Source organism: Myxine glutinosa, chromosome 1 (genome assembly GCF_964187855.1).
Source record: "Myxine glutinosa chromosome 1, kmMyxGlut1.1, whole genome shotgun sequence".
Classification (NCBI taxonomy): Eukaryota; Metazoa; Chordata; class Myxini; order Myxiniformes; family Myxinidae; genus Myxine; species Myxine glutinosa.
Genome location: NC_136261.1, coordinates 329,257,253 through 329,329,341, shown reverse-complemented (window position 1 = coordinate 329,329,341; position 72,089 = coordinate 329,257,253). Strand labels below are relative to the sequence as shown.

Genomic DNA, 72,089 nt, shown 5'->3' with positions numbered 1-72,089 from the left:
ATAGTTCAAGCTGTATTGCATAATGGTTTATTCAGACAGTAAGTTTTCGCTCTCCCGCTCTCTCTGTGCTAATAAACATTTTGTTTGCAAAAACCTGGACATGGTTATTAGTCCCCGACCGGTGTGCACCGTGGGGGACTGGAGGTTTGCACTCCGTCCCTCCGTCTGTCAGTCTGTCGGTCCATCAGTCCGTCAGTCCGTCACGCAAAGAACAGCTTTCTGCACTTTTTTCCTAAACTCTTAATGCTTATGATTTCAAACTTGGTGCATGGTTTCCTCATGATAAGTTACAGATCAATTTCGAACTTCACCACGTTTCGATCATTTTTGACAAAGTTATGGCACTTTGAACTTTGGGAACTTCTCCAACAGTTTTCCGGACTCTAATTTGAGTGCGGTAATTCATAATACTATCTTCTGTGACCGTGCCACCCAATGCCAGGAGGGGACATGTATTGCAACGCAATACTCAGAATGCTTGTTCACTTTGTCATTTGGCGTGATGGAATGGGCTTTAAAAATCCGGCAATGGGCCGATTGGGAAACGCATATAATGCGCCGTTCAAAAATTACGTAACACGTTTCTGGGTCTTGATTAAACCGAACTAATAATTTAACACTCGACACAAAGCCAATGTAAACGTGACGAAGCAAAGCTTGGCAGTCCATAATCAGCAGAGGCCTGTATAGGCCGAATGCACTCATCCCTGCACGAAACAAGATGGCGACTATATCACTTCGTCTTGGCACTATGGTGGGTGGAGTCAAGCGTTAGATGTGGGTGTGGTCCGGCAGCTGCCCAGCCAATGGGTGCACATTTCAAAAATCGACCCCCAACAAGAATTCCAATCACAGCAGCAACAACAGCAACCATTTTGAATTTTTTTGTGAATTTTCCAACATTGTTTTCTTTATAGTCAGGTTCACCATGTTTTTTCGTTCAAAATTTTGGTAGATTAGCAAAACTATACATTTCTGGAATACTCAGAGCATGAGGAATCCAAAAATTAATGTTTACATTTGCCTAGACACCTTTGCGAAAATGACCCTCAGGACAGTGATGAAGATCTGTAAAAGCATATTCCTGAACGGTGTAGACCTCGTAGATCCAGTGTATAGGACTTATAGTTCAATCTGATACGACCTATAACTTCAAAGGACTTGCAATAAATATCATGTATTATGTAATGCAGTTATATCACAAATATAAAGACAATGGTTTTCAATTACCTTTGTTTGTTGCTTTTCTATCATCGTGAGCACTATTTTGAGGCCGAATGCACTCATCCCTGCACGAAACAAGATGGCGACTATATCACTTCGTCTTGGCACTATGGTGGGTGGAGTCAAGCGTTAGATGTGGGTGTGGTCCGGCAGCTGCCCAGCCAATGGGTGCACATTTCAAAAATCGACCCCCAACAAGAATTCCAATCACAGCAGCAACAACAGCAACCATTTTGAATTTTTTTGTGAATTTTCCAACATTGTTTTCTTTATAGTCAGGTTCACCATGTTTTTTCGTTCAAAATTTTGGTAGATTAGCAAAACTATACATTTCTGGAATACTCAGAGCATGAGGAATCCAAAAATTAATGTTTACATTTGCCTAGACACCTTTGCGAAAATGACCCTCAGGACAGTGATGAAGATCTGTAAAAGCATATTCCTGAACGGTGTAGACCTCGTAGATCCAGTGTATAGGACTTATAGTTCAATCTGATACGACCTATAACTTCAAAGGACTTGCAATAAATATCATGTATTATGTAATGCAGTTATATCACAAATATAAAGACAATGGTTTTCAATTACCTTTGTTTGTTGCTTTTCTATCATCGTGAGCACTATTTTGAGGCCTTTATTGGATTCTTTGACCCAGAAAACATAGGATTAGCATATTTAATTAAGTCTCCAGGTTGACTAGAAGCCGAGATAGCACAAAATATGTATTTTATGGTGGCCATTTTGAAAATACAAAATGGCGGCCATGCAGGTGTCTGTGCAAATGCCAACATTGATTTTCGGATTCTCCATGCTCTGAAGATTCCAAAAATGTACAGGTTTGCTAATCCCAAAATTTTGAACGAAATTATATTTGTTAACATAGTGAACCTGACTTATTTTGAAAGATTATTTCCAAACGATGCTGAACATGCATCATCTGGTCAAGGTGATGTTAAACTTGTTTCTCTGTAAACAACATGAATGTATTTTTTTCTGTCCTTTTGATTAAAAAAATTTAATCAACAGGATGTTGTGATGACAAGGAGTCAGGATGTTGTGATGACAAGGAGTCAGGATGTTGTGATGACAAGAAGTCAGGATGTTCTGATGACAAGGAGTCAGGATGTTTTGATGACAAGGAGTCAGGATGTTGTGATGACGAGGAGTCAGGATGTTGTGATGACAAGGAGTCAGGATGTTGTGATGACAAGAAGTCAGGATGTTGTGATGACAAGGAGTCAGGATGTTGTGATGACATGGTGTCAGGGTGGCCGAGCGGTCCAAGGCGCTGCGTTCAGGTCACAGTCTCTTCTGGCGGCGTGGGTTCGAATCCCACTCCTGACATGATTGTTTTTTTTACCAACCTCGAGACGTCATCGTTCATCCCAAAGACTTTGAGGAAATTGAACAACATTTGCACATTGAGACACTAAATTGGAAAACCAACTACTTTTGAGGTCAAAAGGTCAAAGGTAAACTCAAGGTCAAACCTCTAAAATCATCAATTTTCATCTGAAATATCGTTACTTTACATCCTGTTAACCCGAGCTTTGATCAAGATCGTCAATTTTAATCTTGATGAAATGGACAATTTGATGGATCAATGGCAACCTTTTTTGGGGCGGTGGAGGTGGATTTTGCAAGTGTCGTGCTCTGCATGACGTCTTCTTTTTATAATTAGTCGTTTGGGTCTGCTGCGGGTGTGTAACTTGTTTTTCTAAAAATAATTTTCACTCTACTATGAATAATTATACTTTACATAATTCTGACGCTTAATGAGACTATGTAGTCAGGCTGGCCGAGCGGTCTAAGGCGCTGCGTTAAGGTCGCAGTCTCCTCTGGAGGTGTGGGTTCAAATCCCACTCCTGACATGATTGTTTTGACACTCTCAATCACGTCGTGGTTGGAGTGTTCTCTCTGAGTGTGCCACGTCAGTGTTTGGAGTCCTGGCTGAGTCATCCCAAGCACGTTTAAAAGAGTTTGTGCTGCTTCCTTGCTTGACGCTCAGCATTTTTAAAAGAATGGAACACGGACAAACAACCATTGTCTGGTAATAATAGTTCAAGTTGTATTGCGTTATGGTTTATTCAGACAGTAAGTTTTCACTCTCCCGCTCTGTCTGTGCTCATAAACATTTTGTTTATAAAAACCTGTACATGGTTATTCGTCCCCGACCGGTGTACACCGTGGGGGACTGGAGGTTTGCCCTCCGCCCCTCCGTCTGTCCGTCCGACACACAAAGAACAGTTTTCCGGACTTTTTTCTAAACTCTCAATGCTAATGATTTCAAACTTGGTACCTGGTTTCCTCATGATAAGTTACAGATCAAATTCGAGCTTCACGACGTTTCGATCATTTTTGACAAAGTTATGGCACTTTGAACTTTGGTAATTTCCCCAACAGTTTTCCGGACGACAGACTGCTGGTAGGGGACATGTATTGCAGCGCAATACTCAGAATGCTTGTTCACTTTGTCATTTGGCGTGATTGAATGGGCTTTAAAAATCCGGCAACGGGCCGATTGGGAAACGCATTTAATGCGACGTTCAAAAATTACGTAACACGTTTCTGGGTCTTGATTAAACCGAACTAATAATTTAACACTCGACACAAAGCCAATGGAAACGTGACGAAGCAAAGCTGGGCAGTCCATAATCAGCAGAGGCCTGCATTGGCCGAATGTGCTCAACCATGCAGGAAACAAGATGGCGACCATATCACTTCGTCTTGGCACTATGGTGGGTGGAGTCAAGCATCAGATGTGGGTGTGGTCCGGCAGCTGTCCGGCCAATGGGTGCACACTTCAAAAATCGACACCCCACAAGAATTCCAACAACAGCAACCGTTTTGAATTGTTTTGTGAATTTTCCAACATTGTTTTCTTTATTTTGAAAGATTGTTTCCAAAGGATGCTGAACATGCATCATCTGGTCAAGGTGATGTTAAACTTGTTTCTCTGTTTACAACATGAATGTATTTTCTCTGTCATTTTGAAAAAAAATTGAATCAACAGGATGTTGTGATGACAAGAAGTCAGGATTTTGTGATGACACAGTGTCAGGATGGCCGAGCGGTCTAAGGCGCTGCGTTCAGGTCACAGTCTGCCTTGGAGGCGTGGATTCAAATCCCACTCCTGACATGATTATTATTTTTAACAACCTCGAGACGTCATCGTTCATCCCAAAGACTTTGAGGAAATTGAAGAACATTTGCACATTGAGTCACTAAATGGGAAAACCAACTATTTTTGAGGTCAAAAGGTCAAAGGTAAACTCAAAGTCAAACCTCTAAAATCATCAATTTTCATCTGAAAAATCGTCACTTCACATCCTGTTAACCTGAGCTTTGATCAATATCGTCAATTTTAATCTTGATGAAATGGACAATTTGATGGATCAATGGCAACCTTTTTTGGGGCGGTGGGGGTGTACTTTGCAAGTGTCGTGCTCTGCATGACGTCTTCTTTTTAAAATTAGTCGTTTGGGTCTGCTGCGGGTGTGTAACTTGTCTTTCTCAAAATAATTTTCACTCTACTATGAATTATTATACTTTCCAACATTCTGACGCTTAATGAGACTATGTAGTCAGGGTGGCCGAGTGGTCTCAGGCGCTGCGTTGAGGTCGCAGTCGGTGGCCGAGTGGTCTCAGGTGCTGCGTTGAGGTCGCAGTCTCATCTGGAGGCGTGGTGTTCGAATCCCACCTCCTGACATGATTGTTTTGACACTCTCAATCACGTCGTGGTTGGAGTGTCTTCTCTGAATGTGGGAGGTCGGTGTGTGGAGTCCTGGCTGAGTCAGCCCAAGCACGTTTAAAAGAGTTTGTGCTGCTTCCTTGCTTGATGCTCAGCATTTTAAAAAGAATGGAACACGGACAAACAACCATTGTCTGGTAATAATAGTGCAAGCTGTATTGCTTTATGGTTTACTCAGTCAGGAAGTTTTCGCTGTCCCGCTCTCTCTGTGCTCTGTGAGTCCCTTTTGTTTTGTTAAATAATACCAGGTGGGTTAACTCAGCCTGGCATTTTTTTGAGGTCGGCAAAATGAGTACCAGCTTACGAGAACCAGGGGGCACTGCATCAGCTGCACAGCAGTGCTCCCTGCAATGATGCAACCAGCAGCCACAGACTGCATACGAAATAATAATACTGTGCGGGGTATCTTGTTTTATGGACTCTCTAGTTTCAAAAGTGAATATTGACCTTTACCTGCGTGCGCAGCTTTTCCAACGCAGTGCGGGAAGCAGCCGCCGTGAAGGGGAGACAGACGTACGCATGGACAGACACCACGGTTCACATTATATAATAGATAAAGAGGAGGAAAAATAAGAATGGAATGATAATGCAGAATAAGCCAAATTAAATTTGTGACCGAAATAGGTATTGTCAAAGTTACAGATTTACCCTCCTCAATAATGCTGATGCATTGTGAATAAAGCAGTAAATTGGCAATATTTTGTTCAGTTTTGAGAAGATTTTGGCTCCACTTTAGAAAAACATCCCTTCGGGAAGCCCTGCAATCGTATAACCTCAGCTCCGATGAAGGAAGAAAAATTCTCCAGTCATGGAGTGAGGGCCTGCAAACTAGTCATGGAAGCCATGCTTTGTCTCAAGTGGTTGCAGTTAGCCAGAAGCTTTCCAAATGGAGGAGAGAGTGGTGTGGATGAGACTATAATGTTGGCACAAATCAAAGCCTGTCACTTAGCTTTGGAGACGGGAAATAATTTGACGAGACCGGTACAGAACCTACGTGATACAATTACCACGCGCAGCAGTCACGGTTCACCCGCTATATAAACAAGCATTCTGAGTATTGTGCTGCAATACATGTCCCCTACCAAAGTTCAAAGTGCCATAACTTTGTCAAAAATGATCGAATATGCAAATTTATGCACGGTTGATGCTGGTTTTCAAACTTGATCTGAGGTATGCTGAGACACGTGTGTCACGCCTCGCCTCGTTGATAAGCCCGCAAGGTCGCTCCGTGGAGCGGCCTGCACGTATTGCACTGTGTGAATTATATAAATTATTACCAACTCACGGTCTGAGGTACTAGCGATTCAAGAGATATCCATTTTTTTATGGCACATTGCAGAAGCCAATGCGAGGTTTCTTCTTCCTCAGCTTGTCACAACTCTGTCAAATGCGATCGAGTAAAAAAAGTCAAAATTTGACCAAATCTGTTTTATTCCTTTGTTAATATACCTCAGCTATTGACAAATCTTAAATTAGAATTTTATTTGAGGTTAAAATGACCGCGACAGGTCGTGTCCAACGATGCTTTCAGTCTGGACATGTGATAAATAATTAAATCCGCAAACGTGAAGCCTCTTCTTCTTCACGAAATAACAACTTCTAGCTTCCAGACCGTACATCCAATCATCTTGAAATTTTGCAGACTTGTTACACTTCATGGCTTCTAGTATAGTATGAAGTTTCACGTCGATCAATAAAGCGATTCAAGAGATATCCATTTTTAAAATATTTTCGTTTAATTAACGATATCTGCCAAACCACGTGAGCTATCGCAAATTCCAAAAGGACATTTTAGTAGACTGACATGCGGAACAGATCTGTGAAGTTTCCCCTCGATTGGATCAAAAATGAGGGAGGGGCTCGGTTTTAAAGGTTCATGTTTAAAAACGTCATAACTCTGAAACCATGTGACGCATGACGTCATGCTCGCTGACTTTTTTGTTCGTCATGGGTATGTGATTCTGCCTGCAAAGTTTGGCCTCGATCTGTTCAGCCGTTGAAGAGAAAAAGGGGTTTTCGTGTTTTCACGAAAAACAATATGGCGCCCGAACCACGTGACCTGTGACGTCATAATTACCATTAAAATATTCTACAGACCGAGTCCCTCCTTTGGTTAAGATTTGATCTCAATCGGTCCTACTAGTACCGACTGCAAAGCCGCAATGAGCCGGCGAAGCCAAAGCCTCTTGCCACTATTTTTACCCATCACTATGGCATCAGTAGGTTAGGTAGTTGGTAGTAGGTCGGTGTAGTAGGTACCGTACCTGGTAAGACTTGGTAAAAGAGAAGAGCAGACAGTCCTCAAAAAAACATGACCCATCACCAGGGACATCTACTGCAGCATATTCCCAAAAAGAAGACAATGGTGTCACATCCGATGGCTTTACTTGGTGCAACGTAAAAACCTCTCTCAAGTTACCATGGACTGTTGTCGAATCATGTTTCAGTGATGATAGCACTGGTGGAGGTTGTACCATTTTTCCTTTCATTTCGGTTCTTGTTCTTTCTCCGTAACAGACAACAGTGCCCAAAGCAATGACGATTTAGCTTAGGAAATTTGAGTATATGATGAGAACTATTTCGAGCAGTATATGGTTATGCGTGATTCGGTTGTTTTGCACCAACCTCGTTCCCGGCGTCGCAGACGTGTCGAGGGCGCTGGTAAGATGTCCTGTGTCGAGGGCGCTGGTAAGATGTCCTGTGTCGAGGGCGCTGATTGGCTGATTCGGTTCTCCGACGGCCACGAGATTTCTAAAAATTTTTTTTCGTCAATGTGAGAATATTTGACGCCGTTTTCACCGTCCGAAACGTGTAATAATATTTTTTCAGATGCTCGAATCTCATTGGTTCTGGTCTTTGATGACGATTTTCGTTGAAGATAACGAGGTTGGTCTTAACGTATTTTAATTACTAATGAGAGGTTTCATTAGATTATGAATCAAAGAACGACGGGTGAAACAAGCTCCTATTGAACGTTTTCGCAATAGTTTTATGCAAACCTCCGCATCCGGTCGATGGCTGTCTCCAGCACTCCATCCAGTGAGTGATTTCATTTTAGACATATTTTTGCAAATGCTCGACTCTCATTGGGTCCGGTGTTTGGTGACGCGTTTTGTTGAAGATAACCAGGTCCGTGCGGGCCGATGTTGGTCTTAAATTATTTTATTAATACATCGGAGGTGCATAAGATTGTGAATCAAACGACGACGGGTGAAAGAAACTCCTAATGAACGTTTTAAATTTGTTATGCATACTTCCGCCTCCGCAAGATGGCTGCGTCCACGGCGCTTCGGATTCTCGAGCCAAGGCATAATCAGGTTTTCAACATAATACGTACTCGTTTATTGACAACACCAGCTTCGCCGGCTATTATTGCAGAGAAAATCTTTTTTAAAGGAAATTAAAACGTAAAATGGCACTAAGTTAAGGATCATCAGAATTATCAGAATTCCCAAAGTTCAAAGTGCCATAACTTTGTCAAAAATGATCGAAACGTCGTGAAGTTCGAACTTGATCTGTAAATTATCATGAGGAAACGATGTGCCAAGTTTGAAATCATTAGCATTAAGAGTTAAGAAAGAAAGTCCGGAAAACTGTTCTTTGCGTGATGGACTGACGGACTGACGGACGGCGTGCAAACCTATAGTCCCCTCCGGTGTACACCGGTAGGGGACTAATAAGGCATGAGATAAGTCCCAGCAGATTTTGCATTTGTCCAGGTTTGAGATGCTTTCGTTTTCGTGGTAGCAGATTCATACATATATCTTCACCGTCTGGACTGGCCATGTTGTTTTTTCTTCAAATTTTCAAAAGCCGACTATGCAGAACTGACCCGGCGTAATGGTTGGAGCATGGGTGTTGGAGATTCAAACGCCTATTTTTATTTGTTCTCTCTGTTCTTTTTATTTGTTGTTCTCTGTTGTTTTTTTGTTGTTGTTCTGGTTCTCTCTTTTTGTCTGTGCAAATCTCTGTGCAATTTTGATAGTTTGATGGTTATAGATATTTGTTTTTTGTGCTAGGTTTTTATTGTGCTATTGCTTATGTTTTTGTCATCATTTTTTTTTTTTATGCATTTGGAAATAAATTCCAAAATATTTTATCCTAAGATTGTGAGCTTTGTTTTACGGTCCATTTTTGTGGACTGGTAATAAAATTTAATTCAGTTAAATTCAATATAAACTTTTGATAAGTGTAACTGATATACTGTGCCGAGTTTCAGGTGAAGCAGGCACCTGCATATTTTTCACTTGCACTTTTCACACACATTTCACTTTTCACTTTCACTTCAGTTTCATTCTTGTAAAGACCACCAGAGGGCTGTAATCGTCTGTTCTGCTGGTGATCCCCAACACATAGAATGTACATTATGCAGAAAAACAACAATAAAGCGAATTAAGGTTTGAGTTGTACAAAGATGAAATGGTATTTTTCTCAAATCTCGCAAATTACAGCAATAAATTGGCTTTTATAAATCAACGACGTGATTTTTGATCAAACAAATCCTGTGCCATTGGTTTTTTTTAACGGATTCTGCTGCAGATTAATGAGTAATGTGGACAAGTGCAAGGAAAATTCTAAACTCACCTCTCCACCCCCCTCCCCCTCCAATAAAAAAACCTTATTCCTTACCTGATAGAATAACTTCATGGATACGATCTACCCCAATGGTCCACACTAAACCAGATTCACCCATCCCATGCTCGGATAGCTCAATACCTGCGTTATTGGGAAATTAAACACAGCTCAGCGTGTGACCATGACCACCCTGTGGACCATATAGGTAACCGTGACCAGACTATGGACCTTGTAGGTAACTGTAACCAAACCGTGGACCATATACAGTCACGTGAAAAAGTAAGTACACCCCACATAAAGTTTTGACTTTTTCAACATATTTCAACACACAGCTATTTGATCTTCATTTCAACAATATTGATAGATAAAGGTGATAAAATATAACAAATATCATGAAACATTTACATTTTGTAGTCCATTGTATAATTTAAATAAACATAAATGCTAATTTCACATGTGGAAAAAGTAAGTTCACCCCTACATTTATCACTACATCAAACACCTAAAATTAGAATCAGGTGCACCAGCTCAGGTGCAAATGATTAGAACATCGTTAGAGAGGACCTTGGAGGAACCTGTCTTATTTAAACCTCAGACATTTAGTTTGGTTTGCTCTTTGTTGTTGAAGTGTGTGGCGTCACCATGCCTAGATCAAAAGAGCTCTCTGAGGCCTTCAGAAAGAAGGTTATAGATGCCTACGAGTCTGAGAAGGGATTTAAAAAGATCTCCAAACAATTTGAAATCAATCATTCGACTGTCCGGAAGATCATCTACAAGTGGAGAAGATTCCAAACAACTGCCAACTTGTTCAGGCCAGGCCGCCCCAGCAAGTTCTGCCCGAGAGCAGACCGCAAGATGCTGAAAGAAGTCCCTAAGAACCCCCAGAATGTCATCACGGGACCTACAGGCAGCTCTTGCCACTGTTGATGTCAAAGTTCACGAGTCTTCCATTAGAAAGAGGCTGCACAAATTTGATCTACATGGGAGGTGTGCCAGGAGGAAACCTTTACTGTCCAGAAAGAACATCAGGGCAAGACGAAAAGTTTGCCAATGAACACAGAGGCAAAGACCAGCACTTCTGGAACAATGTGCTCTGGACAGATGAGTCAAAGGTCGAGCTATTTGGCCACAGTACCAGAAGACATGTTTGGCGAAAAGCAAAGACAGCATTTGACCACAAGAACCTGACACCAACTGGAAAGCATGGTGGTGGAAATATTATGGTTTGGGGCAGCTTTGCTGCATCAGGTCCTGGGCAGCCCACCATCATAGAATCCACCATGAATTCTTCATTGTACCAGAGGGTGCTTGAGGATAATGTGAGGCCATCTGTCGGAAAGTTGAAGCTCAACCGAAGGTGGACCTCGCAACATGACAATGACCCTAAACATACCAGTAAATCCACCAAGGAATGGCTGAAAAGAAAGAAATGGAGGGTTCTGGAATGGCCAAGTCAAAGCCCGGATCTAAATCCCATTGAGATGTTGTGGGGGGATTTGAAACGAGCTGTGCATGCCAGAAACCCCTCAAACATCGCACAGCTGAAAGAAAGAATTCTGCATGGAGGAGTGGGCAAAAATTTCTCCCAGTCGATGTCAGAGACTGGTAGACAGTTATAAGAAATGCCTACTTGAGGTTGTTTCTGCCGAAGGGGGCAATACCACCTATTAGAGCCAAGGGCGTACTGTACTTACTTTTTCCACAGAAGGAAATGGCATCTTTGTTAATTTTTTGTTGAATAAATTATTGCAAAGTCAATTTTTGATTGTTTTTTGCTCAATTAGATCACCTTTATCTATAGATACTGTTTAAATGAAAATCAAATATTGATATGTCCACATATGTTAAAAAGATTTTTAAAAAACATTTCATGGGGTGTACTTACTTTTTCACATGACTGTCGGTAACCAGGACCACACTGTGGACCATATAGGTCACCATGACCACACTGTGGACCATGTGGGTCACCATAACCACACCGTGGACCATGTAGATAACCGTGACCACACCGTGGACCATATAAATGACCGTGACAAGACTGTGGACGATATAGGTAACCGTGACCACACCGTGGACCAAGTAGGTAATGGTGACCACACCGTGGACCTTGTAGGTAACCATGACCACACCGTGGACCATGTAGGTAACTGTGACCACACCGTGGACTATATAGGTAAGCGTGACCACACCGTGGACCTTATAGGTAACCGTGACCATACCGTGGACCTTATAGGTAACGTGACCACACCGTGGACTTTATAGGTAAGCGTGACCACACCGTGGACCATATAGCTAACCATGACCACACCGTGGACCATGTAGATAACCGTGACCACACCATGGACCATATAGATGACCGTAACAAGCCTGTGAACCATATAGGGAACTGTGACCACACAGTGGACCATGTAGGTAACTGTGACCACACTGTGGACCATATAGTTAACCGTGACCACACTGTGGACCATATAGGTAACCATGACCACACCGTGGACCATGTAGATAACCGAGACCACACCGTGGACCATATATATGACCACTGCGAATCGCGAGTACCAGTTGCTTTCGTGCACCGTCTGTAATTGCGAGTACCAGTGCACCGTCTGTCCCAGTTGCTTTCCGTAGGTTGGTTAAGGGTGATCGGACTCGCACCCCTGACTTAATTTGATCATTTTTTGGAGGGAACATAACACAGAACTTACATATCCCACCTCCAAGTACAGCACTGTAAGCCAACCATTTGTAACGATCGAGCCACTCTCTGCGAAAATTCAGCACATATGAACCATTTTGTCCCTTCCGGTTGATCCGTTGGACACACAGGGAATCAAAATGTTGTGGGCAGTGATGCTCGTTTAAGACTAAGTACTTGATTTTCTCGTTATCGGCCACAATATCACCGACATCATAAGCTGGCGCGGGCTGTACGCCTTCCAACACAGGCACTGATTTGTCGTTTGTTGCATCACTCACTTTGAGTGTTTGTATTGCCAAGGGGATCGGAAGACGTGGTTGCTTCATTACAATACGGCGTACTCGTACCTCTGGTTGTGCCTCAGTTGCTGGTGCTGCTGCAGGCCTACCCAGTGGGTGTTGTGTTGTGCCTCATCTGTTGTTATAATATGGTCTGTCGCAGTGATGGACGAAAAGAAGTCCGTAATCTGCCTCTTTTTTGGATCTTCCATGACACTCACTCGTTTAGACTTTTGTCTTAAGACAAAGTAAGTGATCCGATGTTTGTCGATATGATACCTCTGTAGACCGCATTGACCAGTTTCCTCAGCGCTCAGCAATGCATTATTGGATGGACGAGTCCACTAACGTGCTCGGCGAGGGGTGTTCACAATAGGATTGTACTATTGTGAACGTACCCCATGTCGAGCGATTTAATGAACTCGTCGACATAGCACATGAGTATCGATCCTGTACACACACGAATAAATTGACACAAACATGAAGAGAAATTTGAATTCTGCGCAAACTGTACTGCAACCATTATAATTGTGCTCCGCTGTAAACGAGTTTTAATGTAATGCTGTATATTTATGCTCCGCCCATGTTTGCCTCATGCATATCATGCTCCACCCATGTTTTCCTCATCGCATATTCAATTCAAGCTCCACCAATGTGTTGCGTCATCGCCACGTCGTCATCGTCCGCGTCATATCCGCTGAAGTGACTGCTTTTTTTTTCTTTTTTTTGTATACTGAATCGAGGCTCGTGAAAGAGCTAACATTTATTTCACAAACAAATCAACCAGCCGCCTGAAACGTTCCTTGTTCAAAATAATCTGGACACGAGGGCCGTTCCGGGATATTCAGAGCTTATAATTGATCAAAAATCCAGAGAGGAGGGGATGCGCACCCCCTGCTCATCCTGGATCGAAGGGGGCAAGGGTATGCACCCCCTGAACCCCTCTGGATCCGCCCATTCCGCCCCCTGCCCTGTCATGTGACCAGATCCTCAGCTCTGATTGGTATATGTTTGAGCGGACATACGGACGGACAAACTGTTCTTGACGGCTTTGCTCTATGGGCGACGCCGTAAAAAAACAATTTCAATTTGTGTGGATGGTGTACCGACAGACCCATGGTGGAACTGTAAACTCCCGTCGAACCTGAGGTAGATATAACAATAACAATAAAAATAATACAACAAAAATAATTAATAATATCGAAACAAAATGCTACACATTATATTTACTGACCACGCCCCCTTTGTCACCTGACGTCACCACATTAAGCATTGTGACCTGACGGCATAATCGAAAGGTGTTAACAGAATGCGTGTTACGAGCTTCAGTTTAACACACATTCTATATGTGTGAGTGCAATTATAATCATTCAGTTTATTGAGTGTGTTCGTCTTTCCATTAAGGACAAATGTCGAAGGTGAGTCTGGTCAAACGATGTCGTCGGTCGAGCTTGCGAATTTCCCGTTAATGACGTCATGTGGGCATTTTACATCTTTTTTATTCTTCTGAAATCAATGTGAATTATTTTGCCTTTGATTGATATCCTCGCAGTTAGAAGCGATAACATATCTGGTGTTATGATAACTGATAACATATCTGATAACATATCTGGATCGTCCCTCGCTTTGGATTGGACGTTAAGCCGGTTGTCCCTCATGCGTGTTTGTCGGTTGCACCTCATAAAAACTGTCATGGTCGCTCCACGCTCACTTTACGTGCAACACCAACAACAACAACAACATGCATTTTAAGGCCATTTTCCCTGCTAGAGCGGGGATGAGCCTTGCGGTCCCCATGACAATCTGCTCCATTTTGCCCTATTTTCTGCATCTCCCCTTGTTAACCCCCTTGCCCGCATTTCTTCTTCCACCATCTTCAGCCAAGTCTCTCTCGGTTTTCCCCGTCCTCTACTTCCTTCTGCATTAATTTCCATCACTCTTCTCAACCAGTCACTTTCATCCTTCCTCAACACATGACCAAACCATCTCAACCTGTTCCTCTTCACAGCATCAATCACAGGCTCTATTCCCATCATCTTTCGCAATTCATCATTTGTCTTCCTCTCTCTCAACGATTTTTTTTTTTTTTTTTTTTTGTATACTGAATCGAGGCTCGTGAAAGAGCTAACATTTATTTCACAAACAAATCAACCAGACAAACAAAATATACAAAAAGAGGGAGCGGAAGACAAGATGGGGAGAGAAGGGGAAGCACACAACCACAACATTTGAGAGCAGGGAGAAGTGTGGGAGGGAGAGGGCTTGGGGGCAGGAGGCGTGGGAAGGGGAGAGGCGGGGGGGGGGGGGGGGGGGGGAGAGGTATAAAACACAAGGGGACCGAAATTAGCGGGGGTAGAAAAGATCAAGGTTTTGGATGGGGGAGGATAAGAGATGGTGGTGAACAGCTGTTTTAAAGACCTGGAGGGTGGAGTGGGATTGAAGAGAGTGAGGGAGTTTGTTTCAGAGGCGGGAGAAAAGAGGAATGAAGGAGTGAAGGTGAGCAGAAAGTCTTGATTTTGGCAGTTTATCCATAAGAGGGTTGCAGGCAGATCTTGTGCGACCTGTAGGAATATTTGGGGGACAGAGCCCAGAGAGGGCTGGGGGGGCAAGGCCAGAGAGGAGTCGGTAGAAGACGGAAAGACCACCAACCTGCCTGCGGTGAGTGAGTGAAAGGCCCTTGGAGTTAGCTTCATCGTGGGAGATTCCAATGATTCTGAACGCTTTGGTTTCAGCAGCGTGAAGACGGGCTAGGTGTGAGGCAGGAGCACCAGACCAGAGGGAAGAGCAGTATTCCATAGAGCTGCGGACGAAAGCCTTGTATGTGGTGAGGAGCTCAGGTGTGCCAAGGAAGGACTTCGCACGACGGAGGATGCCCAGTCGGCGACTGGCTTTGGAGGCCAGATTTGAAATGTGGTTTTCCCAGGAAAGATCATGGCAAATAGTGAGACCCAAAAGCTTGAGTGACAGAACTTCTTGGAGAGGATTATTCAGAAAGTGGATGGGAGGGTTTTCCAGTCGGTCTTTTCGGAGAGACATCGTAAGAGTGTGAGATTTATCAGGATTGAAAGACATGTTCCATTTGTTTGCCCAGTCTGTGATTTTGTCCAGGTCTGCAGAGAGTGAGGAGGCTGCAGACTGCCGATCTGAGGGAAGAGGAATGGAGCGGCAGAGAGTGGAGTCATCAGCAAAGAGATAGAGAGGATTTTCAGATAGAGATAAGAGATAGAGATAGAGATTTCAGAAGAGACCGACTGCAAAACCCTCCCATCCACTTTCTCAACAATCCTCTCCAAGAAGTTCTGTCGCTCAAGCTTTTGGGTCTCACTATTTGCCATGATCTTTCCTGGGAAAACCATTTTTCAAATCTGGCCTCCAAAGCCAGTCGCCGACTGGGCATCCTCCGTCGTGCGAAGTCCTTCCTTGGCACACCTGAGCTCCTCACCACATACAAGGCTTTCATCCGCAGCTCTATGGAATACTGCTCTCCCCTCTGGTCTGGTGCTCCTGCCTCACACCTAGCCCGTCTTCATGCTGTTGAAACCAAAGCGTTCAGAATCATTGGAATCTCCCGCGATGAAGCTAACTCCTAGGGCCTTTCACTCACTCACCGCAGGCAGGTTGGTGGTCTTTCCGTCTTCTACCGACTCCTCTCTGGCCTTGCCCCCCCCAGCCCTCTCTGGGCTCTGTCCCCCAAATATTCCTACAGGTCGCACAAGATCTGCCTGCAACCCTCTCATGGTTAAACTGCCAAAATCAAGACTTTCTGCTCACCTTCACTCCTTCATTCCTCTTTTCTCCCGCCTCTGGAACAAACTCCCTCACTCTCTTCAATCCCACTCCACCCTCCAGGTCTTTAAAACAGCTGTTCACCACCATCTCTTATCCTCCCCCATCCAAAACCTTGATCTTTTCTACCCCCGCTAATTTCGGTCCCCTTGTGTTTTATACCTCTTCCCCCCCCCCCCCCGCCCCTACCCTTCCCACGCCTCCTGCCCTCTCCCTCCCACACTTCTCCCTGCTCTCAAATGTTGTGGTTGTGTGCTTCCCCTTCTCTCCCCATCTTGTCTTCCGCTCCCTCTTTTTGTATATTTTGTTTGTCTGGTTGATTTGTTTGTGAAATAAATGTTAGCTCTTTCACGAGCCTCGATTCAGTATACAAAAAAAATAAATAAAATAAAATAAACTCGGCAAATGAACACACACCCAATGTTCTTATGACCCGATCATAGATCGACTGTAATCTGCAGTCGTGGCCAAAAATATTGGCATCTTTGCACTTTTTCAAATAACTCACAATTTTCTCTAAAAATAAGTTGAAATTGATAAAAAATATATTTGGTCTCCACAATTCTTTATTTCACTGTTAATATTACAGAACCTTTGTTTTTGATTCAGAACTTAATATATCCTTTTAAATCAGAAAATACAAAAAATGACATTGACAAAATTATTGACACCCTCGACTTAATATTTGGACAAAATAACTGCAGTGAAGCAATTCCTGTAGCCATGAATGAGCTTCCTCCACCTCTCTACTGGAAGTTTGGCCCACTCTTCTTGTCCAAACTCCTCCAGTTATCCCAGATTTGAAGGGTGCCTTCTCCCAACTGCTGTTTTTAGATCTCCCCACAGGTGTTCAATGGGATTTAGATCTGGACTCATTGCTGGCCACTTCAGCACAGTCCAGCGTTTTGTCTTGAACCATTCCTGGGTGCTTTTTGAAATGTGTTTGTGCTCATTTTCCTGCTGAAAAACACATGACCTTCGACGGAGACCCAGCTTTCTGACGCTGTGTTGAACATTGCGCTCCAAAATGCCTTTGTAATCTCCTGATTTCATGATGCCATACACACATTCAAGGCACCCAGTGCCGGAGGCAGCACAGCAACCCCAAAACATCACTGAACCTCCTCCATGTTTGACTGTAGAAAAGGTGTTCTTTTCTTTGAAGGCTTCATTTTGTTTTCTATAAACATAGAGATGATGTGCTTTACCAAAAAACTGGTGTGGTGTGTTTTGGAAAACACCATTCAGGCTTTCTTATGTCTCTCAGCAGTGGGGCCCTTCTGGGTCTCCTTCCATAAAACCCCCTTTCATTGATTTGGCGACGGAAGGTGCGAGTTGAAACTGTCGTACCTTGGGTCTGAAGGTCAGCTTGAATATGTTTGGCAGTTGATTGAGGTGCTTTCTCCACCATTCGAACAATCCTTCCAGCTCCAGCTCCGGTGCAACAATCCTTCCAGCTCCGGTGCAATCTCCGATGAAGTTATCTCTTGCGGCCACGTCCAGGGTGGTTGGCTACAGTGCCATGGGCCTTAAACTTCCTGACAACATTGTGTCCGGTGAACACAGGAACATCAAGGTCTCTGGAGATGGACTTGTAGCCTTGAGATTGTCCATGCTTGGGTACAATCTTGTGTCTGACCTCCTCACACATTTCTCTGGTTTTCTTTCCTTTCTCCATGCTCATTGTGATACACACAGTGACACAAAACAGCAGAATGACTCCTTTTCTCTATTCAAACTGGTTGAATGAGTAATTTTTATATTGCAGGCACTTGCAACTCACCACAGATGAGTTCAATTCCAAAGTAAAGGAGAATCACCTGCTTGAAATCTAATTATTTCTAACAACTTCTAAAAGGTGCCAATAATATTATCCAGGCAATTTTAGGATTTCTGTATGGAATAAGCTAAGATTTAGTAATTTTTTCAGCTTTTTATGTTTTGTTCCACTGCAAACCAAATAAATACATTTGTGGATACCAAAATATTTTTTAATTTCAACAATTTTCTGGAAGAAATGGTGCATTATTTGAAAAAAGTGCAAGGGTGCCAATATTTTTGCCACGACTGTATATACCCCAAAGCGGAATGACCCTTCCTGCCGCTCCCGTAGTGAGCAGGTGTTTACGCCGTAATGACGTCGTAGACGTAATGACGTAGCGTGACGGCCGGACACAAAACTGCTGCCACTTTAATATGTCGAAGATTTTTATTTACCCTCAAGTAACTTTGCAGTCACTACGAAGGGATTGGTGTTTTGAGTGCTGCGATTTGTGTTTCGACATTTACTCCAACATTATCGTTACGTTATTATTACGAAAATGATATTACTATTTAAAAAACCGAGGCTCGTTCCTTACTTCCGCGGTTACAACTTCAATCCATCAACTTTCCAATCACGACATTGGGATTAAAGTGTTTTGGTTATATTCACTTTGATATTATTATTATTATTATTATTATTATTATTATTATTATTATTACTAAAACGATACTACTGAAACGATACCACTGTATTAAGAAACCTGGGCTTAATTTGTCGGAAACGGAAGGTGAGGCATGACGCCTAAGGCCGATACGTACTGTATCGTTGGAAGATCCATAACGTTTATGCTTTCGGTATTTGATGGTCATTTTATTTTTAACAATCGGGGTGTTTTTGTTTCACACTGAATGAAAAACCTAAAAGTAGAACATGGCGATTGTGATATATGACAGGTTCGACGAGTTTGGAGTCGGCCTTTTTTTGCCGTAATGACATCAGACGTAATCGCATCATCCTGTCATGTGACCAGTTACTCAGCTCTAATTGGTATACGTTTGAGGGGACATACATACATACATACATACATACATACATACATACATACTGACGGACAAACACTGTTCTCGACGGCTTTCCCCTGTGGGCTACGCCGTAAATATATGCCGTACGATGTATTCTTATTTTTAAGAAAAAGGCTAACGGGATGGCCTTGAGGGCGCACACTTTTGATTAAATCAACCTGGAATTTCAGCATTATTCGAGGGAAGTCTTCACCAATGCTTTATTTTCTGCAGTATTAAGCAGACATTAAGCTTTGCTCGGGTTTTTGTAAGATTGAAAAGTCTGGTAATTCACCAATTTGTGGGAAATTATGTCAAAAATACATTGTGAAACATTCTCTCTCCCACGAGAATTGTGAGAATTGCTCTTTGCAGTTGCTGGATGTCTTTATCATTCGTGCATGGTTAATTATTCATGTATTTAAAATTAATATTTTTGGTTGTTATCGTTTTTAACAGGCTTCACAATGTTTTGTGACTACCTGGCCCGCATTTTTCAAGATAAAGACTCGAAAGGTAAGAAAAATGCAAATAAGTAGAATCTGAGACTATTTCTTGATCCCACATGGACTTTGCTGTATTGTATATACTGATGTTAATTTCCTTTTTGCTTGTGGAATTCCAAATGTTATATCCACCATGTTCTTAAATACGTACTTAGACATACTCGCATTCTAAAAGGACGGACTTCATAGACATGTTCACATTGTAATTGTACATACTTTATCGATGTACTTGTCTTCTAATTGTACATACTTTACAGACGTGCTTACATTCTAATTGCACATTCTTTCAATTGCACATACATAAAAGCTGAAACGTAAAGTAGGTGTATCCTCTCTTCTCCGAAACTACACACGCGATTTCATTAAAATTTGATAACAACCTTCATCGCCCATGATGTACCAAACGTTGTTCACGGCATTAAAAGTATCAGGGTCTGAGGGGGTCTGTTGGCGGTTTGAGTGACTGTTGCTCCTGATCCAGGTGAGGTTCAGGACCCATGGTCGCATTTTTGCTTAGCTCACAGAAGCGATCCCCAAAAAGTTGGACATAGTAAACAAGAGAAAATTAGCCTTCGACTATGAAAAAAAAAAAAAAAAAAGCATAAAAAATATAAATAAATAAAAACTTACATTTTTCAGGGTCCCTCATCGTGTGATATGCTTGACCCAAACAAAGCCAAATTGAGTCTGATGCATCAAACCCGGGCAGTGTGTAATCAGCAGACGTCTACAGGCCCAATGTCTTAGGAATTATGCTCGTCAAAAAACCAAGTTGCTGGCCATATTATTTTGGCTAGATAACATTGTGGGTGGAGTCGATTGACAAATTTGTGTGGGGTCTGTCATCTGTCTGACCAATGGGTGTACATTTCAAAAATCGACCCCCAACAAGAACCACACCACAACACAAAGCAACCACAACCATGCGGAGCCCCAGTAGAGCTGTGATATGTTGCAGGTAAAACTAGAACGACACTCAGTGGAGAGCATACCTCTACCAGGTGAACAGTTTACGTTTTGTTCCCAGAGTGGACCAGAAAATCACAATACAGAATCGCATTTAATCAAAATCGTCCGTCCTCAACTTTTTTGAGATATTCCTTTATATCTCGTTTTTGGCTTTATCTCCCAATAGTGAAGAATCACTTTAAAATTCTACTAACTGGATCCGGATCCGGATTTTCACCAAAATTGAATCGTTTCTTCTTTGTCACACACACACAACCTGTCCACCAAGTTTTGTCCAAATCCGTCCATAACTTTTTGAGATATCTTGCTTTGTGTTTGTTTTACCTGTCACTCAATGGTGTAGAATCACTTAAAAAATTAAATAATTTACAGATCCGATGCCATATTCAGATCTTCACCAAAATCGAATCATTTTGTCCTTGTGACATACCCTACCACTCTGCCAAATTTCGTCCGAATTCTTGCATAACTTTTTGAGATATGTTGTTACAAACAAACAAACAGACAAACAGGGATTAAAACATAACCTTCATCCACCTTTGGTGGCGGAGGTAAAAATGAAGCCTATATTTACCTCCAACCACTGAAGGTTGATGGAGGTTATGTTTTCAGTATTCACCCCTGTCTGCCTGTTTGTCTGTTTGTCCTCTCCATATGTCAATGGAGACGTGCAGAATAACCCCTGCGGGGTCCTCTCCATATGTCAATGGAGACGGCTCTGATTTCCTGTTTGTCATTGAGGACCTCCATCCATTGTTGAGACATAAAAAGACACTGTTTCTCCCACTCCATGCAATGCAAACATATGGATGACCATAATGCATAAGTCTACAATTGTGCCAGATACAACAAGTCTTTCAGAAAATGAGTGGCCTCAAGTGGCTTGTGTTGAAACATTACTAATTAAATAAACCTCTGAATAATGTAAAGAATTAACAAATCAAATATAATTTCTCATATGTGTCTCTCAAGTGAAATTAAATTCCTCATGTTTGGACTTTTCATGTTGCAGCAGCTAGCAAAGGAAAAAGAAGATTGGTGCAAAAAAAGAGGGGCACTGGGCCCAAGCTGAAAAGAACAGCCAAACTTCAAAATAATGACAGACTGGTTGAAGTCTCCACCAGACAAATGGAGAAAGGCCGAGGGCAGGCAAGAGCCCCAAGACCTTCAAATGCAGCTGTTGTAAAAAAAGTTAAAAATTCACCCAGAGCTTCAGGTGCAAAAGTGCGAGCAGCTGCCAAAAAGGCAGAATCGGCACAAACTTTGAAGACGCAAAGGAAAACAGCATTTGAAGACGCAAAGGAAACACCAAAAGAGGAATTGAAGGTTGGTGCCGCTGCAGCGAATTTTACAAAAGCTGCAAGTGCATCCAAAACTGAAAGTGCCGAAGGGATACAAGAATTTCCCATGGGAGCCGCATGTGCACTTGCAACTGAATGGCATGCCTGGCAAATTGATTACCTTTTTACAATCTTCAGCCTGGGTTTAAATTCACCCATTTTGGAAAAAGAGTTTGCATTGGTACCAGAGTCGCAAGAGATGTTGCTGAAGCCTGCCGGGGCCGATGCATCACAGGGGCTCAAATCAGCTGAGGAGTCTCTTGTGCCAACCGAGTTTCATCAATCAGAAGTGTCTTCTGGGTTCCATAGATTGCTGCCACAACAATCCTCCATTTTGGAGCCAGCTGGAGTGGGCCGGATCAGCCGCAATCCAGTTCCAAAAAGGTCAATTGATTCCTCAAAAGTGTTGTTGAAGTTTAAAAAACTGTTGTTGGCAAGATTGGAGGAGTCCAAGTCCATCATGCCGGATAGAGTCTGCCTGGCCGACAAGCATTTCTGTTGTGGTGACCTCTGTGCTGCATTGCCACTGGAATTTGCTAGACCCACTAGACTCGACCCAACAGAGGAAGAGGCGGTGCCCGCAGACGTTGCTGGCCTTGAAGAGTTGGCGGTGCCCGCAGACGTTGCTGGCCTTGAAGAGTTGGCGGTGCCCGCAGACGTTGCTGGCCTTGAAGAGTTGGCGGTGCCCGCAGACGTTGCTGGCCTTGAAGAGTTGGCGGTGCCCGCAGACGTTGCTGGCCTTGAAGAGTTGGCGGTGCCCGCAGACGTTGCTGGCCCCGAAGAGTTGGCGGTGCCCGCAGACGTTGCTGGCCCTGCAGAGTTGGCGGTGCCCGCAGAGTTGGCGGTGCCCGCAGAGTTGGCGGTGCCCGCAGAGTTGGCGGTGCCCGCAGAGTTCATAAAGGCCACAAAGCATGCAGGAGCCAATGAAAGGAGCGAAACCAACGAAAGGCATGACATTTCACATCAGCCTCCAAAGGATGTAAGTAAGATTATAACTTTGAAATTAAAAACTTGCAACACTACAATATGCATTTACTTATTTCAAATGACAGCGTATTTGATGAGATTCATTCTGGTGGTTACTATGATTGATGCAAGGCTGTGCTACTAATATGTTGTTCCTGTGGTGCTCATATGTGCAAAAACGTGTCTGGCTGTTATCCCAAAAACTATGGAAATAAGGTAGAGATGGATTATCATATGAATTATGATTAAATTATCATATGAATCATCATTCTAAAATACGCCATTTTGTGTCTGTCTGTCCGTCTGTCTAATGAATTTTTGACACCAATACATTCCGTCGTTACTTATCCAATCTCAACCAAACTTGACAGGATGACAAAGGGTTACATAATGAAGGTTGTAGCGCATTCATTGCCCCCCCCCCTCCCGAAGGGGGTTTTCTCCCCCGAGCGGATTTTCCTCGTCATTGCCGTCAATGGCGTTGCATGTTGAGGTGTATATCAATGTTAAATTAGCTTTATCGTGGCGTTTGCCCAAAGCAGAAGATTTATCGTGGCGTTTTTCCAAAGACGCTTTTAATCATGAAATTAATGATAATCGCATATTGTTAATGTTTTTGCAAAACAATATTAATACTAATAATGTCCCACTTCCCCAAGGCATTTTTCCTGCAGTGATAACGTGTATAAATAGCTCATAGTTGTGATGGCGTTTCCGTGGGAGCAATGGCTTCTCCAGGAAGTAAAAATATTATAAACCACAAACACGTATGCTTAGCTTTTTAAACAGTCGGTAATGCTCTTTATAACACTAAATAAGGAAAATTTGGAGGAATCCCGACATCCGTGAAGTAAGGTTTACTTACAGAACTGAGCGAATATCTACTGTACTCTATATAACCCACAAATGTTGGGTTAATAACATGGCCCTTTCTGGCCCTACTGTCATTTTTCATAGTGAACATTTGAAACTTGCTCCTGCTGTTTGATACAAAACTGAAAGGGAGAAGCTCGTGTTGTGCTCCTTTACCAAGCAGCTAGCTAGCACTTGCCAAGCCAGTTGTTCCTTAACAGCTTTGAATTGAGTGCTTGCTCAAATGCTTAAACCACTTGGCGATCTCTCCACAAGAAACTTGGCAAATGAACACACACCCAATGTTCTTGAGATCCGACCATAGATCGACTGTAATCTGCATACCCCAAAGATGAATGACCCTTTTTATCCCGCTCCCTTCGTGAGCGGATGTACTGGTATGAATGAACTATGATGAATATGATTAAATTATCATATGAATTATCGTGTGTGTGCGTGTGTGCGTGCGCACGGGCACCTTTATGTGTGTGCGTGCACTTGGGCGCTCTGTACGTGCAAGAATGCCCAAGAACCTGGTGGGTTTCATGTTTCAGTTATGCACCTGACAAAATCTCACCAGGACTTTGAAAAAAGGAGACTTGCAATGTGTTTCTGGAATTGTCTTCGGATGTACACACTTGTTGCGAGCATTATTGGGTGGCCCATAATTTAACTTCATTGGTTTACCCTTCCAGTTTGAGAAAGCAAGTTGGTTCACCACAATCACAGGATTCTCTGCACCGAGACCGAGATGACAGATCAGATAGCTGCAGGTGGAGGTTGATAGAAGCTGCTGCATGAGACAGAGTAGGCGTTTGTGGACACATTCCAAGCAGAATTAATTCTGGATGCTATGGGTGTGGTTCCCGGAATCCTTTTGTTTGTGGGTCGATCAGAGTCTGAGTTTGCCTGAGTACACCACCAAATTTTTTGTTGTTGAACTTGCTCCCATGTAAGAGGTATGAGCTTAAACATGAAAACGGTCAAAGGAGCAGTCTGGGACTGAGGCAGAATAGGAGAGGTTGGAATGAAAGTTTCTTATTCGATCCAGAAGAGAAGATGGAAGAGTGCCTTAAATCTGGTATGGGTTGGAATGTTCACAGATTGGCTGATACCCACAGGGTTGCAAAAGGCCTTAACTGCTTGAATTCAAGATTGAGGCTCATGTAATAGATAACATTGATCACAAAAAGATAAACTGACACATAAAACATATGATAAAGGGCGCGGGAGACAAGATGGTGAGAGATAGGGGAGCACACACGTACAACATTTGAGAGCAGAGACATCGGGAGAACTGTGGGAGGGAGGGGGCTTGGGGGGAGGAGGCATTGGAATGGGGGTGGCGGGGGGGTGGGAGAGGTATAAAACACATGGACACTGCTAGGACTTCCAGAAAAGAACTCGGTATTTCAAAAAAGGGGATCTCGGGTGAATTAACGGGGGTAGAAAAGATCAAGGTTTTGGATGGGGGGAAGACAAGAGATGGTGGTGAACAGCTGTTTTAAAGACCTGGAGGGAGGAATGGGATTGAAGAGAGTGAGGGAGTTTGTTCCAGAGGTGGGAGAAAAGAGGAATGAAAGAGTGAAGGTGAGCAGAGAGTTTTGATTTTGTCCGTTTAACCACAAGAGGGATGCATGCAGATCTTGAGCGACCTGTAGGAATATTTGGGGGGCAGAGCACAGAGAGAGCTGGGGGGGCAAGGCCGGAGAGAAGTCGGTAGAAGACAGAAACACCACCAACCTGCCTGCAGCGAGTCAGTGAAAGGCCCTCGGGGTTAGCTTCATCGCGGGAGATTGATTGCAATGATTCTGAAACCTTTGGTTTCAACAGCGTGAACAGGGTTTCAACAGGTGAGCTTCACAGCTCACCTCGCGGCCATGGTTTGTGGTACGCCAGCCAAACAGTCTGTGTTGCTAATCTTTAAAAGCATTTCCTTCGTGCTTTCTGGTGCCTTTGAAATGACTTGGACCTCAGCTGGCCTCACCTTTTATGTGAGGTTTTACATGGTACAATCTACCTGCTTTAAAATTAACACTTACTAACATATAAGACCCGTCGCTTCACTGACGGGAACACCAATGTTCGGCTAATTGAAAAAAATATATATTATGTTGTTGTTTGGTGTTAAAAACGACATTAGATGAAAGAAATGGGGAAAAATAAAATTAGGATGTGTTTCGGGAGAGTGTTAAACGAATATTCATCACAGCCTTTTTAGATGCTGAATTGCAAATATTATACAACAACACACGAAGAGGAAGTTCAAAATGAAAAAAGTTCTCACCCTCCCCCTCCCCTCTTCTTTCTTTTGAATAAATTGTCTGGGACGTACATATAGATGAGTATGATTTGTATTTGTGGAGATTCGTGGAGATTTGGAATCAACGTGGTGGATAAAACGTCTTTGTTGGGAGAGGGATACGTGGTTAGGTTTACTTCCTGAGTGGTTTCATTGAAATCAGATCTCAAGTTAACAAAGAAGGATTCCTGGGTGATCCTGCTCTCTGTGCAGGGATAACCAACGTCACGTGTTGGCATTTGCAATTTTGACGCACGTGTCCATGTACCCATAAAAAAAGAAGTTTTGGATCACAAACGTTCCCGGGAATTACGCGAATCCACCATAGTTGGATTTATTGAAATCCGTTAATCCGTTCTCAAGTTATAACACTGCGAAAAAAAAAAGAAAAAAAAAAGATCACTCATAGAGTGACGCTTGGCAAAAGAGAACAAAGCAGAATGGCACTCGGTAGATCCTTTTGACCTCACAAATAATTGGTGGTTGAATGCACTTAGCTGACGTGAAAATCCAATTCAAATTTCACGTCAATCAGATGAAAATTGAGGCTTTTAGAAATTTGAAAAAAGTGGTTGACCTTTGGCCTATTTTGACCTTTTGGCCTATTCTGATCTCAAAAATAGTTGTTGGTTGAATTCAGTAAGCCGATATGTAAATCGTATTCAAATTTCAAGTCAATCGGATGAAAATTGAGGATTTTAGAAATTTGAAATTGTTGTTGACCTTTGGCCTATGTTGACCTTTTGACCTTTTGACCCCAAAAATATATAGGATTTTGGCGGATCACGAACGTTACCATTTGGTAAAGTTTCGTGAAGATCGGTTTAAAGTTGTGTCCTGCAGGCAAGTTTAAGTGAGCAGACACAGACACACAGACACACAGACACACAGACACACAGACACACAGACACACAGACACACAGACACACAGACACACACACAAACCGGAGTGATCAACATACTTGCAAATTTTTATTTTTTTTGCCAAGTAACAAACAGACACGGCTCTTTTTATAACACAGATTGTCTCAAATAGCTCATACAGCGGGAAATCTAACCTATGGGATCACACGGTCCCTACTATTGTTCTATCTACCCACCCATGGTCTATCTGTGGATCCCACTCCCTCAGTTCCCATAACACAATTATGTACAGTTTATCTTTGAGTTCTTCGGGAAGAATAGATATTAAAAATAGTACAAGCCTATATTTACTCACCATGGCCATGCGACAGTAGAGCTCCGCACCCTCTGGGGCAGCATTACACTAATAGAAAACAACGGCCTGAGTCAACGTTGTGCGTGTTGTAGTTCTTGGGGATCCATTTTGCATGTGCTTTAATCAACTTCTTTGTTTTAAAATGAACTATGAAAACAAACGTGCCATATCTCATTTTGTTTCACTGCAACGTCGTATTTTATTTTTTGCACGTTTCATCTGTTATGCAAGTTAATTTTTTTTATCACATAATGCCCAAGAGTACCTCTCTAGAAAGTATGTTTTGTGCACAAAGTTTCGAGTAGTATTAGAGTGAGTTATAGATAGCTGTATGTTAATTGAGCTGGATGAAATCGACAAATTATCATTCTCATCATTGATTCACACGGAAGCCTGGTGTTGGCTTAGCGGTTAGGGTGCGGCTTGGGATCCCAGGATCCTGGGTTTGAATCCTGGCTGATCGCTGAATTAACACCAGGGGGGTTGACTCAGCCTGTCATCCTTCCGAGGTCGGCAAATTGAGTACCAGCTAACTGGCAATTCCCTGTGGGTCACAAGAGGTGACTAACAGGGTTGGCGGCAGGAAGGGCATCTGGCCATAAAACATTGCTTCAAAAAGGGGCCCACGGTGCCCAAAAAAGGCCAACCCATACTCTGTGGGGATAAATGGCCTCCAAAGGTGCGTCATCATTGATTCACATGGGATACGTGCAAGTATGATTGTGATAGATAAACACAGTTGGAGCTTAATTTTCTTAATTGGGTGAAATAATAATGCGTGATTAGTTTGTTTTTCATTTGTTCAATCGTCAAAGACTGACGTTTTTATGACTGATATGAATCTTGAGATTTTCAATTCTCATGTTTATTATCACAAAGGTTGCAACTAATTGTATCATTATCTTAAGCCTGGTGTTCGCTTAACGGTTAAGGTTGCTGGCTTGAGATCTTTGGGTCCTGAGTTCAAGCCCCTGTTGTGCCATTGAATTAACACCAGGTGGGTTGACTCAGCCTGCCATCTTTCTGAGGTCGGCAAAATGAGTACCAGCTAGCTGATAAGGGGGCATTGCATCAGCACCACCACCTTTCCCCCAGAAAATGATGCAGCCAGCAGCATGTGGCTGCATACAAGCCATGCTGCATACAAACCACCACCGCCATCCTCTTAAGCCTCATAGAATATGGAATTTTCTTTAGAGACATAACAGGCCTTCATTTTTTTCTTTTTTTTTCTTTTTGATGAAACCATCCAGTACACCTGTTCTCTCTGGGGGCGGCAGGAAGGGTCATGCCTCTCTGGGATATATAGATTGCATTAGATCTACGGATGGACCTCACTAACATTGGGGGTGGGAGTGGGGCGTTCATTTACCAAGTTTCTTGAAAAGCGCATGCCAAGTGGTTTAAGCAATCGAGCAAGCACTCCATTCAAAACCGTTGATAAGGAACAGCTGGCTTGGCAAGCGCTAGCTAGCTGCTTGATAACTGAACACATCCTGAGTTTCCTCCCTTTCAGTTTCATGTTAAACAGCAGTAGCGACTGTTTCTAAAGGTAATCACACCATTGCGTGTTTGTGGTTTATAATATTTTTACTTCTGGTTGGGGTCATTGCTCCCATGAAATGTCACGAAAAGCTATTTATAAACATGACCACACCGTTTGGTCAAGGAGGAGAAACCCCTTCGGGAGGGGGAGATATTATTCGTATTAATATTGTTTTGTAATAACATTAACATTATGCTTTTTATTAGAAGCATCCTTGGAAAAATGCCACGATCAAGCTATCTTAACAACAGATATACACCTCATTTTTACCCTGTGCTCGCGAAGCGAAAGGCAGGGTTAAGCATTCGGGTCCGTACGTGCGTGTCTACATTTTTTTTTTTTCATTTTCTCGGCAACCGTTGGTCCGATTGACATGAAATTTTTACCATAGGAGGGCCGCCTCCTGTAGAATATTTTTGTGAATATTATGACGTCACGTGGTACGGGTGCCATCTTGGAGAAACCAAAAAACTTTGCACCTCTATCTCAAAAACCGCTGCACAGAAATAATTGTGACAGGTCTCATTGCAAAGAACTCTCCAGGTGGAATAACATATGTGAATGATGATGTCATCGGTGCTGCCGTTATGACGTCATAATTTGACGAGTAAAAAACATTATCCGATCGGGATGAAATTTCTTGAGCATCTTCTCGGTATAAATTGATGCAGAAATAAAATTATAATGACGTCGTAGGTCACGTGGTTCGGACGCCATATTGTTTTGAGTGAAAAACCACTAAAATCCAATTTTCTCCTAAACGATTGAACAGATCGAGGCCAATCTTTGCAGGCAGAATCGCATACCCATGACGAAGAAAAAGTCAGCGAGCATGTCATGCATCACATAGTTTCAGTTTCATGTTAAACAGCATGTTATAACTTGAGTTATGACGTTTTTAAGCATAAACTTTAAAAACCTAGCTCCTCCCTCATTTTTGATCCTATCGAGGGGAAACTTCACAGATGTGTTCAGCATGTCAGTCTACTAGAATTTGGGGAAGAAGACTACAGCCTCACCGCGGCCTTCCCTACAAGTAACAAGAATTGTGAAACTAATGTCGCCACACAATCATCGAGCTGGCAGGCCAAGGTACAAGCCAAGGTCAAGACCAAGACCAAGGCATAGAACGTCCTTTACAGGACGGGCGGCCATTCCGACCGTTGAAAACCAAGGCCTGTCAGCGCTCCAACTCAATGTCGAGGGCCTCACCACCGCCAAGCTCGAAGTCATACGATACCTCGCCGACTTCAACAAGGCAGCAGTCGTTCTCCTACAAGAGACACACTGTGCAGCTGACGACAACCTCAAGCTGCCTGGGTTCCTTCTCGCTGGGTCCATCCACAGAAACAGCACGGAATGGCAACCTTCGTCAGGACTGAACTAAGCTGGACAGCCATTAGCCAATCTCCACCAGGCTCCAACATTGAGTGGCTGGCCACCAAAATCCAGGAAACATCGGTCGTCAACGTATATAAGCCTCCTCCATCAGCGCTGATGGCGTCATCACTCCCGTCCGTTACTGCACCCGACATCTATGCAGGTGACTTCAACTGTCAACACACAGACTGGGGTTACAACTACACAACACCAGACGGAATGATGCTGAGCGACTGGGCCTCCAACACCGATGCACTGCTGCTGTTTGACCCAAAAGAGCCTCCAAGCTTCTTCTCTGCGCGCTGGAACACCTACACCAATCCGGACCTGGCCTTCACCGTGTGCCGCACCAACGACCCGAAGCCTGAGAGACGCGTCATTGACAGGTTCCCCCGCTCACACCACTGACCGTTCATCATCAAAGTGCCATCACTGGTGCAGCCGGTAGCGGGCAGACCTGTCAAGAGATGGAACTTCCGGAAGGCTAACTGGCAGTCGTTTGCTGCAGAGACGGAAAGAAGAACAACCGGTCTCCCGAACCCAGAAGCTGCTGATGTGGACACCGCATACACAGCCTATTGTAAGGTTCTCCTGGGTGCAGCAAAGAAAAACATCCCGCGTGGCTTTAACAAGAGCTACATCCCAGGTTGGGACGAGGAGTGCAGCCATCTCCTGCGCAACCATCAGCAGGCTAGCTCCAGGGAAGAAGTGGACGCGACTGCAACAGCACTACTCCAGAAGCTGGACGCCACCCGTAGGACCAGATGGACTGAAATAGTTGTCGATCGATTTTACCCATTCTAGTCGCAAGGCGTGGCAGACCATCAACCAGCTGACAGGCAGAAATACAATGCCATTCAGGTGCCCGGTGACAGCAGACGCCATTGCGTCCCAGCTGAAGAACGGTCGCTTCCCGGATGCAGACAAAAACTTTGCCCGCCTGACGTTGCGTGAGGTGTCTTCTCTCTCCAGAGCGGCCAGCGCCGATGCCAATATCTCTGGAGACTTCACAGCAGCCGAACTCAGTGCGGCCATGAGCAAACTCCAGCCGGGTAAGTCACCAGGCCGTGACAACATCCATCCGGAGTTCATCATCCACCAGAGCACAACAACATCCGGTTGGCTGTGTTCGTTCTTCTCGTCGTGCCTCCGGAGGTCCAAGCTCCCGAAGACCTGGCGCTGTGCTTCCGTCATAGCCCTGCCGAAGCCGAACAAACCCGCGGAAGATCCCAAATCCTGCAGACCGATCTCGTTGCTCTGCGTCCCATTTAAGATTCTGGAGAGGATGATCCACAGCCGCATCGACCCAGTGGTGGACCCACAGCTCCCGCGGGAACAAGCCGGTTCGTGGCAGGTCAACAGTGGACCAGGTAACATTACTCACACAAGATATCGAAGACAGCTTCCAGGACAATGAGAAAGCTGGCGTAGTGTTCCTGGACTTGACAGCTGCATACGACACCGTTTGGCAACGTGGACTCCACCTGAAGTTGCTGAGGACAATCCCGGACCGGCATATGGTGAACTTCATCATGGAGATGCTGTCAAACCGCAGCTTCGTCCTACAGACCAGCGACGGCCAGCGCAGCAGGCTCAGAAGACTGAGGAATGGTGTCCCGCAGGGTTCTGTTCTCTCGCCGATGCTGTTTAACATCTACATCTACGACCTGCCGGATACAACATCCAGAAAGTATGGTTACGCGGACGACCTGGCCATCATGCTGCGACGACCAACATGGAAGGCGATGGAAAACGGTATCAACCAAGACATGGGCACCTTGGTAGTGTGGAATAATAAGGATGCGGAAAGGCAAGTTTTGGCCCATTGTTAAATTAGGGCGATAAAAACCAGTGTGTGCTTTAAGCTCGCAGTCTGAGCAAAGCAATAGAGATGGGACCAGGACGATGAGCACCATCTTTAAATAGTTTTTGCCCTTAAGTGGAGAGCCCCAGCGCAGAGTGTTGACTCAGCCCAGGGCGGATGCATTTGTCAATGAGTGAGATTGTGTAGGTCAAAGTGGGTTGACCTGTAGAAGCTAAGACAATGGGTTTCTTCTCCTTTGCCTGCGATAGCATTTTTTGTAAAGCCTTTAGTGCCTCCAGCAGATGGGCATTGGCGCCAAGAAGACGGAGTCGACCAAGCTCTGTGTTGACCTCTAAATTCCAATCGAACTGCATCAAAGTAGCCGAGTTCTACTTAAGGACAATGCTCCCAGGCGGAGGGGAGAAGAGCAGGATGAGAGAGAGAGGAGAGTCTTCAACCAAACGACGCGTCGTGTTTTTATTTGTAAAGTATAACTCTATTTTGGTGTAAATACTCTTTGTGAGATTAGTAATAAATCTATTTAAACTGAGTGAGTCTGGTGGAGTCTGCTTGACTTTTGGCTGAGAGAAGTGTCCAAAAGATGTCACAACAGTAGCTTACCTCCGGAGGTGGGGTTTGCAGCTCAGCATTGGTAAGACAGTGTCAGCGGCATACCATCTTAACAACAGAGAAGCAAAAAGGGAACTGGACGTGTTCGTTAACAACAAACGCCTGGAGTTCCAGCAAGCCCCAAAGTACCTCGGTGTACGCCTAGATCGGATACTGTCCTTCAAGCAACACCTAGAAGAAGTTAAGGCCAAGGTGACATCAAGGGTCTCGCTTATCCGACGTCTCGCTGGTACGACCTGGGGAGCCTCTGCCAAGACCCTACGGATATCCACGCAAGACCTGGTCTTCTCGGCAGCCGAATACTGCGCCCCAGCCTGAGCAGAAGCCCACTTGTGAGAAAGGTTGATGTTGCCATTAACAACGCCCTCCGTATTGTAGCTGGTTGCTTGAAGCCCACCCAGCATTCCACCTGCCAGTCCTAGCGGGAATCGCCCCGGCCGGCCTCAGACGGGAGGCTGCTACCCTCGCCCTGGCAAGGAATGCCCAGAAACACGACTGGCACATCCTGCACAACACCACAACGATAGTGGCGCCTCCAAGCAGACAAGTCCCGCCATCCCGACAACAAGGCGGCACAAGAGATGCTCAGTTCTATCCCTGAGGACCTGTCTCGAAGCGCATGGCTGGCGGCATCTTGGAAGCAGGTGTGGGAAACAGCTGGCCCACCCGCATCCACCGCTACATCTGGGACCCAGGAGGTGGCGTTGTAGGAGAAGATCTACCACGCCTGCAATGGACCTTGCTGAACCGTCTACGTACGGGGGTCGGCCGCTTCAAATCATCGCTGACGATGTGGGGCCTGGCAGACAGCGCCGCATGCGAGTGCGGCGAGCCTGAGCAGACTGCCGAACACATAATTACCACCTGCCCCCCATACAGACCACCTTCAGAAGCCGGCCTCTTTGGCGTAGGACCAGAGACGAGGGCATGGCTGCACGACACTGAGCTGGCCATCTGATGATACACGAAAGAAGAAGAAGAAGTCTACTAGAATGACCTTTTGCCATTTGCGATAGGTCACGTGGTTTGGCAGATATACATAATTAAACTATTTTTTAAAATAACTATTGAACCCCTTCATTGATCAACATGAAACTTCATATTATAGTATAGGTAATGAAGTGTAACGTGTGCAAAATTTCAAGATGATTGGATGTAAAGTCTGGAAACTTGAAGTTGTTATTGCGTGAAGAAGAAGAGTCCTCTCGAGTGGGCATGGAATTAATTATCACACTGCACATCACGAGCAGGCAAAGTACGGAACGACGTCATGGGGTCCTTTTGACCTCAAATAAAATTCTGATTTCAGATTTGTCAATTGCTGACGTATATTAACACATGACCAAAACAGATTTGGTGAAATTCCGACGATTTTTGACGAAAATATAACATTTTGTCTGCATTTCAGTAAAGTAAAGTGTGTGCCATGTCAGCATTTTAAAAATTGAAACGTGGCTCATTGTAAAGAACTCCATATGGGGAATAGGTGTTGTTAACGATGTCATTGGTAGATGTCAATGTTAACGATGTCAATGAACGTAGAGCAGCAACGAAGGCTGGAAAGGGTGGAAATGCGAATGGTTCGATGGATGTGCGGAGTATCGTTGAGAGAGAGGAAGACAAATGATGAATTGCGAAAGATGATGGGAATATTGCCTGTGATTGATGCTGTGAAGAGGAACAGGTTGAGATGGTTTGGTCATGTATTGAGGAAGGATGAAAGTGACTGGTTGAGAAGAGTGATGGAAGTTAATGTAGAAGGAAGTAGAGGACGGGGAAGACCGAGAAAGACTTGGCTAAAGATGGTGGAAGAAGAAATGCGGGCAAGGGGGTTAACAAGGAGAGATGCAGAAAATAGGGCAAAATGGAGAAGATTGTCATGGGGACCGCAAGGCTAACCCCCGCTCTAGTAGGGAACATGGCCTTAAAATGCATGTTGTTGTGTTGTTTGTTAACGATGTCATTGGTGCCATAATTATGACGTCATAATTCGACAGGGACAACGCTTCGTCTGATTAGTTTGAAATTTATTGAGCATGATCTATGCAACAATTAGAGAATATAAATTTATGATGTCATCGCTCACGTGGTCTGGCAGCCATATTGGATCAAAAAAAAGAAACGTTCAAAAATAGAAGGGTTGGCTCACACCAAGTTGACTGCGCAGGGTAAATATTCAATGAATACCATCTCGTTTGTTTTTGTTTCCGTGTTTGATGTGTTAGCTCTTACACGAGCCTCAAGTGTGTGGTGTGTGTGGTGTGTGTGGTGTGTGTGGTGTGTGTGTGTGTATATATATATATATATATATAGATATATATATAGATATATATATAAAAAATAAAAAATAAAAAAAAATTATATATATATCTATATAGATATATGTATATATATATCTATATCGATATATATATAAAAAAATATATATCTATATATAGATATATATATATATAGATATATATATAGATATATATAGATATATATATATATAGATATATATATAGATATATATATATATATAGATATATAGATATATATATATATAGATATATATATAGATATATATATATATCGATATATATATAGATATGTATATATATATATATATATAGATATGTATGTATATATATATATATATATATATATATATATATATATATATATATATATATATATATATATATATATATATATATATATATATATATATATATATATAAATATAAATAAACGATATATTTATAACGCAACCCCATTGGCAGGGAAACCCCCTTGTTGGAGAAAACACCCTTGGGGAGGGGGGGCAGATGAATTTGCTGCAACCTTCATCCTCCTGTCAAGTTTGGTTCAGATTGGATAAGTAATTGAATGTATCACAGTAAAAAAAATCGTCAGACAGACTGACAGACACCAAATTGCATATTTTAGTGTGAGGATGTCCTTTGTAGGAGAAACAACAAAAGCATGATATGCCGAAAAGTCGGCTTTATCTCTCTAATTTTTCAATGGCCTCTGTTATTCCCACCTCTCTGTGAGGTCAGGAAAGGAGTTATTTTGTCTTTGGGAGGACATTGAACTGCCCTGGCCTGACATTCAACTGAAGTACTGTCTTTCCCTCGCGGTCCCCCTGTGCTGTCTTTCCCTCGCGGTCCCCCTGTACAGTCTTTCCCTCGTGGTCCCCCTGTGCTGTCTTTCCCTCATGGTCCCCCTGTGCTGTCTTTCCCTCACGGTCCCCCTGTGCTGTCTTTCCCTCGCGGTACCCCTGTGCTGTCTTTCCCCCGTGGTCCCCCTGTGCTGTCTTTCCCTCGTGGTCCCCCTGTGCTGTCTTTCCCTCGCGGTCCCCCTGTACAGTCTTTCCCTCGTGGTCCCCCTGTGCTGTCTTTCCCTCGCGGTCCCCCTGTGCTGTCTTTCCCTCGCGGTCCCCCTGTGCTGTCTTTCCCTCGCGGTCCCCCTGTGCTGTCTTTCCCTCGCGGTCCCCCTGTGCTGTCTTTCCCTCGCGGTCCCCCTGTGCTGTCTTTCCCCCACGGTCCCCCTGTGCTGTCTTTCCCTCGTGGTCCCCCTGTGCTGTCTTTCCCTCGCGGTCCCCCTGTACAGTCTTTCCCTCGTGGTCCCCCTGTGCTGTCTTTCCCCCCGCGGTCCCCCTGTGCTGTCTTTCCCCCGTGGTCCCCCTGTGCTGTCTTTCCCCCGTGGTCCCCCTGTGCTGTCTTTCCCCCGCGGTCCCCCTGTGCTGTCTTTCCCCCGCGGTCCCCCTGCGCTGTCTTTCCCCCGCGGTCCCCCTGCGCTGTCTTTCCCCCACGGTCCCCCTGCGCTGTCTTTCCCCCGCGGTCCCCCTGCGCTGTCTTTCCCTCGTGGTCCCCCTGCACTGTCTTTCCCTCGCGGTCCCCCAGTGCTGTCTTTCCCTCGCGGCCCCCCTGTGCTGTCTTTCCCTCGCGGTCCCCCTGTGCTGTCTTTCCCTCGCGGTCCCCCTGTGCTGTCTTTCCCTCGCGGTCCCCCTGTGCTGTCTTTCCCTCGCGGTCCCCCTGTGCTGTCTTTCCCTCGTGGTCCCCCTGTGCTGTCTTTCCCTCGCGGTCCCCCTGTGCTGTCTTTCCCTCGCGGTCCCCCTGTGCTGTCTTTCCCTCGCGGTCCCCCTGCACTGTCTTTCCCTCGCGGTCCCCCAGTGCTGTCTTTCCCTCGCGGCCCCCCTGTGCTGTCTTTCCCTCGCGGTCCCCCTGTGCTGTCTTTCCCTCGCGGTCCCCCTGTGCTGTCTTTCCCTCGCGGTCCCCCTGTGCTGTCTTTCCCTCGCGGTCCCCCTGTGCTGTCTTTCCCTCGTGGTCCCCCTGTGCTGTCTTTCCCTCGCGGTCCCCCTGTGCTGTCTTTCCCTCGCGGTCCCCCTGTGCTGTCTTTCCCTCACGGTCCCCCTGTGCTGTCTTTCCCTCGCGGTCCCCCTGTGCTGTCTTTCCCTCGCGGTCCCCCTGTGCTGTCTTTCCCTTGCGGTCCCCCTGTGCTGTCTTTCCCTCGCGGTCCCCCTGTGCTGTCTTTCCCTCGCGGTCCCCCTGTGCTGTCTTTCCCTCGCGGTCCCCCTGTGCTGTCTTTCCCTCGCGGTCCCCCTGTGCTGTCTTTCCCTCGCGGTCCCCCTGTGCTGTCTTTCCCTCGCGGTCCCCCTGTGCTGTCTTTCCCTCGCGGTCCCCCTGTGCTGTCTTTCCCTCGCGGTCCCCATGTGCTGTCTTTCCCTCGCGGTCCCCCTGTGCTGTCTTTTCCTCGCGGTCCCCCTGTGCTGTCTTTCCCTCGCGATCCCCCTGTGCTGTCTTTCCCTCGCGGTCCCCCTGTGCTGTCTTTCCCTCGCGGTCCCCCTGTGCTGTCTTTCCCTCGCGGTCCCCCTGTGCTGTCTTTCCCTCGCGGTCCCCCTGTGCTGTCTTTCCCTCGCGGTCCCCCTGTGCTGTCTTTCCCTCGCGGTCCCCCTGTGCTGTCTTTCCCTCGCGGTCCCCCTGTGCTGTCTTTCCCTCGCGGTCCCCCTGTGCTGTCTTTCCCTCGCGGTCCCCATGTGCTGTCTTTCCCTCGCGGTCCCCCTGTGCTGTCTTTCCCTCGCGGTCCCCCTGTGCTGTCTTTCCCTCGCGGTCCCCCTGTGCTGTCTTTCCCTCGCGGTCCCCCTGTGCTGTCTTTCCCTCGCGGTCCCCCTGTGCTGTCTTTCCCTCGCGGTCCCCCTGTGCTGTCTTTCCCTCGCGGTCCCCCTGTGCTGTCTTTCCCTCGCGGTCCCCCTGTGCTGTCTTTCCCTCGCGGTCCCCCTGTGCTGTCTTTCCCTCGCGGTCCCCATGTGCTGTCTTTCCCTCGCGGTCCCCATGTGCTGTCTTTCCCTCGCGGTCCCCCTGTGCTGTCTTTCCCTCGCGGTCCCCCTGTGCTGTCTTTCCCTCGCGGTCCCCCTGTGCTGTCTTTCCCTCGCGGTCCCCCTGTGCTGTCTTTCCCTCGCGGTCCCCCTGTGCTGTCTTTCCCTCGCGGTCCCCCTGTGCTGTCTTTCCCTTGCGGTCCCCCTGTGCTGTCTTTCCCTCGCGGTCCCCCTGTGCTGTCTTTACCTCGCGGTGGCCCTCTACTGTCTTTCCCTCGCGGTTGTCAGCTCTTTCACGAGCCTCGATTCGGTATACAAAAAAAAAGAAGCCACATGCGAAACACCAGGGTGACCTTTCATAACTTGTTTGACATTTAAACCCTGGCAGAGCAAGTTGAAGGTCGTGTACACACCTTTAAAAGTACTCTGCCAGTCCTGAAAATGTAATTTTATGAAAATATATAAACTGCTATAATCAGTGCATCCCCTTGCCTCGTTGTTTCTGTATTATATAGTCAACTTCTTTAAAAAATGCAAAAACAAAAGTTTTCAGCATGAGGAAGGAGAAAGCTTTATGATGTACCAGATGTGGTAGTTCCATCCTCTTAAAGTGATTTTTGCAAAAGATTAATGGAACAACAATACATCCCTCCAGGTGTTCAAGTCGGTTTATTTTTTAACTTCATCTTACAAGATGATTTAACAGATTAATTATTTTTCTGTGCAGGACAAGAAGTCGAAAAAACATCGCGGCCTTCTGTGGCGGTTCTTTCATCGCATTAATAAACGCCTCTTTCGTCGCACCCCACGTCCTCCATCACAAGCTTGAAGGTAAGAATACCGAGGATGAGCAGAGGAGGCTAAGTTCATTTGGGACACCAATGAGGGGTGGATCCAGGGGGCACCCGGTACCCTCCTCACCCCCCCTGGCATCCCATAAAACCCATCCCCTCCCGTGAAAAGTAAAAAGATATATATTTCAAACTTTTTGAGGTGTATGTAACCGAAGATGTGGTCTCGGAATGTGAGATCACCTGATATTCCTCAGACCACAGCTGATGTTTACCGCAGCATTCAAAATGGAACTGGTTTGCACCATTCAATTTGTTCCCATGTTGGATACTTGATGATTAACATCAATGGTAAATGCTTCTTTTCTCCGAACCATTCATGAACCAAGAAGTGGAATGGTATCCCAAATATCAGATAATCCAAAGGCACTCTTATTAGTTAGGCAGCTTAGCAATTTTTGGGGGAACGACTTTGCAAAAGTACCATTTTTATTTTAGTGGTTCATTGGACCATATGCAATAGAATTAGGACCCGAGGCAAGACATATACAGTGTTTGACTTTTGCGCAAATACGACTCGCACAGCATAATACCGAGCAATACATTTATGCAAATAAATAATCAGCTATTGGAGTTAGACTAAAATCGTAAATACATAAATTGCTGGACAAATTACCTTGAACAACATGTCTGTTCTAAAGCTATATTGTCATTACATCCTTGTAGTTACGTACATGTTAGTTATATGAGAGGTGCGCGAGTCACAAGTATAACACATTTGTATGAACACTCGGTATTATATTACTGTGCTGTCTTTCCCTCGCGGTCCCCCTGTGCTGACAATCCCTATGAAATTTCCCCAAAAATTTACCAATTAATACTTAATTAATAAATTTTAATTAATAAAAATATTATTTTATTATTTTATACAAATACACTTTTAGATCCCGGACGTAGACCCAATTGCGAATCCGCAAATCGTAATTTGGACGAGCCCCCAATTCTGTTACGTGGTCCCCTCGGTGACTACCTGGTCTCGGTGACCCCCGGACCGTGAGAGGACCTTCGCCAGAAAGTAGTATTATATATGCGCTTTCGCAACGCAATCCCTATGAATTCCACCCAAGAGAAACTGATGTTCAATGATATATTTCCAGGGTAAGGATATCATACAATTTCAAGGATACAATCACGGATATATTCCCCGAGCAATCAACAACAAACAACCATCAACAATTCACACTCAACAATCAATCAATCCCCTAGAGGTTTAAGATGGCCATCTTATATAGGTGTGTCCCCTTTCGGTACTCACGACCCCCTTTTGTCTCTGCCCCTCACAATGTCTCTGGGCCCCTCCTGACCAAGATGATGGTCGGCGTCGCCGCACTCGGGCGGTTGAACGAACCCCGGGTGGACGTGTTTCCACCGGGCAGGTATCGTACCAGGCACCGCGGCTGCAGCCCCTCGTGGCCACGCGAAGCGGGTATGGTAAAGCAAGCCAAAAGCCCCACGCCGCTTGCAAGGCGTGTTAGGCCCCAACGTGCGACCCGTACGCGTCTGTTTAGACGGTGCCGCGAACGGTGCCAGACGCGGGGTCGATGCACGGCCCCACGTCAACTTGACGTCTCCACCGGGTAGGTACACGTCCCGGTAACTCCTCTCGCCAGACGGGCTTCGGAACGCCGCTTTTCCACGCGGCGCAAGGTCGATCCCACCTTTCGTCGGAGCGGGGCGAGGAAGAAGAATACTCGTCGCTTTTCTTCCTCGTGTCTTTTTTTTTCCGTTTCCGGTCACTTCCGTTTCCGGACACTTTTTCAGAAGGGCTCCTGACCCTCCAACCACAACAACCCTTAATCTACTACCCATGGATAAGCAAAGACCTGAATGGTAATTCACATACATTCACATAAATATGTAACACAAGTTTGAAATCATTAGCATTAAGCATTTAGAAGAAAAGTCCGGAAAGCTGTTCTTTGCGTGACGGACTGACAGACGGAAGGACGGCATGCAAACCTATAGTCCCCTCCAGTGTACACCGGTAGGGGACGAATAAAGGTATGAACATTGCTTAGAGACGTCCATGGACGCCCAGAGTACACTTTTTTGTAAGTGGGAACTGCTGCTATAAGCTCATTTCCGCAGTTTAAATTGAAATTTTTTGCTCAAGACAAGTGTCTACAGGTGTCATAACATATCATTCTCATAACATAGCATATCATTCTCTTGGTTAACTTCTTCTCCACCCCTCTCTCCTTTTCTACCCTCCCCCAACCACCCCCCCCCCCCTCCCATCTCTCTCTTTCTCTGTCCACTCCTTGCTCTTCCCCCTCCGAATAAATTGCAGCACTGTCCTCCGACCTTTCTCGGTTGCTCCCACCTCCTCCCGAAGTTCAGAGTGACGTTTGGTGAGGTGTTGCTCTCCCCACCCTTCCTCTGTCTCCCCCCTCCTTGCTCCCTCCTTCTGTCTCTGTCTCTGTCTCTGTCTCTGTCTCTCTCTCTCTCTCTCTCTCTCTCTTCCTCTCTCTCTCTCTCTCTCTCTCTCTCTCTCTCTCTCTCTCTCTCTCTCTCTCTCTCTCTCTCTCTCTCTCTCTCTCTCTCTCTTCCCCCCTCCTCTCTTTATTTTGCAGGAATATGGCTTCGACCAAAAGAAGGAAATGTCCAACAAGCAAACTTGACAAAAGCTACATCCAGAGCAGCCTTCCTCTTCAACAGCATAAAGCAAGAAGCAAATGCAGCAGGAATGGCTGCATCCAAAGCAACTGAAACTCCTCAAGAGAAAGAAAGAAGACGAGAAGAATGGTAATTTTTAACCCTGGATCTTTTAACCCTGGATTTTTAACCCGACTGAGCCTCAAAGCTCAATTTCCGCAGTTAAAATTTTACAATTAGGATCAAGACAAGAGTCTGCGGGTGTCATAGCATATTACATTCAAAACATAGCATATCATTCTCTTGGCTAACTCCCTCTCCACCCCTCACCTTTTCTACCCTCCCACTCCCCTGTCCCACCCACTCAACCCCTCCCTTCCCATTTCTCTCTCTTTCTCTGTCCACACCTCACTCTTCCCCCGTGCACTCCTCACTCTTCCCCCTCCTAATAAATTGCAGAACTCCACTCCAACCTCTCTCACCTTCTCCCACCTCCTCCCAGAGTTTATAGCAATGTTTGGTGAGGCGTTGCTCTCCCGCACCCTTCCCCTCTCCCCTCTCCCCTCTCTCTCCCCCTCATCTTGCTCCTCTCCCTTCCCTCTCTCTGTTCTCCTTTCTCCCCTCTCTTCCCCTTTTCCCCTCCCCTTTCTCTTTTTCTCTCTCTTTTTCTCTCTCTCTTTTTCTCTCTCCCTTTTTCTCTCTCCCTTTTTCCCTCTCTCTTTTCCCTCTCTCTTTTTCCCTCTTTTTCCCTCTTTTTCTCTCTCTTTTTCCCTCTCTCTTTTTGCCTCTCTCTCTTTTTCCCTCTCTCTCTTTTCCCCCCCTCCTTCTCTTTATTTTGCAGGAATATGGCTTCGACCAAAAGAAGGAAATGTCCAACAAACATACTTGACAAAAAATCGACATGCTAGGCCATCCTGCCAGGCCAATAAGGAAAGGATAACCGTCAGATGGTGAAGAAGTGGTGTTCAAGCATGGTTTTGCATACAGTAGGTTCTCAAGAGAAAATGTTGCATATGTTCTGAATCAAGAATCCCAAAGCACAATAGTATTCATATACCAAGGAGGATGAACTACATCAAATAGAGGTGCAAAGTGTGGATGAAATACCACCTTTTATATTTATAGATGCCGTTGTAGTGCGTACGATGGATAGGCCAGTACGTCCATGTGGGATGAGTCCTACTTGGCAGATGAGTTGCTGGTCATGATGGGCAGCCTTTGGGGTAAAGCATAGTTCACTTGAGATTCTGCTGGATGAGTAATTTTCACGATATGCGTCAAGTGGATTTGAAGTGTTCCCGAGGAACCAGTTAATTTGCACGTCGTTGATCGGGTGTATGTCGATAACATTGCACCACGTGCACACTTCAACATCAATATGGAGTGGGCTCCTGGGTAGATCCATGTGAAGGTCTTTCGGAGGTGCTGCAAATTGAGAAAAACATGACATTGCATCTGATAAACTAAACTGTCATCTGATAATCAGTGAGTGGCATTCTCATGAATGAGTGAGTAGCATTCTCATGAATTCGTGAGTAGCATTCTTATGATTCGGTGAGAAGCATTCTTGTGAATGAATTCTTGTGAATAGTGCCATCTCGTTGCTCTTGGTGTCCTGATCAATTGTTCTTCAGGGCATGGCCTCACGCCCCTCCTGTGCCTTTGTGATCACCAGGTCGGTGGTATCATTGGTGGTGCTCAATGGCCTGTTTCAGGTTAGTTTTTATGTAGTGTCTTAATGCATGATTGCTGGCTTGGCTACGTGTGTGTGCAGTTTCGGAAAGAACAGAGGGGAAATAACAGAGGCAATTGCATACAGGGGATTTACCATTAATCCTTAACTAATTAACATAACCCCACCCCTCGTCATGGGAATAATTATACACTTCCACGACATACGATCTAACGGTGGGTACATAGTGGGGTTATGTTACCCACCGGAAGTTCTTCAAGTTCTTCCGCTGAACTTGGGGACGACTAAGAAGAAGACCTTTGTTGGTCGAAAGCTTGTCGAGAATTAAAGATCGACTGTCCTGAAGCTACGTCCGCGTCTTATTTAATCTCCCGATTATATATATATATATATATATATATATATATATATACACACACACACACACACACACACACACACACACACACACACACACACACACACACACACACACACACACACACACACACACACACACACACAGTCACGAGTAGATGATAAATGTTGTTCCTGGGACACCCCCAAATCTCCATTCACTTACATGTAAATTTTCCTCACCCTCACTTTTCTTCATTTCCCATTACTGCTACCCCTACTCCCTTATGAACCTCCTAACATTTAACCTTATGGACCTATGATCCTTCTCGCCTTCTGAACCTATGATCCTTCTACTATTGACACTGAGCACAGGTCCTTATACATATCATCTGGCAGATCATCTTTGGCCCACTCAAACATCGATCCTACAAATATTTGTTTATGCGTAGGAAATAATTTAATTCTCCTCCAACTCTCTTCACCATCTCCTCCAACTCACCGGTATTTAAATTAATTCTCTTATTTGTTTTGTGAACTTTTTTACCAGTTGCCTTTTCAATAAGACTTATTTGATATTTTTCACATTCATTTTGTTTTCCATTTATATACCAAGGCTACCATACTCGAACCTTTTCTAATTAATCGCTCACTTTTGAGAAATGACATGTTGTTTCACTTGGATAACTTCCCAGGAGTTCTCATTGTCTTGTTTCCTGTTTTTCACACACACGCCCCGAATTTCCCCAAATGCTGACAGGCAGTTCACTTCCCCGAAATACATTTTGTTCATTATTTAAGCCGTGTTGCCGTGCCGTTTTAAACATTGCGAATGAAGATGAGCTTGTCTTATTCCAGTCTTTCCTCTGATGAAGAATACTCACCAGGATATTGGTTTCGTTTGGTGTTAAACTAACGAGAGCTTTGTATGTGATTAATTTTATGACTCATGATATATTTTCCTCTTCATTACAGCAATTCAAATATTGTGAATGACTTTCATGAGGCCCTGGCAGAATTTCAAGTCGTTTCTCAAGAGTTTCACAACGAACTGAATACGGGTTTGAACAACTTGCCTCGGAGATGGAGGTCTCTGAATGAATTCAATGTTTCACCGTTCTTAGAAGATTCATGTGGAAGGTATGGTACAAAATAAAATACGTTGATGTTAAATGAGGCTGCCTTAGAATGTGTGTGTGTGATGTTTTGTCTGGCTTCCTTCAACGAAGTAATTTCTCTTTTTTTTGTCTGTAGTATTAACCTCGAAGAAGACACAGATGAGATTTTGTCTCTTGTCCAAAATGACCATCAGAGTATACCCCTGGTAATTCATTATTCATCTCTCTGACTGGCACCAATAAACGGGAGCTGACATTTATTTATTCATTGCCAATACGATGTATCTTTTAATAATTTCTCCTCATGTTTTTATTTCGTTTTTCAAACAGAATACAACACCTGTTGAGATCGATGACCACAACCACGATCACGACCTCGATGGCCACGACTATGAGTGGGATGCTTATGATTTACCCAAGAGTGGTTATTTCCTGCCAACCTGTGATACCCTAAATTTTCAACTCGACGGCATTGACACAAAGCTTGATTTTTTTTTAGAGGTATGTGTGTGTGTGATTCATAATGCTCATTATTTAAAATCGTTGATGTAATCGCAATGCTCATATCTCAATTCACAATGCTCATATCATTTCATAATCACAATGCTCATATCCTTCATATCCTTCATATCCTTCATATCCTTCATATCCTCATATCTTCATATATAACATATCCTCTCCTTGCTTCGCCTTAATATTTTCTCTCCCCTCTTGTCTTTAACAGAAAGAGATTCAAAATCTGAAGACATCTGCTGTATTTGAATTGTGCTGGGGAGAAATTGATGGCTTGTGCTGGGGAGAAGTTGAATATATACCTCAATAAAAATGTTTTAATAATATAAAGATTTTTATGTTTTCAATATTTATATATGGTTATATTTGCTTTGTCCAGAATTATTTAAAAATTAATTACAAAAAGAGAATAAAGGAAAAAGAAGGGAAAGTGCGTCCCTGCCAACGACCCTTTGCCCCCCTCATCCCACCCCTCCCCTCCCCTTGTGTGTGTGGGGAAGGTGGGGGTGGGATGAGGGGGTGGAGGGTCAAGAGTGGGGGCGCACAGAGCAGTGGGGGATGATGGGTGTGGTCTGTGTGGGCGTGGCTTATGATATATATTTATTTTTTGTTATTTTTTTTACTAGTAATTAAATTACCTAATCTGGGTGGGGTGGATAAAAGTATGGATGGTTGTTGCTTAATGGCTTATCATTGTTTTTTGTAATTCTTGAGTAAAATGAACCCAAGATTTCTTCTCCATTTAAATCAAATAATTTGTAGGTCCAAGGGACTGTATCCATTACATCAACGATTTAAAATAATTCATTTGTCCATTTTTTGTATAACCTTTCTCAAAATGGCTTTTCCATCTGTATATTCTTACAATATCACCAACTTTGAACTTGGGTTTTCTCAAATTAATCTCCTTTTCATATTCTAATTTTGTAAATGATTCTGACGGTTTTGATTTTGTTGATGAATGAACTGTATTATTGTAATTATCTACAATATCCTGAATTAAATATACCCACTGTTGAGAACCGAGTTGTGTGAATTTTTTATATAGTTTCTCTTTCAAAGTGCGATTAAAACGCTCAATAACTGCTTTTCCTTCATTAAAGGTGCTGTATAATTTAATACCCTCCCCCTTAATAAATTTCATAAATATTTTGTTGAAGAACTCTGTTCCCTCATCAGTCCATAACTTCTTTGGTTTCCTTTTATCCCTATCAAATATTAGCTTAAAGGCTAACATTAAAGTATCACCCCTTTTATTTTTTAAAGGAACAACCCAGGCAAATCTACTCCTCAAATCAATAACGGTTAAAGCATACCTGTATCCCCTATCATTATTCAATTAAATTAAATCAGCGGACCATATGTGGTCAGTGTCTTTGGAATAAACCTTCCTTCTTTTAAACTTGGTGATTATGGGTTTGTGTAATTCTTCAGCCAAAAGCTCCTCAGTCTTGATGACATCATTAGAGCCTCATAGTTTTTTGAGGAATAACCAAGACCAAGTTTCAATTTAGCACTTATCATTTTTTTCACAATAAACCTATCAACTTTCTCTCTCAACGTAGGATTTAGTATCGAAGACAAATTATACAACATTTCTCTGTCTGCTTCATGTTTTTCATCCAATGTAGTGGTATTTCCATAAGCAATATCATGTTTCATACACACTTCATCAACCCTATTTATATGTGTAGACCAAGGTTTAGGATTGTCAGCCTCATCTAATTTTTTATCCAAGTTTGTTCCTGGACCACAGAAAGAATACCCTGGAAGGTGGAATTCCCCTGGAATTCCAGTTGTTGTAAATTTACTTCCTGACAGAAACTTTTGTATGTCTCCTCCACTTTTAGGAGAGATGAATTGGCACTTTTTAGAGCCACACATTTGACATATTCCTTTTTGATAAACTCTATTTTTAGCTTTAACATGAGATATTTTTAGATTTAGTTTTCTTTTTACATTTGAGACAATAACTCATATTTATTTATGAGAAAAAGTCCTACATAGTGCCAAAACCTTTTTGGTTTTCAACATATACATTTCTATCTTGATTTTTAAAACATAAAGAATCCTAAGGAATGCCTTCACTCTCGCCTCCATTTATTTACAAATAAAACGAACTAAAGTCAATAACACCAACATCATCAACCACATAATCTTTTCCTTCTTCTTCTTCTTTATCCCCACTTTCTCGTTTAAATCTCCTCCCTGAAAGTGAAGACATCTCAGTAAATTTTTAAAACAATATCTTCCTATGAGTCATTATTTCTTTGTTTTCCTCTTCGGTGCGTTGAGATTGATTTATTTGCCGTAATATATTCAATCTTTTAGTAATCTCACTGATTTCCATCTTTTTATATTTTTCCTCCCTCTCTCTTTCATCCTTCTCCTCATTCTCCTTTTTCTCTTTCCTCCCTCTCCTCCTCCTTTTTCTCCCTCCCCTCCTGCTCCTTTTTCTCCCTTTCCTCCTTCTCCTTTTTCTCCCTTTCATCCTTCCTCCCTCTCCTCCTTCTCCTTTTTCTCCCTCTCCTCCTTCTCCTTCTCCTTTTTCTCCCTCTCCTCCTTCTCCCTTTTCTCTCTTTCCTTCTTCTCCTTTTTCTCCCTTTCCTTCTCCTTTTTCTCCCTCTCCTCCTTCTCCTTCTCCTTTTTCTCCCTCTCCTCCTTCTCCCTTTTCTCTCTTTCCTTCTTCTCCTTTTTCTCCCTCTCCTCCTTCTCCTTCTCCTTTTTCTCCCTCTCCTCCTTCTCCCTTTTCTCTCTTTCCTTCTTCTCCTTTTTCTCCCTTTCCTCCTCCTTTTTCTCTCTTTCCTCCCTCTCCTCCTTCTTCTTTTTCTCTCTTTCCTCCCTCTCCTCCTTCTCCTTTTTCTCCCTTTCCTCCCTCTCTCTTTCCTCTGCCTCTTCCCTCTCTTCTTCAACTTCTCCTTCTCCTTCCTCCTTCTCCTCAACTCCTTCCTCATCCCTAGCTACCCTTGAATTTGAGCCCCAAAGAATATTATACATATACTCATCTGGATTTTGAGATATTCTTGTATCTATAATTATTTTTCTCATAATAGGATACTAATATGATTTGTTGATGATTTCTAAAACAGTTTTATATTTCATAACTTTGAGAAGTTAATTTTGATTTAATGTTTTAATCAAGTCTCTATTTGTGGGTTTAACAATATCAGTATAAGGCCAGTTTTTAATGACAAAATTTCCATGTATATGCTCCAAATCATAAGGTATGTAATACCGAGCACCCTTTTCTTGTAGGTATCCCTGAATACAAAAATTATAATTCTCTTGTAGTCTTCTTCCTGCCATTTATGTATCAGAAATATATGTGAGATTAATATTATGACAGGTAATACCACCCCATATTCCCACTACCAAATCGGTTTGTATTCCTCGGCTTTCTATCCTTATCTCATTACCTTCCTTCTTTGTCATGCTAACCATCGCTATACTATCATATATTTTTTTTTTTCTTAAAATCATGTATTTGTTGTTTACTAATTGTACTTGCACATAACTCCTTATCCTCACCAAGCGGATAATATTCTTCTTTACGAGACTGATTAAAATCATGTAGGTCTTCTAAGTTTATTGAAAAAAAACAAACAATTATACCCTAAATCAGGCATATCATACCCCCATTTATTAATTCGCATATTAACTATATGTCCTTCTTTATAAAATTCAATTGTAAGCAGATAGTTAAATTGAATGAGAAAAGGTGTATGGTCAGTATAACCAGGTGTTGTGGTTGTAAATTTTACTTGTTCAACAAAACGTGCTGTTTTATTTAAAGATATATATTGTGATAAATCACTGAATCTAATTAATAATAATAATAATAATAATAATGCATTTATTTTATATAGCGCTTTTCAGGGAGCCCAAAGACGCTTTGACAGAGTGCAAAACATAATGCATAGCAAAACATAAAAACAAGAATCAATAGGGAAATACCCAAAGCAAAAAGGAGGGAGAAGGCGAAGAGATAGGGGTTAAATGCTGTGGGTTAAATGTTGAATGCAGTGTTGAACAGGTGGGTCTTGAGTGATGTTTTGAATGTGGTGAGTGAGGAGGAGTCTCTGATGGTGTGAGGCAGTGAGTTCCAGAGGGTGGGAGCAGCGATGGAGAAGGCCCTGTCCCCCCAGGATCTGAATTTGGTCTGGATTGGGGGGGGGGGGGGATAAGGAGGTTGGTACCAGCAGAGCAGAGGTTGCGGTTGGGAGTGTGTCTGGAGAGGAGGTCAGCCAGGTAGGATGGGGCCAGGTTATGGAGGGCTTTGTAGGTCAAGAGGAGGATTTTGTACTGGATTCTCTGGGAGATGGGGAGCCAGTGAAGCTTGTAAAGGACGGGGGTGATGTGGTCACGGGCCCGGGAATGGGTGAGTAGACGGGCAGCGGAGTTCTGAATGTATTGGAGTTTATTGGTGATTGTTGAGGGTGAACCATAGAGGAGGCAATTGCAGTAGTCCAGACAGGAGGTGATTAAGGCGTGGATGAGGGTTTCTGCAGCCATGGAGGAGAGGGATGGATGGAGACGGGCAATGTTTTTCATGTGATAGAAGGCTGTCTTTGTGATCTGTTTAGTGTATTTGTCGAAGGAGAGGGTTTGGTCAAAGATGATGCCAAGATTCCGGGTGTGAGGGGAGGTGGATACTGGGATACCGTCGATGTTGAGGGCAAAGTTATTGGTGGATTTTCTGAGCGTTTTAGGGCCAATGATGATTATTTCAGATTTATTATAGTTAAGTTTGAGGAAGTTAATTTGAAGCCAGGATTTTATTTCAGTGATGCAGTTTGTCAGGATAGAGTGGGTGGCGGTGGAGATGGACTTGGTGGAGATGAAAAGCTGGATGTCATCGGCGAAGCAGTGGAATTGGAGACCATGATGGTGGATTAAGTGACCGAGGGGGGACAGGTAAAGGATGAAGAGGAGGGGGCCAAGAACTGAACCTTGGGGGACACCTTGGGGGAGGGGAGCAGTGGGGGATTTGCAGTTATTGATTGAGATGAACTGGCGTCTGTCAGAGAGGTACGATTTAATCCAAGAGAGGGCAGTGCCAGTAACGTTATAGGTGGTTTCAAGTCGGGTGAGGAGGATGGTGTGATCGATGGTGTCAAAGGCGGCGCTGAGGTCGAGGAGGATGGCAATGTTGAGGTTGCCGGCGTCAGAGGAGAGGAGAAGGCCGTTGGTGATTTTGAGGAGAGCAGTTTCAGTACTGTGGTTGGAGCGGAATCCGGATTGGAATGTTTCATAAAGGTTATTGGCAGAGAGGTGATGTTTGAGTTGAGCGGCTACAGCGCGTTCCAAAACTTTCGACAGAAAGGGTAGGTTGGAGATGGGTCTGAAGTTGTTTAGGGTGTCAGGGTTTAGTCCAGGTTTTTTCAGAATGGGGGTAACAGCAGCAATTTTGAGGGATGGTGGGACGATGCCTGTAGACAGGGAGGAGTTTATTGTTGCAATGATAAGTGGAGAGAGAGCAGGAAGGGAGGCCTTGACAAAGCTGGAGGGGATGGGGTCAAGAGTGCAGGTGGCAGTTTTCATTCGTATGAGGAGATCAGAGAGGTCAGTAGGGGAGATTGGGGAGAATTGTGACAGGGGATGGCAGGATAAGGGGGGGGGGGCAGGTGGTTTGAGGGGGAGCGGGTGCGGCGGTGGTCAAGCTGTTGTAGATGTTTTCAACTTTGCGTTGGAAGAATGAAAGGAAGGAGATGCAGTTGTCTACTGTGAATGACTGGGTGGTGGTGTTCAGGGGGCTGAGGAGTTTGTTTATTGTAGAGAAGAGTGCTTTTGGGTTTCCGGAGCCAGAGTGGATAATTTGAGAGTAGTAGGCGGAGCGGGCACGGGAGAGGGCATCTTTGTAGTGTTGTAGGTGGTCCTTGTAGGCTTGGGAGTGAATTGTGAGACCTGTTTTATTGCGGAGTCTTTCAAGTTGGCAAGCACGAGTTTTCATCAGGCAGAGTTCAGGGGTAAACCAGGGAGCAGAATGGGTGAAAGAAACTGTTTTGGTTTTTATAGGCGCAAGTTGGTCAAGGCAGGAGGAGAGAGTGTGGTTGTAGTAGTCAGTGAGATCAGAAGGGTTGTGGAGGTCAAAGAAGGGAGAAGTGGACATTTTTTCATAGAGGGTGGATGAGAATGAGGTAGGTGAAAGAGCGTTTAGCTTACGGAAGTTGATAGTGCGATAATGCCTTGGTGTTGGGGCGGGGATGTTGATGGTCATAGTGATGGCTAAGTGGTCAGAGAGGGTGAGGTCAGAGCCAGAGAGATGGTGCAAGATTAATCCAGTAGAGCAGACAAGGTCCAAAATGTGACCACGGTTATGGGTAGGAAAGTTGACATGTTGAGTGAGGTTAAAGCAGGTGAGTAAATCAGTGAAGTCGGTGGTTATCATGGAGTCAGTGGAGTCCATGTGAATATTGAAATCACCAAGGAGGAGGATTGAGGGGGAGAGGGAACATAGCTGGGTCATAAAGTAGGAGAAGTCAGACAGGAATGATGGGTGTGGTTTGGGAGGGCGGTAGACAACAGCCATGACTGAGTGTGACCAGAGAGTTTAAAGCCGGGTGTTCAAATGATGGAGCAGAACCGATGGAGATGAGGCTGGTCCTGATGTCTTGTCGGTGAATAACGGCAATTCCACCACCTCGGCCCTCCGAGCGTGGTTTATTGATGTAGGAATATCCATTGGGTGTGGTGAGGTTGAGTGCGAAGTAGTCCAGAGGTTGTTGCCAGGTTTCAGTGAGACAGAGAAAGTCCAGTTTATTTTCCAGGATGTAGTCGTTGAGGATGAGGGATTTGTTGTTGAGGGACCGGGTATTGAACAGGAGACAGGGAGGAGTTTATCCTGTCCTTATCCTGGGAGGAGTGACGAAAGTCATTCGCAACTTTCGGGTTTGGATAATTGATTAATTTATAAGTATTTTTCATATTTATATTTTTGGTTATGTTATATTTTTGTCGTTCAGCCTGTGCCTTTGTATAATAATTTGATAAATCAATATCCTGAGAGGATTCTCCAAAGATAGAACCATCTTTTCCAACAAAAGTCATTTATATTAGATTAAAAATTACATCATAAAAATGTTCATTATTGTTGAGTTGAAATAATACATATAAACATAATTGACCACAACATTTAGAATTAATTTCTTGAACTTGAAATGCTTGATAAACACCATTCTGTAAGAATTGTATTACTTCAACAGGTGGTGGTATACCATAACTATCAAAATAATATTTATCCTGTCCATTATGAATACAAACCCAATGAGAACCATTCTGTGTCTAAATTCATAATAATATTCTTTGTATTCTTGGACAACTTTGTTAATTCATCTCTCATACAAATAACCACATTATCAATTTTTAGTTTTTTACAATACTTAGCTAGTTCTATATTTGATGTTGTATTCTTTCCAAATTGTTTAAACCATTTATCCATTTATTTATGAGAAAGATACAATCCATTACCCCGTTTAGTTAGTTTAACACCCGCTTGAGCGATAGAGGAAAGCATATCTCCAACTAACAACTTGCTTTATCAGGTAGGCTTTCAAGCTTTTCAGCAAAATCTACAATTACACCACTTCCACCAATTTGTTTCTCCAACTCCTTGTTATGTCTTTCCAATTATTTTTGTGCTTTTAGTTGTGCCTTCCTTTCGTTAGCAGTTTTTACCGCTGCTGAAATACCACCAGTCAATGCTCCCGCCGCACTTAAACCAGCAAATAAAGGAATTAAAAATGGAAGAAATCCTCCACTCTTTTCCCTTGTTTAATATTTCTTTAACATATGTTTTAACATTTTAATTTTAAGTGATCCAGCATCATTTAGTGTTTTTACCTGCTCTCTTGTGAGTAAAACATCAATTCTTACTGCTCCTTTTCTTTGAATTGTATTAACATTAATAATACAAGGCTTTTGATTTTGAATACAAGATGTTAATTTATTAAGATTGATTTGATTAACATATACCCCAGTTGGTTCTTTCCTACTCATTTATTTATTAGAAAAAATCTATGTGATATTAATCATAACACCATTATCTGTATTAATCTGTAATTCTGTTTCTTCCAAAAGCAAACAATATGTATTAACCTCTTCACTCTCCCCTCTTTCAATGTATGGAGAAGTATCCACTCTATTAGACTTTATAGTTTCTTTTTGAGAACTCAGGTCAATTGCGTAGATCGTATTAAGTTTTTGAAACGCAACCATATCCAAAATAGGATCATTATTACCGTTGCTTTCACAAACCTTTTGGTAAGACTTGTAGGCTTCCGCATAATCATTTTTTTCCCAATCAATTTCCAATCTTTCTCGCGGATAAAATGTGCCATCAAGAGAAACCCGAAGTTGTTTCACCTTAGCATTATCACTCAGGGCATTATTCTTATTAGTACCGTCCTCTCCATCTGTTTTTTTTAAAATGAGCCATAGGTATCGTGGCTTTCCTCAAAGAACACCCAAATTCCAAGTGTAGGTAGTGTGTTCCAGTTTAACGTGTTGACATCTTATTTTAAGGTATGATACATTTAGCGGGGTCTTTGAGTTAAGTCTTCTATTCAACATCTCTTCCGTTTTAAGATTAGGAGTATATTCACCGATATACCAACACAAATCATTAATAACAAATTTATTATTGTCTCCAAAAGCATTTTCAGCCCCAAAAAGCAACCTATTTACATTATCATTCCTTTGGAGTTGAAATCTAATTTTAAGCCCATACAAAACTTTGTCATAATCACAAAATCCAAATATACTTTTCAGAGGTACTGCTACGGTAAAACTATTCTCTGTTTTTATATTATCATTATACATTGCCTTCCTTTGACGATAACCAGGGTCTGCGTTTGTACCCGTTGACATATCAGGAATAAAACCTACAACAGATCCCTTACCCATTCTATCACGAAATGAATATAGTGTAAATTTCATCATTTCTGATGTAGCAGAGACATAATCAATCACTTCAACCTCTTGTGTTCCAATATACAGGCGGACACTATCAAACATTTTCTAGAAGAAATCATTTACGAGTGCAGCATTAGTATTATTCACAGCCTTAGTGAATTTAAATTTACACAGCAAGAAACTATCAGCTAGATTCAAGTAAGTTTGTTGATTATTTATTTCAAAACTTTTTGTTCCGTTTGAATTCCAGTCTGTTCCTGTTGTTGCATTTACCTTAAAATAGTCTTCCTTTTTAGTGGAGTTTGAAATGATAATCATATCATCTAAATCATAGGTACTATCAATTACTTCCATACTTGTATTTATATAGCATTAAAATCGTTGAAACCCTGACCCAAGTATTTTAATGATTTTTTGTCGTTCTTGTGAAGATAGTTGAGTTTTACCTTTTTTAATTTCTTTGATTGATTGTAATTTATGAGACTCCTTTTGAGCATCTTTTATACTCTTTATAGCACCCGCAACTGAGCCCACGGCAGAAGCAGTTGAACCAATTAGGTCTTTATGTTTAAGGATGGTTGAACCAATACCCATTAGAGTATGAATTATCCCATCTCCTTTATTTCTAAATTGATGTCCCACACCCCATTGTCTCTTTGGTTTATAGTATCCTCTACCAAGAAACATACCTTCACCCTTATAGTATGGTGAAAGGAACATGCCCTCCCCTGTAATTATTTTATATTTTCGCAACTCGTGTTTCCTCACAGTAACCATTATTTATTTATTGAAAAATCACGTATGTGAATTCTGATGGATATAATTTCTTCATTAAAGGAGATCATACGATTATCTTGATCGGTTATCCTAAAATTTACTCTGTATATGGTTTTTCCTGACACAGGTAAATAGACAAGATTTTTTGGTTCCATATTAAATTTATAACCAATCGGGGTTGAGTATGCACTGAATGAAAATATTGTATTTGTTCTTATTCCATCGTTATAAGCACCATCAATCAAATCACAATGAATTAATACTGAATTTATACCGGAGGATATTTGAATGACATTATCACTGTAAAACGTCCCGTTAGTTTCAATCTTTTTTGAAGAGAAACCCAATAGCTCTCTAAACGATTTTTCGATTATGAAATCAACTTTATAATTATTTTTAAGTTTAATAGTTGATTTTGAAGTGTGTTTTTGAGTATCTATTACAATATTTTTTGGTTCATCACCTTGTTCTTTCATAAGGCGAGAGACTTCAGAAGATATTTGAGAAATCTCGTAAGCTCCGGGTGAAACAGTTATAGTTTTATATCCACTTCCTGGATTATAACTAAACTTGTTGTTTTTCTCTGTGATATTAAAAAGGGTATTATAAGTTTCCATCGACAATAAAGATGCCTCATATTCTTTTGTGTTGTAGTGGGTAAGGTGGGTAAGGGAATGAAGCTGTGTAATCACTTGTTGTGAAATTAAAACTAAGAATTGTGCTTCTCATCTTATTTAATATCTAATAAAATATCTTTGTATTGACATTTATTAATTATTTTCATATTCATCAACTGATCTAAAATGGCAGATGCTTCATTAAAACAATTGTTGTTTCCAGCCGTCTTACTACCTAACAACAATAATAGCCTATTAACTAATTGTGATGGGTCATTTGGAAGAAAGCTAACACCCGAACCAATACAAGCTTACTTAAAGCATCAATAATATGTTTCTCCTTCTCATTCTTCTTACTTTTACCAGCAACAGAAACTCCATAATCAAGTGAGTTTAGCAACTCAATATACTCTCCATCTTCCTCTCTTTCCATATCAAGTGGTTCATCAAAATATTTTGAATTGCAGAATCTGGAGTTTGTTAGAAGAAACATTAATCTTGGAGTTAATTCAACATTTGGTTGAGCAGAACTTAAGAACACCAATTTATCATTAAATATCAATACCTTTTCTTTCACAAGATAGAACTGTGCTGGTTCTTCTGTTGGAATGAGACCTGCTCTGGTGTTTGAATCCGCCGAATATTCATTGTTTTGAAGAGCTTCCACAATATAATTAGGGGGTTGATTTACCTCCAAGTTTCCGAAATAATCCTTCATCATCATATCCTAATTCTCCAAGTTCTTGCTGTCATTTGACTAAAATCTTTGATCATTTGAAGTTTTTTCGGAGTAAATTATACCGTGGGAACTGTAGGTGAAATCGTTTGTTGAGTTTTTAAAAGTGGTTAAAAAAATTTCTCTTGTTTTCTTTCAAAGGCTTCTTCACCAGTTACTTTCTGTCTCCGTTTCTTCTTTATCTCTTCCTGCTGCTTTACAACTTTTGAAACCAACTCTGGATGTTCTTTAAACTTTCTTGCTCTTTCTTCAGTATTCATTTTCTGTATTTATTTATTGAAAAATATCATTTAATGAATTGTAAAGGTCAATGGGAAAATTTGCCTTTTCTTCGTCATTATAGTAAATGTGTTGAAATAAATCCTTTTCTTCAAATATTTCATCAAATTCTTTATTGGTATTAATACGAGTTGTTATTTCTTCTTCACTAATACTTGTATCTCTGCTTTTCATACGTTTGCGTTGAGTCTCCTCATCGATATCAAAACCGAATGATAAAATCTTAGCTCCATCACCACACAAATGTTTAATAATTTGTCTCATTCCTTCAGGATTAGTTTCTAAAATCCCAAGACCGTTAGATTTTACTTTATTTAACTCACTCTTCCAATGTGAATATTTTGTAGAACCAAGAGAGACCTCCTCAAATATTTGACCTTCATTCCTCAATCGCATATGTTCCTCCATTGAAATGTAGTAATAATCTTTCCCTTCTACTTCTGGTCGCATTGCTCTGGTTGTAGTACCTACAAAACGAATCATAGGGTGTTTAAAAAAAAAAACTTACAATCTTTTCATTTTTACTATTTAAGAGTTTAGATTTATGAAAGTTCTTTCCTGAAGCAGATTTACCCACAAGATTAATAATAATAGTTGTCATTTATGTGTGTAAAATATCAGTTAGTATCTCATCTTGTTTCACAACAATATATTTATATTTTCCAATCGTGTGTTTCATATAATTTTCAAATTCTTTTTTACTACACAACGTAGAACAATTATCTCTCCAAAAATTATTTGTATCTATTGAATCTAACTTAAAATAAAAGTATTAGCATTGTTTCTTATTGAGCACCGAGGGAGTTGAAAATATGACTGACTAAGATAAATACAATTGAAGACCATATAATTATAACCAGGCTGTCACATTTTTATAGATATTGAGTTAGTGACATTTTTACATAAAATATGGCTCTCTCCATTGTCTAAAACCACTACCTGGGTGATATCTGCATCATGGCCTGAACTAGAACCGAGTAAATAGGTCAAAATACAGAATTACATTCAGGCTAAATCCACCTATGTGACCTAGCCTGGTTGTAGTACTCGACACGAAGTGGGCACATGGCTCATGCCTGTCAGCCATTTTGCTGAAGTCAGCTTAGCTCATGTTTTTATGACCTGATACATTTCATAAAATATAAAGGTAAGCTTAAATAATATTTCATTTATCCTCTGGAAAGCAGAGAACACAAAATGCATCATGGTATATCTTCCATTTTGGGGAATACATTCATTTTCTTCAGATTGGACTTGGCCCGATTGTAATACTAGACAACATGTACAGGCAAATTTATTGAAAATCACATGATGTCCTATTCATAGTCAGATTCGTTGTCCATAAGGATGCAATTCTATATTTTAACTCTCACAAACCCAAGCTGATGAGCATGCATAGGCCTATAACAGACATACGGGTACTTTCAAGAAGTTCACCGCCGCCCAGTATAATGACCCCCCCCCCCCCCCAATTCAGATTTTATTCAAATTCAGATTTTTTAAATTATCATTTATTAAAATTAAATCACAGAAAATACATTGTTTATATGAAAGTAGTGTATATATGTTGCTTCTGGGACACTCTCATTTTCCCATTGACTTACATGTTAATTTTTCCCCTCCCTCATTGCCCCTAAACACCTCTATTTCTCTCACCCTGTTCTTTACGAACCTTCTAACCTTTTGACATGTTATCCTTATTCATTAGACCACTTAAACAATGGTCCTTCTGTGTGAACCTGTGATCCTTCTGACCTTATGGACCTTTTAACCTTTTACTCTTAATATCATCTGGTGAATCATCTTTGCCCCACTCACACAACGACCCTACAAATATTTGTTTATGCATGGGAAATAATTTAATTCTCCTACAACTCTCCTCACCGTCTAATACATTAACAAAAAATATGTTTGAGTTTGGTTCTTTATCAAGATATTTTAACTGAGCTAAAATAAAATGATAAACCTCCCTCAATGTTCTTGTCTGAGCGCCTCCTCTCCCACATACCATTTTTAAATTAATGTATATATTTTCCTGACAACCATCAAAGTTTTCCGTCCACTCAAAAATATTTTTATCTTTTTTACCCAACTCACCGGTATTTAAATTAATTCTCTTATTTGTTTTGTGAACTTTTTTACCAGTTGCCTTTTCAATTATACCTATTTGATATTTTTCACATTCATTATGTTTTCCATTTATATACCAAGGTTGATTACACCTCCACTCTTTAGTCTGGTTGATACTTGGTTCTATCATTTATATAATAGTAAAAAAGGCGGCGGTAGCCCGTTAAAATCCCCAACCCCCCCTTTTTAACTTATCACTTATATATATCTTATAACTTATATATATCTTATCACTTATGTATATCTTATCACTTATATACTTATATAACCATAAGGGAGACTATCAATTCCATTTTCTAAAATAAACCTCTTATCATCAAAAGCCCCCAATGCTTTCTTATTTATCTCTTCTGAATATAATTGATGTTTATAACTTCTTATTCCATTAATCTTTCTAAACTCTTCTTTCTTTGTTGTTAAACAGTTATAATAATCCTTAAAGTTTATTGTTTCTTTAATAACATTTTTCTTTACACCTTTTAACTTCTTATCAGTCTTTTCAACGTTATTCACAATGTATTTATAAGCATAAGCCTTTGACCTCAATCCCACAAATTCACTCATAACATTTCCTCCTAATTCATCCTTGAACTTTCCAATCACCTTTTTATTTTTAGAAGAGAACAACTCACTCTCTGGACTGTAATTACTCGTGTCATAGATATTAATGTCTCTTTTCATGTCTGAATAAACATCGTTGGTATTAATTTTCAAAATAAAACTATTTGTATCCATATAAAGTAGATTAACATCATTTTGATATTTCTTCCTCAAGTTATTATAAAAGTAATCATACATTAATGACTTTGATAAATCAAGAATTGTTGTTCCAATATAAATAGGTTTGTTCATTTCAATACTCTCTTTAATCAAATGGATCGCACAAAAGTTCTCAGTAAAGACCTCAGCTCGAGTAAAACTCGGTCTATTAATTAATTTTGATGCTTGTTCCCAAGATGTTGATAGTCTGATATTTTGTCTTTTCCTCACATTCTCCATAGTCTTACCAAAGACCGCATTATTCATCAATTTATAAAAGTCTTTCTCAAAATCTGTTTTTGACTCTGTTCTTCTTTGTGTATTAAAATCAATGTACCCCTTTAACCAATGACTTTGATTGAACTTTAGAACCCTATGGATCTTCTCTACTCTTAGACCTTTTGATAAATATTGTCGCAAATTTCTTTGGTGTAGAACATAATTTTTCTTGTTATATAATGTAGTAAGTAATTTTTCTGTTGATTCACCTATATCAAACGATCGTTGATAATCACTCAACCATTCTTTCTTTGGACTTTCTTTCTCACAAGCAAATGGGAGATCTTTGTGTAGGTTATGGAGTTCCTCTGGATATTTTAAATCAATTTCAAAATAATAACCAACTTTTTCTTCATCCAATTCTTTTTGTGTAGAGATACATACATCTTGTAAAACGTTTTTGTAGTCTTTTTCCTTTACCCATCTAAGTTTTCCATAAGGAAGAGCCTGAGACATTGCCCAGCCATACAGGTTGTTCGCGTCGTAGTACATCAAGTAAGAACTCTCTTTCGTTGGATCATAATTTGGAAGATATTTGTTATTTGCTTTTGCGTATCTACTCGAGCAGACTTGTGAAATTCCACCTCTTTTTGCCTTTTCAATCATCAAAAGCATATCAACATCGGTTATCAAATCCAAAGCTTGTTTTGTCATTTTCAACATCGCACTCCAGGCCAATCCAGGTGCTGTGTAGTAGTGAGCAGGATCCAATCCATATCCAGTGCGACAAACAGATCTAAAGGCTTCAAATACATCGGCCAATAAAAGCACATCAGTTTTGAGATACAAATCGTGATACTCGCCAAGATTCTTGATGTTATATTTTTCCCAAACATTTTGTGCGTGTACATAATCTTTATCAGATATATTACTGTTGTTTAATTTGTTATATAAATTTTCTTTTGAAGGAAGTTGTGTTTCATTGAATCTCTCAAATGAGTCCATATAGTCATAGGGGTAAATTCCCTTTTGTGTTAGAAAATCTTTATCTAAAAAATACTCTGAAAGACATGGAAACTCTTTTAGATTTTGAACCAAGTTAGCCAATGGACTTGCCATGAATTTAAATGTATCAAGAAATCTGATATGAGTAATAGGAGATGTGTGAATTGTTTTTGTGAATGAAATGTATTTCTGATCCGTGTTTGGAATTGCTGAGATACTTCCAGAAGTCTTTGAGAGTTCCTTGATAAATAGATGTGTATCATAATGAGCGTTGTTATGAAGAAAGACAGGAATGAAAGAGGGGAGTTGATAATTAATATTACAACTTTGATGAGCCGGACCTCTATATTTACCAGTGAGATGACAATGGTCTCTAACCTTTCGACCTTTACCAATTTTCTCCTCACAAATATGACAGACATTGTTTTTTATAAATTCCCTTTTTTCTTTACTTGTTAAGGACATTGGTTTATTGGTTTCTCTCATTATCTTGGTTAATCGAACACAGTCTTTTTCTAGTCGTTTCACAAACTCCTCTGGGGTATTTGAGCCTCTATACATCTCTAACTTGTTATATTTATCACCAACGGATGATTTGATATAATAACAAAAACCACAAGGAGTATGTTTTTGATATTTATTTGTGTATGATTCTTTTGGATCTGGAGAAGCAGTATCAATTTTTTCTAAAATACTTTCAAAATCAGCATATATAACAAATGGATGTTTTATTGTTTTCTTTTCATCTTTGAATGTGATCTTTGAGTCTTTTTTAGGCATGTTGATTACCGTTGATTTATGTTCACCACAATAATTTGAATGTTTATCTAATCTTTCTTGTGTATGGAAGAAGTTAAGACAACGCATACAAATATATATTTTATTTGTTCTTTTACATACTTGTCGTTTTATTAATTTAGCAATATCTTTGATGTATGTATAATGTGAATTTTCCTCTGAATTAAAATATAGAAGATTAATATGAGTTTGTTTACAATTGTCAGAAAGCTTTAAAACCTGAATGTTGTTTGTTTCTGTTAGACCATAAACATTAACTGATAAATTATTCATCTTTTCAAATTTAGGAATATCATTTAAAGTCATCGGAAACTTTAGATCTTTCGTATTTAATGTATTCTCATATTTTTTATAATGAGATACTCTTTCATCATGAAAATGTGGAGGATGTAAGTGTGCTAAAATAGACCGGAGAAAACATTTATTGTCTTTATTTTTGATATTGATAACTGCTTTTCTATTGTTGATAACACTGGGTAAATCAATGTAAGAAGAAGCTTTTAGAGGATCTGATTTAAGAATATGAATGTCTATGTAAATAATTTTTCCTATATTGAATCCACTTCCTACGATTGAATTATCCACATCTTGCTCTTGTTTAATAAGTTCATCATAGACTCCTGATGTTTTAAAATCTTGATATGAAGATATAAAGTGTGGCTCAGTTCTCATGTATGGTGTATCTATAACTCCTTTATCCTTTGTCATTTCTAATTTTACCCCCATATAAAATTTAAGTGGTTTCATTTCTTTTAGTGTTTTTTCAATCAATGTTTGAACAGCAGGTTTGACTATTTCTACAGCATCAACTATAGACTTTGGTTCGGGAGGTTTGAAGTTAAAGATTCGAATCCTGATATGTCTTTTGAAAGCACCATCAGTATTTTTAATAGTAAACAATTTTGACAAGTGTTTGTTAGTTTTAAGATGGGTTTTAAACCCCTTCTTGAGGATGGTTGTTTTACAGACCTTACAATGTTTTGTTTTAGGTGGAAGAGGGGAAAGTTTGTTAAGAATGTTGTATGTATGTTTTGCGGTGAGAATATGTTGTTTATAATATTTTACTTCCTTCTCGCAAGTATCACAATAAACCATATTTATAGCGTGAGAAAACGTGGTGTTTTATATATATCACTGTGCTTAAAATAAAACACTTTTGAGCTTTACAGCTCCGTTTTATATATATCGCTGTGCTTAAAATAAAACACTTTTGAGCTTTACAGCTCCGTTTTATATATATCGCTGTGCTTAAACTAAAACACTTTTTCACTCAGAATCATCTAAGTCATAACTAGCACATGAATACTCAGAATCATACTCAGTCATCAATAAAGCTACTCTCATAACTATCATTTGAGCACAAACTATTCGTATCATAACTATCATCTGTGTTCAATGAAATACTATCATCACCATCGTCCGAGTTCAATGAAATACTATCATCACTATCGTCCGAGTTCAATGAAATAGTAAAATCTTCACTGCTGTAATGACTCATATTTAATTAGCAGAAAAAACCTTTCCATCTATACCAATATACTTTCTTTCATTAACGGATTCAATCTCTACATTTTTAATATCAAAAGTTATCTTTAAATAATCTCTAACTATCATAGAAAGAAATGACATTTCACCAGAAATATTAACATCATTCATTTTACTTAGATCTACACCCTTTGGATTATTAAAGTAAATACAAATTTCTCCACGAGTATTGTTGATGGTCTTATCATTCTTTTTCAAAGTATCGTGGTCAATCACTTTTTCAAGCTTTGAATAAATTGCCAGGAGTAGAGGAGAAACTTTTGTTAGATTTACTTTAATGGATGTCTTTCCAGGTATAGTTAGAGCTCTTCCTTTAAATGAAATAGAGGGGATCATGTTATTTTCCATAACTGGTTTTACCCAAAAATTTCCATATTTATCTTTGTTCAATTTAACATCTTTGACATATTTTTCTATATCTTTCACCGAAGTAGAGATTGATTGAAATTTTTCTTTTGTGCTTTGAAACATTGTATTTATTAATGAATAAACTTACGTTTAGTTTAAGTAAAAATTTACCATATAAATATGATAAGTTCTGAAGGATATTTAGAATTTCCAGACTCTCCATATGATAAATTAGAGAATTGTCCGGCTTGTGATAGAATAGGGCTTAATAATAAGGGTTCATATAAACAATGTATTTTCTGTGATTTAATTTTAATTAATGCTAATAAAAAATATAAAAATATATATAACTCTTTTAAATTAGAACCAAAAATGAATTACTTTACAAGATTAATAAGAGAGATGAATGTTAAGTATTGTGATGATAATACACCATTTCTTTCAAGGGAAGAGACTATTTGTATTGAGGAAATGTATAAGGGTTTAATGATATTTATTATTCAAAATAATTTTAATGGAAATGTTAATACAAGATAATATATAAATAAAATAATGAATTATTTTGAAATTAAACCCGAACTCAGGATAAAATATAGAGTTTCTAAAATAGCTCAAAAAAAGTTAGATGACTTGTTTTCCAAATATATAAATGAATGATTTTTTACCCGTTTGGGAAAATAAGATAAAATTTAATAACCATAAAAACATTCCAAATTCATTGAGATGTCTAATAGTTGGTTCAAGCGGATGTGGAAAAACCTGTTTACTTTTAAAGATGCTCCTTGGTCCTAATTTTTTAGATTATGATAATTTAATAATTTTTACAAAGTCTAGTTTTCAACCCGAGTATCAACTACTCTCACAGGGTTTTAATGCAGGTCTTAGAAAGGAAGACATTATCGGTTTATTTAAACTTCAAAACAAACTAATTGATTATAATATTGAAGATATAATACAATTATTTTGTGATACACAGAAATCAAACTCGAAACCAAAACCCATAACTTGTATTCTCAGTGATAATACGGATGATATACCTTCACCTCAAGATTTAGATAAATCAAAAAAGAACCTCGTCATCTTTGATGATTGTGTTAATGAGAGAAACCAAACAGTAATGGATAGCTACTATACAAGAGGGAGACATTCTTCTTGTAATTGTATATATCTTAGTCAATCATATTTTCAACTCCCTCGACGCTCAATAAGAAACAATGCCAATACTTTTATTTTATTTAAGTTAAATTCAATAGATGTAAATAATTTTTGGAGAGATAATTGCTCTACGTTATGTAGTAAAAAAGAATTTGAAAATTATATGAAACACACGATTGAAAAATATAAATATATTGTTGTGAAACAAGATGAGATATTAAAGGATGTATTTTTATTTTAAACATAATTACATATATAAATGATAACTATTATTATTAATCTTGTGGGTAAATCTGCTTCAGGAAAGAACTTTCATAAATCTAAACTCTTGAATAGTAAAAATGAAAAGATTGTAAGTTTTTTTTAAAAACACCCTATGATTCGTTTTGTGAGTACTACAACCAGAGCAAAGCGACCAGGAGAAGTAGAAGGGAAAGATTATTACTACATTTCAATGGAGGAACATATGCGATTGAGGAACGAAGGTCAAATATTTGAGGAGGTTCTACTTGGTTCTACAAAATATTCACATTGTAAGAGTGAGTTAAATAAAGTAAAATCTAATGGTCTTGGGATTTTAGAAACTAATCCTGAAGGAATGAGACAAATTATTAAACAATTGTGTGGTGATGGAGTTAAGATTTTATCATTCGGTTTTGATATCGATGAGGAGACTCAACGCAAACGTATGAAAAGCAGAGATACAAGTATTAGTGAAGAAGAAATAACAACTCGTATTAATACCAATAAAGAATTTGATGAAATATTCAAAGAAAAGGATTTATTTCAACACATTTACTATAATGATGAAGAAAAGGAAAATTTTCCCATTGACCTTTACAATTCATTAAATGATATTTTTCAATACTAAATGAATGCTGAAGAAAGAGCAAGAAAGTTTAAGGAACATCAAGAGTTGGTTTCAAAAGTTGTAAAGCAACAGGAAGAGATAAAGAAGAAACGGAGACAGAAACTAACTGGTGAAGAAGCCTTTGAAAGAAAACAAGAGAAATTTTTTAAACCGCTTTTAAAAACAACACCCTACAGTTCCCACGGTAGAATTTACTCCGAAAAAACTTCAAATGCTCAAAGATTTTAGTCAGATAACAAAACAAGAACTTGGAAAATTAGAATATAATGATGAAGAATTATTTCAGAAACTTGAGGAGGTAAATCAACCCCCTAATTATGTAGTGGAAGCTCTTCAAAACAATGAATATTTGGCGGATTCAAAAACCAGAGCAGGTCTCATTCCAACAGAAGAACCAGCAGTGTTCCATCTTGTGGAAGAAAAGGTATTGATATTTAATGATGAATTGATGTTCTTGAGTTCTACTCAACCAAATGTTAAATTAACTCCAAGATTAATGTTTCTTCTAACAAACCCCGGATTCAGCGGTTCAAAATATTTTGAGGAACCACTTGATATGGAAAGAGAGGAAGATAGGGTATATATTGAGTTGCTAAATGCACTTGATTAGGGAGTTTCTGTTGCTGGTAAAAGTAAGAAGAGTGAGAAGGAGAAACATATTATTGATGCTTTAAGTAAGCTTGGTTCAGGTGTTAGTTTTCTTCCAAATGACCCATCACAATTAGTTAATAGGCTATTATTGTTGTTAGGTAGTAAGAAGGCTGGAAACAACAATTGTTTTAATGAATCCTCAGCCATTTTAGATCAGTTGATGAAGATGAAAATAATTAATAAATGTCAATACAAAGATATTTTATTAGATATTAAATAAGATGAGAAGCACAATTCTTAGTTTTAATTTCACAACGAGCGATTACACAGCTTCATTCCCTTACCCACTACAACTTGACCCCCTTACCTCATATGAGGCATCTTTATTGTCGATGGAAACTTATAATACCTTGTTTAATATCACAGAGAAAAACAACAAGTTTAGTTATAATCCAGGAAGTGGATATAAAACTATAACCGTTTCACCTGGAGCTTACGAGATTTCTCAAATATCTTCAGAAGTCTCTCGCCTTATGAAAGAAAAAGGTGATGAACCAAAAAATATTGTAATAGATATTCAAAAACACACTTCAAAATCAACTATTAAACTTAAAAATAATTATAAAGTTGATTTCACGATTGAAAATTCGTTTAGAGAGCTATTGGGTTTCTCTTCAAAAAAGATTGAAAATAACGGGACGTTTTACAGTGATAATGTTATCCAAATATCCTCCGGTATAAATTCAGTATTAATTCATTGTGATTTGATTGATGGTGCTTATAACGATGGAATAAGAACAAATACAATATTTTCATTCAGTGCATACTCAACCCCGATTGGTTATAAATTTAATATGGAACCAAAAAATCTTGTCTATTTACCTGTGTCAGGAAAAACCATATACAGAGTAAATTTTAGGATAACCGACCAAGATAATCGTATGATATCCTTTAATGATGAAATTATATCCATCAGAATTCACCTACGTGAAGTTTTTCAATAAATAAATAATGGTTATTGTGAGAAAACACGAGTTGGGAAAATATAAAATAATTACAGGGGAGGGCATGTACCTTTCACCATACTATACAAGGTATGTGGGTAGAGGATACTATAAACCTAAGAGACAACGAGGTGTAGGTCATCAATTTCGAAATAAAGGAGATGGGATAATTGATACTCTAATGGGTATTGGTTCAACCATCCTTAAACATAAAGACCTAATTGGTTCAACTGCTTCTGCCGTGGGTTCAGTTGCGGGTGCTATAAAGAGTATAAAAGATGCTCAAAAGGAGTCTCATAAATTACAAGCAATCAAAGAAATAAAAAAAGGTAAAACTCAACTATCTTCACAAGAACGACAAAAAATCATTAAAATACTTGGGTCAGGGTTTCAACAATTTTAATGCTATATAAATACAAGTATGGAAGCGATTTATAGTATCTATGATTTGGATGATACGATTATCATTTCAAACTCCACTAAAAAGGAAGACTATTTTAAGGTAAATGCTATAACAGGAACAGACTGGAATTCAAACGGAACAAAAAGTTTTGAAATAAATAATCAACAAACTTACTTGAATATAGCTGATAGTTTCTTGCTGTGTAAATTTAAATTCACTAAGGCTGCGAATAATACTAATGCTACACTCGTAAATGATTTCTTCTGGAAAATGTTTGACAGTGTCCGCCTGTATATTGGAACACAAGAGGTTGAAGCGGTTGATTATGTCTCTGCTACATCTGAAATGATGAAATTTACACTATATTCGTTTAGTGATAGAATGGGTAAGGGAGCTGTTGAAGGTTTTATTCCTGATATGTCAACGGGTACAAACACAGACCCTGGTTATAGTCAAAGGAAGTCAATGTATAATGATGACGCAAAAGCTGAGAATAGTTTTACCGTAGCAGTACCTCTGAAAGGTATATTTGGATTTTGTGATTATGACAAAGTTTTGTATGGGCTTAAAATTAGATTTCAACTACAAAGGAATGATAATGTAAATAGATTGCTTTTTGGGGTTGAAAATGCTTTTGGAGAAAATAATAAATTTGTTATTAATGATTTGTGTTGGTATATCAGTGAATATACTCCTAATCTTAAAACGGAAGAGATGTTAAATAGAAGACTTAACTCAAAGAAACCGCTAAATGTATCATACCTTAAAAGAAGATGTCAACACGTTAAACTGGAACACACTACCTACACTTGGAATTTGGGTGTTCTTCAAGGAAAGCCACGATACCTCTGGCTCATTTTTAAAAAACCAGATGGAGAGGACGGTACTAATAAGAATAATGCCCTGAGTGATAATGCTAAGGTGAAACAACTTCGGGTTTCTCTTGATGGCACATTTTATCCGCGAGATAGATTGGAAATTCATTGGGAAAAAAATGATTATGCGGAAGCCTACAAGTCCTACCAAAAGGTGTGTGAAAGTAATGGTAATAATGATCCTATTTTGGATATGGTTGCGTTTCAAAAACTTTATACAATCTACGCAATTGACCTGAGTTCTCAAAAGGAAACTATAAAGTCTAATCGAGTGGATACTTCTCTATACATTGAAAGAGGGGAGAGTGAAGAGGTTAATGCATATTGTTTGCTTTTGGAGGAAACAGAATTACAGATTAATACAGATAATGGTGTTATGATTAATATCACATAGGTTTTTTCTCATAAATAAATGGTTGGGGTATATGTTAATCAAATCAATCTTAATAAATTAACATCTTGTATTCAAAATCAAAAGCCTTGTATTATTAATGTTAATACAATTCAAAGAAAAGGAGCTGTAAGAATTGATGTTTTACTCACACACACACAAGTAAAAACTCTAAATGATGTTGGATCACTTAAAATTAAAATGACGAAACCTATGTTAAAGAAATATTCAATAGACGAGTCAAGAGGAGGATTTCTCCCATTTCTAATTCCTTTATTTGCTGGTTTAAGTGCGGCGGGAGCATTGACTGGTGGTATTTCAGCAGCGGTAAAAACTGCTAACGAAAGGAAGGCACAACTAAAAGCTCAAAAAGAATTGGAAAGACATAACAAGGAGTTGGAGAAACAAATTAGTGTAAGTGGTGTAATTGTAGATTTTGCTCAAAAACTTGAAAGTCTACCTGATAAAGCTAGATTGTTGGTTGGAGATATGCTTTCCTCTATCGCTCAAGCGGGTGTTAAACTAACTAAACGGGGTAATGGATTGTATCTTTCTCATAAATAAATGGATAAATGGTTTAAACAATTTGGAAAGAATACAACGTCAAATATAGAACTAGCTAAGTATTGTAAAACACTAAAAATTGATAATGTGGTTATTTGTATGAGAGATGAATTAATACATATAAATAAGAATACAAAGAATATTATTATGAATTTAGACACACAGAATGGTTCTCATTGGGTTTGTATTCATAATAGTCAGGATAAATATTATTTTGATAGTTATGGTATGCCACCACCTGTTGAAGTAATACAATTCTTACAGAATGGTGTTTATCAAACATTTCAAGTTCAAGAAATTAATTCTAAATGTTGTGGTCAATTATGTTTATATGTATTATTTCAACTCAACAATAATGAAAATTTTTATGATATCATTTTTAATCTAATATAAATGACTTATGTTGGAAAAGATGGTTCTATCTTTGGAAAATCTTCTCAGGATATTGATTTATCAAATTATTATACAAAGGCACAGGCTGAATGACAAAAATATAGTGTAAGTAAAAATATTAATATGAAGAATACTTATAAATTAATCAATTATCCAAACCCTACAGATGCGAATGACTTAATTAGATTTAGTGATTTATCACAATATATATTTTTAAAGAAAACAGCACGTTTTGTTAAACAAGTAAAATTTACAACCACAACACCTGGTTATACTGACCATACACCTTTCCTCATTGAATTTAACTACCTGCTTACAATTGAATTTTATAAAGAAGGACATATAGTTAATATGCGAATTAATAAATGGGGGTATGATATGCCTGATTTAGGGTATAATTGGTCTTTTTCAATAAACATAGAAGACCTACATGATTTAAATCAGTCTCGTAAAGAAGAATATTATCCACTTGGTGAAGATAAGGATTTATGTGGAAGTACAATTAGTAAACAACAAATACGTGATTTTAAGAAAAGAAAAATATATGATAGTATAGCGATGGTTCGCATGACAAAGAAGGAAGGTAATGAGATAAGGATAGAAAGCCTAGGAATACAAACCGATTTGGTAGTGGGAAGATGGGGTGGTATTACCTGTCATAATATTAATCTCACATATATTTCTGATACATAAATGACAGGAAGAAGACTACAAGAGAATTATAATTTTTGTATTCAAGGATACCTACAAGAAAAGGGTGCTCGGTATTACATACCTTATGATTTGGAGCATATACATGGGAATTTTGTCATAAAAAACTGGCCTTATACTGATATTGTTAAACCCACAAATAGAGACTTGTTTAAAGTATTAAATAAAAATGAACTTCTCAAAGTTATGAAATATAAAACTCTTTTAGAAATCGTCAACAAATCTTATTGGTATCCTATTATGAGAAAAATAATTATAGATACAAGAATATCTCAAAATCCAGATGAGTATATGTATAATATTCTTTGGGGTTTAAACTCAAGGGTAGCAAGGGATGAGGAAGGAGTTGAAGAAGAGAAGGAGAAAAGAGAGAAAAGAGAGAAGGAGGAGAGGGAACAAAGAGAGAGGGAGGAGAGGGAGATGGAAATCAGAGCGATTCAAAAAAGAGTGGATGTATTACAGCAAGAAGATCAATCTCAACTCACCGAAGAGGAAAATAAAGAAAGAATGAATGCTGTGAAAATATTGATATCAAAAATTGCTAAGATAAATGAGGAAGGAGTTAAAGAAGAGAAGGAGGAAAGAGAGAAAAAGGAGAAGGAGGAAAGGGAGAAAAAGGAGGAGGAGAGGGAGGAAAGGGAGAAAAGAGAGAAAAAGGAGAAGGAGGAAAGGGAGAAAAAGGAGGAGGAGAGGGAGGAAAGGGAGAAAAGAGAGAAGGAGGAAAGGGAGAAAAGAGAGAAGGAGGAGAGGGAGAAAAGAGAGAGGGAGGAAAAATATAAAAAGATGGAAATCAGTGAGATTAATAAAAGATTGAAGGTATTACAGCAAATAAATCAAACTCAACGCACTGAGGAGGAAAATAAAGAAATGAGAAGTCTAATGAAAATATTGTTGCGGATATGGGATTTACATCCATGCATATCCGCTTGTAAATATTCCCCTATTTCCTCAATACTTCCCAACTATCCCCAATCCCCCATTCCCTAGTCCCATTTTCTGTAAACAACACTCTATAGACCCGACCTCCCCCTATTTCCCCCATTAAATGTCGTGCCCAGGTTCACCGCATCTCATGTAAGACAACTATAGGACATCTTGCTAGTTATTCTTAGTCTATGTCAGTTAAGGACTCGTTTCCATTAATTCTGACCCTTCGTTGCACCAGAATGTGATTGTATGGCACCGTTAGGAAGTTTAGGACCTCCCAATACCTCCCCGCAGCTCTTCCTCACGGTTCAGCAACAACAACAACAACAACAACAACGGCAGCGGCGGGCGCGGGAAGTGCGCGTCCTCACTCCGGCTTGGTTGGTAGGGGGTGTTGGGAGGGCACCAGGCCTTCCCAGCGAGCCGCCATCGAACATGTGCTCGACGGGGTTACCAAATAGGGGCTCCCTGTCAGCTCCTCGTCAAGGGCGGAGCCCGGTAACCCCCGCACTCAATGGAAGCGGCGGACCGGCCCCAGGGGGGCGGAGCCAACCAGCCGAGGGCGTGTCACTCCCCGCTGAGCATGCGCAGGAAGAGGGAGGTGACGTCAGATGCGCGCTGAGCTTGGAGCAAGCAAGACGTACCCTCCGAGCGCTGTGAGGCCTCCCCGCATCTTCTGGACTAGACCGTGCTTTATCCTGTCCCCGAGCCAAGGTGCACCTTGTGCTATCGACCTACCTGTCCCTTCCTGCCATCAATCCCTGTGTAAGTCTGCCTTGTTCCGTTTGTCTGTGGTCTGTCTGGGATAGATAAGATTGTATTTAAGTGCCCATCTCTTCTGTGTCTTTTACCTCACTCTGCCGTGTAATCTACCCCCTTTTCTCCACCACTGTAATTATACCCTCCTCCGGAGGTCTTGAGAACTGTACCCCTTGCGTCGTTTCATCTATCCCAGTCGTTGTGTCCTTTCCATCATTGATTTAGCATAGCGCGATTTGGTCAACGTCTGGGTGGAATCGGGGTCTAG

At 41.0% G+C, this 72,089-nt stretch overlaps 1 protein-coding gene and 3 non-coding genes across 6 annotated transcripts; all 4 read left to right on the top strand.

Moving 5' to 3' along the window:
* The first annotated feature begins 2,485 nt into the window (after positions 1–2,485).
* On the top strand, positions 2,486–2,568 carry TRNAL-CAG (transfer RNA leucine (anticodon CAG)). Its single transcript has one exon. It is a non-coding gene; the product is annotated as a tRNA-Leu (tRNA).
* Positions 2,569–3,012: 444 nt separating this feature from the next.
* On the top strand, positions 3,013–3,095 carry TRNAL-AAG (transfer RNA leucine (anticodon AAG)). The gene has a single exon. It is a non-coding gene; the product is annotated as a tRNA-Leu (tRNA).
* A 1,185-nt stretch (positions 3,096–4,280) lies between these two features.
* On the top strand, positions 4,281–4,363 carry TRNAL-CAG (transfer RNA leucine (anticodon CAG)). The gene has a single exon. It is a non-coding gene; the product is annotated as a tRNA-Leu (tRNA).
* A 15,236-nt stretch (positions 4,364–19,599) lies between these two features.
* Positions 19,600–45,492, top strand: LOC137411958 (uncharacterized). Of its 3 annotated transcripts, XM_078769738.1 has the most exons (10): positions 19,600–19,651; positions 21,623–22,929; positions 38,676–38,779; positions 41,090–41,544; positions 41,854–42,380; positions 43,029–43,109; positions 44,399–44,563; positions 44,678–44,747; positions 44,872–45,042; positions 45,266–45,492. In XM_078769738.1, exons 1-3 carry the CDS (start codon positions 19,603–19,605, stop codon positions 38,775–38,777), a joined length of 1,458 nt encoding a protein of 485 aa, XP_078625864.1. In that variant the 5' UTR covers positions 19,600–19,602; the 3' UTR covers positions 38,778–38,779; positions 41,090–41,544; positions 41,854–42,380; positions 43,029–43,109; positions 44,399–44,563; positions 44,678–44,747; positions 44,872–45,042; positions 45,266–45,492. The 3 variants fall into 3 exon arrangements, with proteins under 3 accessions (XP_078625864.1, XP_078625865.1, XP_067953329.2); XM_078769739.1 differs by having other exon boundaries at positions 41,854–43,109; positions 44,440–44,563; XM_068097228.2 differs by having other exon boundaries at positions 41,854–43,109.
* The last annotated feature ends 26,597 nt before the right edge of the window (positions 45,493–72,089 follow it).

Excerpts from the sequence above, each read along its gene's own strand:
- LOC137411958 (XM_078769738.1), top strand. The coding sequence starts at position 19,603 with ATGTTTTGTGACTACCTGGCCCGCATTTTTCAAGATAAAGACTCGAAA. Across the intron at positions 19,652-21,622 it reads TCAAGATAAAGACTCGAAAG|CAGCTAGCAAAGGAAAAAGA; the intron begins GTAAGAAAAATG and ends TTCATGTTGCAG. Across the intron at positions 22,930-38,675 it reads CACATCAGCCTCCAAAGGAT|GACAAGAAGTCGAAAAAACA; the intron begins GTAAGTAAGATT and ends TTTTCTGTGCAG.